Genomic DNA, 72089 nt, shown 5'->3' with positions numbered 1-72089 from the left:
GAGGTACAGGGAACACATCATCTACTGGCACAAGATCAGAAGCGCCACTACAAACACGCTGAACTATCTGCTGTGGCACGAAATCATCTTCGGCTAACCTTGGAAGTCACTAAACTCTCTGATCTTTGGGATGCACAATTTGGTCACTCCAACTTCAAAAAACTAGTTTGGAAAAATGTAAAATCACTCTCCCTACTGGAGGATAAGGCGATTGTCTCAAAAAGATCTCACGCATGGATGACTCTAAAGTCTTACAAACCACTAACTCCACAAACATATGTTAGTCAGGGCTATCCCAAAGCCATAAAATTGAATTTCTTAAAGCACAGACTAGGAATTCTTCCATGTACTGGGCACCTACCACCATGGCTGAGGAAAAATGGGAAAGATACTTGTAGGCTGTGTAACTTCAACAATGGTGACATCCTTCACGTAATCTGCCTATGTGAAGAGCTGTACCAAGCTCGGCAACAGTACCTTAAAGAACAATTCAAGCAAAAAGGTGTCCGCGCCAGAAGGCAAGCGGTGCTGGCTTGCTTAAACCCGTCAAACACCAAACTAAATTGTAGATTTGTAGAATTTCTGATGGTGCTTGAACGGAGAATGCCAAAAACAGTGAAAAACTCTCTACAAAATCCTCCAACCCAAGCCGACTAGTAGAGGGACAAAAGGACTTAGCGGAACCTTATCAAAAATGTCAATTTAGTACCAGGGGGACAAACTGTGCAATAAGCAGAGTCCATGTGGAAAACACGACAAATGGTCAAGCTGGGTGAGAGCAAGTGAAAACTGAGATGAGCACTTTCCAGCAGTCAGTGTATAAATGCATGTCTTTAATCAGATACACTGAACTATCATTTTAAGCTATAATGAATTTCTCACTCTTTGACTTTTTATTGGTTTTCAACGAGGATGTTTTACGAATTTTGAAATATTTTATTGCAATGGTTTTAATTAACTATGCAAAATAAAAATAAACTTGAAACTTGCATTGCAATGAAGAATGAGTGTGGAGTTCAACTGCAACTAGAGCAGGTTCCACAAGATCAGAAAGGTAATGAGCATGCACCATCTTGATGATCTACATCATTAAATCTGCTCATAAATTGGAGCCTGCGACAGACAGCACCATCCAGACATATGCAAAAGACTTTAACCTCAACAGTGATACAAATATCAGCATTTCAAAAAATCTACTGGATTTCAACAGAGGAGTCTCAGGAACAAAGAAGACTCTGAAGTTAGTGCAACCTCTTGCTATGTGGAAGTATCTTGGTGATTTGTACACCTTGCTCTAACCTCCTATTATTAGGATAGATGCTGTTAATTGGAAACTATACATCCTCTGGGATGGGTTGAAGTCACACTCACCCTTTTAATAATCTTTGGAAATTCTTCTTCGACCAATGCAACTAAAGAAGGTTGGATCTCTTTCTCTTTTTTTAAAAACTGAATTGTTTGTGATGGTCAATGGAAATCTTAGTCCTAATGATGACCGTGTAATTCTACAGTGGTGGAAACGCCGGTGATGCTTATGTGGCCAAAAATTAACGGAGTACACATAAATTTTGTACATGTTGTTCCTTTATTGTAACATGTATTTTTTCGTTTGCCACTTGTCTGGTTTATGATATGTACTGTTTGTATACCAGCATCTTTGTCTTGAGCGTTATTGTCTTAACCGTCTTATAATATGTAATTTGTGGTCCTTTTATCCCCCCTGGTTATTCTGATGTAGGGTCCCCTGGCCCTTCTAACTCTAATCATTCTGATCACATTGTTCACAATCCTAACCAATGCGCTTCTGCCTCCTTGATCTGTGGTCTTAGCCATCCTGTTTCTGATCCTTCTTTCCATTGGTCTCCTGGGACTGGTCTTCTTTGGTCTGTCTACCTGGGTCTGCTACTCCAGGCCCGGCCATCCGTGTCCCTCAGGTCCTAGTTAGTGCTCTCAGGCCCTCTTAGCCCACCTTGTTATTATGGTCTAGGCCCTTCTGTTGCTTTTACCCCCAGTCCTTTTGTTCCTTCAGGGCCTTATCCACTGGACCCAGGTGTCCATGTTCAACATCCTCCTGATCTTTTTCACCAAGTCCTGTTTTTCTTTGACCTGTTCCTCCTAATCTATTTGTTCCTGCTCCACTCTGGCATTGGTAACCCTGGTCCTCATTAATTAGGTCTTGCTGGGTCTTGTTCTTCTTGTCTTGGTCCTCGTGGCTTTATAACTCTGGTCATTCTAGGTTCTCTGACTTAGTACATTCTGGCCATTATTCTTCAACTGGCCATCATCCTCCTCCTTCTTTTTTCATTCTGAGCCCACTTCACAATGTCTTTAGTCAGGTGTAGTTTCCAAGCTTGTCACTCAGATTATTTAAAATAATTTTTTTAGCTGCCAGGTTTCTTTTTTTGAGACATCACTGTCAAGGACAGAAAGGGGGTGCAATTGAGACATAACCTTGCCCACTTAAAATACTGCTAGCATTTTAAAAGTCAAAACTACCATTCCCAAGATACATTGTGTGGGTGAGTAAAATGTCAGTGTGGTTGAGGGGGTCACTCATGACATTAGGACAATAACTATCTGTGCCTGAAACTTACTTTGCTGGGTGATTGATATAAAAAAGTGTGTTTATTCAGCAGACAGCTGAGTAAACTTCTCCTGCGAATTACCCAGATGTGTACATGGTAGCAGACCCTGTTCAAGCGGGAAATTTTTAAAGCCAAAATGTACTTTATTTTAGATGTCACCCATCAGCCTGCACCACATTTTAATATTTATTTCAGGAATCTTTAAAAAAACGGAATAATTTTAAAATTGAGTTAGAATTCTCCAATTGAACGCTCCTACCCTCGTTTGGGCTGAGAATTCATTTCTCTCGGTCCACGATCCCTGGGTGCTTGTTTAGACCAGGTCCCGGGCTCGATCCCGTTTTGGCGGCCATCTTAGGTGGGGTCACATTAGAAGAGCGGTCTAGTCGCCCTATAAAAGGAGGGCTTAGCTACCAGACCAGAGATAGAGCATTATTGAGAGGCTGCTAGTCGAGCGCTCAGCTCCTGTTTTATCTGCATTTGAATTTTCCCTTGTGTCCGATCCCCCCCTGCACCTGCACCACATTTTAATATTTATTTCAGGAATCTTTAAAAAAACGGAATAATTTTAAAATTGAGTTAGAATTCTCCAATTGAACGCTCCTACCCTCGTTTGGGCTGAGAATTCATTTCTCTCGGTCCACGATCCCTGGGTGCTTGTTTAGACCAGGTCCCGGGCTCGATCCCGTTTTGGCGGCCATCTTAGGTGGGGTCACATTAGAAGAGCGGTCTAGTCGCCCTATAAAAATAGTCCCTTATGGCTCCGCGCAGCGGACGCGTGCAGTGGACGCGCCGGACCTGCGCCGGAGTTTCGCCAGAGTCAAGCCCGTCCGGGCCCAGACGGGACCAGGGCCAGTGGTTATGCCCGACTCGAGCCCCCATCAAGCCACATCGGTCAGGTACACGATGGATGAGCTTTTTTCCTATAGAACACCGAAGTATGCTACATGTTGTTATATTGCTAAAGGTGGAAAACGTTTTAGGGGATGCAGAGTCTGCCAACTGCATCTTGGAGCAACTACCCCCACTACCCTGCGTCGTCTTGCCCTGCTGAATTGCAGATCCCTTCCCTGCCACGCTACGGAGATTAACTCCCTACTCCTGGACCACAAGGTTGATGCCTTGTTTCTCACTGAGACTTGGCTATCTGACGCCTCGGGTCCGGACGTGGTTACAGCGCTGGCGCCGGGATATCTGATCTACCATCTTGACAGAGGCGCAGGGAGGGGGGGGGGCTTGCCCATCATCTATAGGGAATCACTGGGCTGCAAAGCATGGGAGGCAGGGGTGAAAGATTGTGAGAGCTGCCAATTCTTCCTTAAATTCTCCCCTACCTGCACGCTGACAGGTCTCCTAGTTTATCGTCCACCTGGGAGTGTGGGGGAGTTTACATCTTCGCTTATGGAAACTACCACTCTCCTGGCCTCGGCTTCGGCCAACTTTATTCTGTTGGGAGATCTCAACTGCCATTTTGATGAGGTAACTGACCCTATGGCTACTAATTTGATGAGCGAGCTGACTGCCCTGGAGATGAATCTGATAAACACCGGGCCCACACATGTTAAAGGGCACCTTTTGGACCCCTTCTTTACGAACATGATGGGTTTATCAGCTATGCCCCCTCTTGTTCTTCCCTGGTCTGACCACTCACTGATCATGGCAAACTGGGAGATAAAGGAAGATGATACCCTCCCACCCAGGAAATTTAGAATAGACAGGGCATGGTCAAGGCTCCCGGTAGAGGCCTGGAAGGCCCGGTTGGAGGGCTCCCTGCCCGAGAAAGGTCAGGATCCAGTGACTGCAGACGCTATGATGAGGAAATGGCTGACCAACGCAGTGGACCATGTGCTTCCACTCAAGAAGATGCTTATTAGGGATAAGAGAGTGGGGTCCGCCCCATGGTATTCCCCAGAGCTTAGAACCCTGAGAAAGAACTGTAAACGGGCGGAAAGACTATGGAGGAAGAACCCGGAGATAGAGAGCAGGGAAAAATACCGTAGGGAATTAAGGACGTATAAACTTGCTATACGCGCTGCAAAGACCTCCTTTTTTAGGGAGAGAGTGAGCCATGCTGCGTCCTCATCCAGGGAAGCCTTTCTAGTGATGAAGGAGCTTCTTAAACCACCGGATCCCATTCTTGTTCACGACAGACCACAGGAAAAATGTCTGGAATTGGCCACTTACTTTAAAGATAAAATTGATACCATTATTAGTTCTCTCCCCCCGGTGATGGGAACCCCGACCCCATCTGAGGACCTAAGCTTGTCGGAAAATCTATTGACGTCTTTTGGCCCCGTAACCTCAGGCGAAGTACTGAAGGTCCTCGGGAACTTGAAGAGTGGCTCGCCTCGAAACCCAGTCCCAATGCGGTATTTAAAGCAGGCTGCCCCATCGATAGGAGAGCCTTTGACCGATTTGGTCAATCTCTCCTTCGCTCATGGCTCGGTACCGCCGGACTGGAAGAGCGCAGTCGTTAAAGCGCTTCTGAAGAAGCCTGGCTTAGATCCACAGAACCTAGCCAATTTCAGGCCCATCTCCTTGCTACCAGGGATTAGTAAGGTTGCAGAGAAACTTGTTAATCGCCAACTCTCCAGCTTTCTCGAGGAGAATGGCCGGTTGAGGGACTCCCAGACGGGATTCCGACCGGGTCATGGAACCGACACGGCTCTGCTAGCAGTTGTAGAGGAGGCCAGAAGCACTTTGGATACAGGGGGGTCAGTGGCAGTGATCCTCCTGGACCTAAGTGCGGCCTTCGATACTGTCAACCATGGAGTGTTGACACAACGCCTAGCAGAGTCAGGTGTCACAGGAGTGGCCCTGGAATGGCTGGCCTCTTTTTTGGAGGGGCGGACCTTCGAGGTTTGGGAAGGCAACGCGAAATCTCCTCCCCTTCCACTTCACTGTGGGGTGCCTCAGGGCTCATCTCTGAGCCCCACGTTATTTAACGTGTATATGGCACCCCTGGAGAGTGTGGTGTCTCCGTTTGGCTTTAAGACCATAAGCTATGCGGATGACACTCAGCTAGTGGTGGGTCTGACACAGCTGGAGAAACAGCCTGAAACGCTCCACTCATGCCTAAGAGAGGTGTTTGACTGGATGACCAGGTCATCGCTCAAATTGAACGGCTCAAAAACTGAGCTGATGATCTTGGGCCACTCAAGTTTTGCCCTCTCGCCGAGCAGCTGGCCCAACTGTATGGGCACTCCGCCTGACCCAAAGAAGGAGATTAAGAGCCTGGGGGTCTGGCTGGAGCCTGATCTGTTTTTTAGGACACACGCCAAGAAGATCGCTGGCGTGTGTTATGGACTGCTCCGATCGGCCCGTAAGGTCCTCCCCCGCTTACCTGAATTCTCCCGGAAGCTGTTAGTCCAAGGTCTGGTCATCTCACGCCTGGACTACAGTAATGCACTCTTTCTTGGAGCACCGGAAGCAACGTTCAAAATCCTGCAACAAGTGCAGAACGCGGCAGCCAGGCTGCTGTGGAACGTTCCGGCCAGGCAATCAGCCAGGCCCGCTCTAAAGGCACTCCATTGGCTCCCGGTCAAAGAGAGAGTGACCTTCAAGGCCCTCTGTATTGCTCACAAGAGCATTCAGGGGAAAGGACCTGCTATTCTGAAGGACATGATTTGGCCCTATAAGCCCACTAGAGCCTTACGCTCCGATAATAAACACCTCCTTCAGATAAAGAGAATTAGGAGAGCCCGTTCAGGTGGCAGGAGCTTTTCTGTTCATACGGCACACGCCTGGAACTCCCTCCCACTCTCACTACGCTCTGAACCAAACCTGCTCAGGTTTCGGAAACATCTTAAAACTTATCTATTTCCAGAATAATTCCAGATCTGTTCTGCTCCACACAGGTAGCTTCTTCTGATTCTCTATAAGCACTGGGATGCCTCTGGGTAACCGTGCGCGGTACAAAATTCGTTAATAATAATAATAATAATAATCTAGAATAGTCTCTGTTTCAATGTTAATGTATAGGCCAAATAAATATACCCTATATTTTTCACTAGCTAAATCTTTCCTGTTTTAAAATGTTGGCATGTATGGACATGCATTACTTACCTGTGTCCTCCGTTCACTTCCCCATTACCACAGAATTCCCATTATTGCATGTTACTCAATATACTTCCTCCAAATGTCCCAAAGCAGTGTGCCCTCAAGTACCAATTGTCTACTGTAGGTAGCCCTCCCTTGGTGACTGTGATACCACCCATTTATCTTCATTCTCTGTTTCCTTCTGCTTGTTGACTACTGCTGTGTTGCCATGTCTAAAATGGAAAGCGAACACAGTTCTCCTTAAATAGAAGAGTAAAGGTTGCACAACCTATGCCTTAAGAAGCCCAAAAACAGCCCAGCCCTCAAAATTCATCAAAAGGAAGATCATGAACATTGAAAGAAAACAATATATTTTCATGAGTAAATAAAATATTAATGTTAAATGCTTTAAAAGCATACTTATTATTCTTTGCAGACAGTCAAATGCTTGTAGACTCCAGCACAAAATATCAGTGTCATATCTTGAAGCTCCTAAAATAGAAGTTTGATTCCTATATTTCTTACTTGAATAAGAAAATAACAAGTGTTCTTATTCAAAATTGATATTGTTGTTTTTTTCACTGTAAACAGCTTAGCTTAATATTGCAATTACCTTTGTGCATACTATTGTACATTTGTATATGCACTTACTTTAAAATGATTTACACATTCTTCGTCCCCATTACACGATGGCCACCCCCTTTCTATTGTCTGGAGTCCTTCTTTTCTTCCTGGCCTGCTAAATAAAGACCACCTTTACACTATTGATTCAGCCTCTTTCAAATAGTACAGCATACCTAATATTTTTTGTGTGGCTGGATAAGCAGTATAGATGATGTATTATTTTTCCTGCCACTGGCTAAATATCAGAAATGATGTACTATTTGTCCTGCATTTACATAAATAGCTACTTCCCTCTGGGATACATTGGGTTAATAGAGTTCACTTTACGGCCTGCATGTACATGAAACAGGTGCCTGGCTCTGCGCTGCAGCAGGAATGCCCATCATGATACAGCCCCTGCACTATTTTCTTCATATTAGCATATTGTTAAACATGTACTGCCATTCTTCATTTACACCCCAGCCCCCTCATAAAACTGGTGCGAATAATTGTATTACTGGTTGAGAGAGGTGAAACCCTACTCAAGCATTAACCACAATGCTTGTGAGGGTGAAGTCATCTGGTCACACTAGACTGGGAAAAAGTCACAAGACCGACTACAGGGACCCATCTGGATCCACTGAATACAGTAGACCAATGCTGGTTGCAAAGAGATGTGGAGTCCCATGTTGATGATGCGTCATATAGCAGAGGAGATGCATTACACAGCAGCCGTTCCAGGGAACTGTGAAGTGCGATGCAATATCCTTGCTTATAGATGTGTCGCAATGGTTCCAATGGCTGTGTTGGTGAGGCAATGTCCTTGTGTGTAGATGCGGCATGCAGAGGTGGTTGCGATGGGCTGCTGGAGTCAAAGCAATATCCTTGTGTTGGGGGGTTGCACAGCATTAGCGATGTGTCAGTTCAGAGGGTGATGCATCAAGCAGCTGAAGTGATGCACCCGTTCTGAGGGAGATGAGCCATGCCACCAAGGAAATGTGTCTGTTCTACCTATTCCACAGGCCCATTTCCAAGGGTCCAGGGCTGGGATGACTCCACTTGGCAGGGAAGGATTCACAGTTGTCAGAGTCCAGGTGCAGGTTAGAAGAGTAGCTCTGGTATTTACTTTGGTAGTCCTGAATACAAGTTGCAAGTCCAGTCCATCTCACTCGGGCAGGAGGGTCGCAGGGCAGCAATCCAGCAGCGCAGCAGTCCAATAGGGTAGCATTCTAGCTGAATGGCTGTCCATCCAGCAGCACAGCAGTCTTTGTTCCTGACAGTCTTCCACAGGTCCAGATATGTATTGTAGAGCTGGGGTCTGAGGTCCAATATTTTAACCTAGTGCCCACAATGAAGTAGGAGAAGTTTCAGGAGGCTTTTACTCCCAAAGGTGCCTAGAATTTCCTGCCTCCTAGCCCTGGCCCCAATGTGTCCGGAGTCACATTAGACTAGTGTTAAACCTCTTTGTGAGAGTATTCATGCCTTTACAATGTGCAAGTGTGGTAGGTGACAGCTCCTACCCCTCGATAACTCAGAGTTACCCATCCTGCCAAGATCTAACTTACCTTAGTCTCACTGTCTAGGAGCAATACACAAAGACCAGTAGCCAACTTCCTCATGTGATAGGCTGCTGGCACCAAATGTTTACGACAAGAAAATGTCAACATTCTAAAAGTGCCATTTTCAGAATTGTGACTAAATATCTGACTTTACCATTAAGGAGGGCTTTTAATCACAATTCCATGGTCACTAAACTAGACCTGTCTACCTGTCCCCAATTGAAATTTCTTACTTTTTAAATGTAATAAGATAAGCCAATGGTATCTGATTGGAGAGGTACCTCACAGTAGTGAACATCAATGTAACAGTTTTTCACTGCCAGGACATGCACACCTTAAAAGTACATGTCCAATCTTTTAAAAACATTGCACCCTGCCCTCTACGCCAACCCTAGGGGTGACTTATATGCATTAAAAAGGAATGTTTTGGCCTGGAAAAATGTTTATTATGCCAGGTAGAAATGTCAGTTTAAAACTGTGGACACACGTGGCAGCAGCAGGGCTTACACATATTTAAAGGGCTACTTAAGTGGGTGACACAATCAGTGCTGCAGGCACACTGCTAGCATTTACTTTATCAGCCCTGGTTAAATGTAGTGCCACTTTATTAGGTGCTTACAAGTTAATTAAATGTGCCAATTGGGTGAAAGTCAATCTTACCATATTTTAAGGGGTGAGCACAAGCATTTTAGCAAAGGTTAGCAGTGGTAAAGTTCACAGAGTCTTAAAAGCCAACACAATCAGGTTCAGAAAATAGGAGAATAAAGGCAAAAAGATTGGGTATGACCCTCCAGAAAGGGCCAAGCCCAACATATGTTATCCAAGGTGTGTTTCTGGATATGTTACAATGGAGAGCGCTAGGCCAAAACTTGCGGAACAAAAGAATTTAGGGCCATATGTATGAAGCAAATTTTTACTCGCAAACGCTGCGAATCGCAAAAATTAGCGTTTGCGATGAAAAATTAGCAAATGTCAAAGTATGAAGCAAAAAATCGTCGCAAAATAAGGATTCGCAAAAATAGCGATTCCTTACATTGCGTGAGCCTGAATTCTACGATTACCATAGCGATTCCTTCATTTGCGACCATCCCAGTTAGCGATAATCGCAAATCTGGAAATCGCTAATAAGGAATCGCAATGGTATGTATCAAAAATTCGCAATTTGCGAATTCACGAAATTCGCAGTTTGGAAATCGCAATTACCACCAAGTGGGAGCAGGTGGTAACCAGGTGCAAAGTATATAAGGAAGCCCACAATGCAACAGACTTTTTTCCACAATGTCTGGGCTCTAAGTGATAGCGAGGAGGCGAAGACTGAGAGCTGCTGCGCAGTGGAGGAGACGCCAGGAGAGGATATTCCGTGCGCGCATTACCATCTACCAGCGCACTGAGGAGGACATCTACACCCACTGGAGACTGGCGGAGGACAGTATTACAGATTTAATTGAGGAACTCAGACCCTATCTTGAACACCCCACACGCAGGACACAAGCCATCCCCACTCACATCCAGGTCCTGTGTTCAATACACCTGCTTGCTTCAGGTAGTTTCCAGGGGGTGATAGCCACAGCAGGAGGGGTGTCACAAAGTGCAGTGTCGCGCTTTTTCCATGCATTCCTCGATGCCATGGCACAGAGGATGCAACACCACATTCACTTCCCCAACACCCCACAGGAGCTAGCCCAGACCAAGCAGGACTTTTACAATATTGCCTGATTCCCCATGTCATAGGATGCATAGATGGGACTCATATTGCAATATCCCCCCCCCCCTCAAACAATGAGTACATATTCAGGAACCGGAAATGCTACCATTTACTTAACATACAGGTGGTGTGTGATGCCAAAAACATCATCACTGACATAGTAGCAAAGTATCCAGGCAGCACACATGACGCTTTCATATTCCGTCACAGCGGGCTATACCGTAGACTCTCAAGAGGTGATTTTGGCGAGGGATACCTACTAGGTAAATGCATTGAAACATAGGGCACATTCCTACTGACTACCATGTGCATTACAGTGACTGACCATTCACATTTCAACCCACAGGTGACAGTGCCTATGCAGTCCGGGATTTCATCATGACACCCTACCTCAATCCTGCTAATGTTGGGGAGCGTCGATATAACCGAGCACACATTTCTACAAGAGGCACCATTGAACGAACCTTTGGCATACTGAAGAGCCGATTCCGCTGCATCCATAAAAGCGGAGGAGCACTCCAATACAGCCCTGAAACATGTTTCAAAATAGTGGTAGCATGTGCCATGCTGCACAACATCGCTACCAGGAAAGGCACACCAGTGGAGTTGAGCGAATCTGATTCCTCTGACGTGGAGGGACCGGGACCTGGACGCATGGCAGCTGGTGTAGCTAGTGCTGTAGCTGGCCGGCAGAGGCGTGATGAGATTACGCGCAACCACTTCTAGGTAAGAAATAATGACACAATGACAAATCTAATTTCGGTGACAGTGTTTTTATTCCTTAATTGCAGGAGAAACAATGCCACACATCCCTCCTGCCAACTAATCACACTCCTAATATCATGCACATGTTTAACTCACAGTGCTACAATTCAACCTGGAGTGAATGCAAAGTCAGGTCTTAAGTTGACCTCTCGCGAAGGAAACAAAATGCGGCCCCTGCTGGTTGTTAGTGTTGCACCGCTTAATTCTAATTGTGCGTAGCAGGGCTATTGTTCCTGCCACTACGGCGCCTCTCCATTATGGGTGGTGGGGTGTTTCTGCTCTGCACTGACTGTGCGTCCTCCTCACTGGGAGTCAGTACTCCAGGGCCTGTAGTGCGGAGGGCACGCAGCTCGTCAAGAGCAGATGTTGTCTGCACAACTGCTGTCGCAATGTCCTGTATGCCATGTGAAAACTCCCGCTGCATCACAATGCTGCGCCTAGTCTGGATATTAGTGGCAGAGGCCAAGCGGTTGATGGCCCGTGTATAACGGTCCATGCACTCCAGCTCTCTGCGCCTTGCAGCACGTTCTGCGCGCAGCTCTCCACAAAGTGCATGCATGGCACCCCTCAGTTCGCCTTGAATACCACTGAGCCCTGCCCTCACCTCTCGCTGTAACGCCTTTATGTTTTTGCTTGCAGGAGCTGCACCTGCATGTTCAATTCCAAGCAGGCAAACACAGATTCTTCAGCCTGATCTCGGAAGCTGCTGGCCCTGCGTTGTCTGAGCCTGGTTGTGCCTTGTGGACCTTGGCTGTCTTGTGGCCTGGACTCTTGCAGTGGCCGTGTGTCTTGGGACTGCAAATTACTATTGCTGTCCTCTGCCTTGTCCTTCATTGGTGGCAGTGGCCTCAGTCTGGAGGTTCCTGGAGGTTCCATCACTCTTCCATTGCCTGTAAGCTGTGTAGTTGCTGGTGCAGTGGACAGAACAGCACACATTAATTGACTGTACTCATTTGCAATGTGAAAATAAATTATTTCACAGTTTGGGGTTACATTACTTTTTCATTTCCCTTTCCTGACCTGCACATGCAAAATGTGCCTAGCGTGGTTGGTTAACACAACTTTTATTTTCATGTGACTACATCTCACAAGATGCATTGCTGTGTCTGCCTGTGTACCTGCTCTAGCATGAAATGTGGTTCCCAGGCCACTAGGCCGCTGCAGGGGGGTGTGGGAGGGGTGGGGTTTGGGGTGTGATGGCATGCTTCTTAGCTGGCCTGGATGCTTGTTGATCTGAGCTGTCTAGGTCAGCCACGCCTGTCACGCTCTCTGGTAGCAGGGTACCCTCCACAAGTTCCTCCAGAGGTGTGGAGTCCGGCACAGTTGAGGTCCTTCCGCTGGTGTGCTGTGACTGCTCCAGCCTGGCAGCTAACTTCTCTTTTGAGCGCTGGCGCAGGTCGTACCAGCGCTTGCGTAGTACGTCCATACTCCGGTGTGTCACTCCCAGGGCATTCACTTTTGCCTGTATGGCTTCCCAAATGCGTCTTTTCCGGGTCTCTGGCACCTTCAGGGAACTCTTCCCAAACAGCAAATTGTGATTTGGCACCATCTCCTGTATCAGTGTCTCCAGTTCTGCTTCAGAAAATTTCTGTTTTCTTTTTCTGGAACATTCCCCTTCCTGCTACTGCTGCTGCTGTGTTTCAGGCATTTCCATGTTGCCACTTTCAGCCATAACTGTAGCAATGTTCAATCTCCCACTCTCCCTCACTGTGACTCTCACTCAGCAATACTGTTGCAGCATGGGTAGTGAGTCACTTCCTGGTAGTGATGTCATCAAACTGCACCAGGTTTCCGATTGGCTGATTTGCGAAATTCGCTAAATTGCGATTTTTTCTGTTAAGGAATCGCAATTTAGCGAATTTTCGGATTTAAGGAATCGCTTTTTGGATTCTCGCAGAATCGCTATTTATTTGCGATTTCTTTCATACATATCGAGTGGCGATTCGGTAAAAATCGCTAATTCCGAATCGCATACGTGAGCTTCATACATATGGCCCCATGTGATCTTTTACTATAATTAGGTGAGTGGGATGTGTATAAAGTGTAGTTCATCTAACACTATTGAATCCTAGGAACCTCACACATTTTTTAATGTTAGAGGCCTTAGAGAAACAAAATAGGTGTTACGTATGGGGCACACACGACTCTCCTATGCATAATAACATGCAAACATAAAATATTGAAAAAATACCTGTTTACTAATATTTATATATTTTTAAAAAACGGAGTTCAGCAGCAAGTATCCTAACATCCTGTATTCCACCACTGCCTTCTGTAAAAACGATACCCTACTTATGTTTGTGTGGTGGGGTCATACTTCATGACGTAATGGTAGAATAGCTCTGATTGGAAGTTTTTTTAATGTGTGATTCGGTGTCATTCTGTGTCAGAGCTTCAGATCTAGTTCCACCTCCTAGAGTATGATTTGACGATTTTTGATTGGGTTGAAGACCTCCCAACTTCCAGAAAAAACTCACCATGTGAGATGAGGTACCAAGGACAGGTGTGGGGATTTGAGAGGGTTCAGGACCTAGAGATCATTGCCTCCCCAGCCATTAAAGTGTTTCTGATGGGGCATGGCAATTGAGATTGGGCAAGGCTTTGTGCAGATGACAGCCCATGAGCAAGTCTAAACCCCCTTAAAAGAAAAAAATGGGGTTTCAAAGGGTGATGCTGAAGTACTGGGGTGGTCGTAAAACACTTATGCTCATAAGCTGTGGGCAGCTTCTTCACAATGTGGGTTGGAAACGGTCTCTGCATGGGCTTTCAATGTACACTGTATTCCACTTTGTGATAATGGCACCTCACTGTGTAGCCGTGTGAAAGGAGCTAAGATTGTGTAACACACAGTGGTGCCATTTGAGTTGGCAGGTCTGAGGTTCAATGCTGAAAACTGAATATGGAAGAGGGAAGCTGCACCAAAATCCGTTATTCTATTATGGGTAGTCTTGGTGGCCTGATTGACCCTTCTAGGCAATTCCTCTTTTGGAAATTCTACTATCTGGGTTGCACTGACACAGGCATACTAATGTCATGATACAGGACTAACATTAACAATTTACAAGGACCTGCAGCAAACGGTTCCAATTTGCGATGACCAGTTGGCATGGTGGTAGCCACTTGTGTTATGTTATGTTGTGTTGTGTTAATAGTATTTATAAAGTGTGAAAAGACAACTGTTCTCATGGTGCTTATCTAAAGGTTGCAAACCAAGGGGCATATTATCAAGGGGGTTTATCTCTGCTTTTTTGGCTTTAAAAGCCAAGAAAGCGGAGATAAAATTATCTCCCTATTACCTAGCTGTCGCTAACACCAGTTAGCGACAGCTAGTAGGAGATAGCGACCATCTTGGGCCCCACTTTGCATGTCAGTGATATTTATCACTAATGACATGCAAAGTGGGCGTGCCAAGATGTTAGCGACTGGAAACAGTCGCTAACATCGCTATCTCCTATTACCAACTTATGGAGATATTCGCGCTAAGCGCGAATATCTCCAAAAGCTAACACCTGCCCTGAGCAGTTCTTAGCCATGTTATCCAATGGGAGGTGGATAACATGGCTAAGAGCATTTGCTCGATAATGCATGAATATCGCTGACTTTTCAGCGATATTCATGCATTGCGGCCGATTTTTATAGCATTTGCGATAAACCTTGGTAATACCAAGGTTTATTTGCGATAAAAATCGCCGCAGCTCAGCGGTAATTTTTGTCTCTAACCAAGCAATAGCGATAATTATCGCTATTGCTTGGTAATATGCCCCCAAGTTACTGCCATACTTGTTTACATAAGTGAGTTCTCAGTTTACCCCAAAGGGAGAAGCTCCTTTTCTTTCCTCGGGCTGTCCAGCAGCCTATTCTTGATCTGAGGTATCTGAACTGAAAATGCCTAGCTGCTTAAGTTTGCTTTATAAAAGCGTGAATAGGTCAGTAAGATCACCTTGGAGGAACGTAGGCATTGCCTGGGCACACAGTACCCCAGGCGTTTCTTAATGCAAACTGGCACAGTACCATACAGTGTCTTGTGCACAGTGCACAAACCCTTAAGCATGCCCCATGGATGGCACCTAATCAAATCCCTGCCTTCTCTGTGGCTTTTCTGATGGCGGTCCTCCCCCATTCCTACCTCTACTCAAATGGTAGAGCCCATTGAGCAGAAAGTTTTATTTTTGATGAATTCGACACTACATCCCGATCTCCATTCTTGACTATGATTATTTGTCAGGAGGGTAGACTATGGTGACAAGGGTGATTGGAAAGTGATACAACAGGGTGAAAGGGTGTCTTGAAACAGGATTTGAGGGCCAGGATTGAGAATTTAGGATGAACCCTTGGAATTCTGAGTGAGGTCTAGGACAAATGCTCCAAAGGTTAACTTTCTGTGTGCAAGTTTTCATAGCCTGTATCTACGCCATCCAATTTTATTATGCAGATCTCACATCTGATGGTGGAGCAATCTGATGAGCTCTGGGTTGTGATGTGGCCTTCCTGACTCACAGTACATTTGACCCTTTGACATCTGTGCTGAGAGATATGGATGACACAGACAAGTTAGTCTAGTTCTTCTTTTATTTGCATACTCTCATTTTCTGTGTGATCAGCAAGTCCATGCACAGGATTTGTGAGTAATTTCAAGAAGCTGGTGAAATCTGTATCCTTATTTTACTTTCAGCCCCCAAAAAAGTTCAGCTGAAGACTTCCTGGTGGAGTTTGTGGATGCAGCATATAGCTTTCTTTGTGAGCGTAGCCATTGCATGATGTCCTTTGCAGTTGACAGGAAGCACTCTACCATGCCATTCTCCAGGGTTCATAGTGGTGTGATTTTCCAGTGATTGGAACTCATGTATATGGCGAAGTCATGGAAGTTCTTCCCAAAGATTGGAAGACTATTAGCCAATTTCACAATAAAGGGAGTGCATATGCTGAGAATATTCAATTTAGAACAGATACTGGGTAACAACACAAATTCGTAGAATCTTGAATAGTCATCTATATCTCAGTGGCGGCTACCACTTAGAATATATGGTGGGGTGCAATGGCACCAAACTCACCATAATGCTGCACTTCATCTTCTCCCCGTGTTGTAAACGTATCTAGGACCCTATTTAAATATTCCCGATTTATGCCCTTATGTGGTTATATCAAATCATATCCTTATAAAGGCATAAGAATCATACCCATATTAAGTCATAGCCAATGCAGTCCAAATATGGCAAGGCTACTCCCATAGACTCCTAGAAAGCACAACGCGTTCTTAAACAAACCAAGCCTCCAGCAGCCCGGGAATTCCCCCTGCTTCTATATTGATTTGTCCTAGAACTCCTGGAGTCCTGAAAGAACTGCGAGTTCTTAGTGACGTCTTATGTCCAACCTTACGTTAAACTCGGCACCTTCCAGGTATAAATATACCAGCATCTGCCCTAGCAAAACACACGGTGGTTTGGAGCAGATGGGCTATCTACTTGCCCGACGCCCTGCTGTAGCGAGTGCCGAAGGAAGCAGACCCTCCCATTGACGCACTGAGAGAGACGCTGCCTTTTCTCCAGCCGAGAAATCCAGCTCCAGTGTTTCCCTGTCACCCCTGCCGGTTGCTGGGAGATCGAGTCCTGAGAGAGAGATACAAGACCTCCTTCATTCTATGAACAAGGTAGGCGTATCTTAGAAGCACCAGTTGAATACATTAAGTCATGATTTTATCTATGTATATATTTTATCTATTTTAAACACCGTATGGCTTAGAAACCATACCATGCTTTTACAGTATTATTTCATAATACTCCTTTTACTGTACGCACTTTACTTTATAACAAGTATTGCAATTGTGGCAACTCACTTCTCTTGGCTGAGAAAGAAGACTGTTCAATGAATAACCTATTTTATTGAAAACGCCCGTCTCTCTATTTCTCTGCGCTTCTGGTGAAACTAAGCATGCACGATTGACTGAGTAAAATAGTTATCTATTGTTTCCGCGACTCTGGAGGTATACTCCTTATTCTGGAGGGAGCAAAGTTGTCATGTTTATGCGGTTGTCAGAAACTAATCCCTTCTTGTGTATTCGAGAAAGTTTCTAGTGACCTCTGAGCTAGCTGGCATTTCATAATTAAGTCTAACATATACAATAGAGACCTAGTCGACCTAAGTCCTACGTGTAAACTATTGTTTACATTATTCCAATGCGCAGAGCCTATTGGGAATATAGGAACTACACTACACCCGGTATGGCACTTCTCTGCCCAGTGTCCACGAGCAGGAATGGAGGGCAGGTATGCTCAGTGGAATGCAAATCCAACCAATCCTGGAGCTGTTATCATCAGCGTGAGAGCAGCTCCAGGATTGGTGAAAGCAGGCTAACACAGTTCTCATTTTGAGACTGGGGCCTATGCCAGCAATCCCCAGGCTGTTTCACAGCTGGGTATTGCTGGGTCTACAGTGTGCATGTTGGAATGGCTGTTGTAGCCAACCAGCCAACTCGACATGCAAACTGAAAGGAGCAGCAGTAATCCTGCAATAGCAGGATTCAGCCCCGCCCCCTGCCTCACGCTCGCGCTGTACACACCGCGAGCTGTGGTGGCAAAATAAACTGGCATTATTAGGCCTTTTATTTATGTTTTTTTGCCTGCTGCACTTGCAGCAGGAGGGGCGACGCTCCTCAGCTCTTGTAGAGGAGCCGCTGCTGCTAAAACTGCTGGACAGATAATAGACAGTAGGAATAGAGCAAAAAATATAACTGTTACATCTGAACAGATTCCAGCTAAAACCAGAGAATTCCACCAGCTGGTCAAAAAAGGAACAATAGTTCCTGATGACTATTATGGCCCGATTCTGATGCGGGTTGGAAAGCATTCCCACCAAGGGCCTGATTCTGATGCGGTAAAGAAGGCCTCCTAATGGCATTTGCTCCTTCCAAACAGGATCGGGAGCGATCCAGTGCCCAATTATGATGCGGTTAGGAACATGTGCTCCCATTGAAGTCAATGGGAGTCCAACCAAATCGTATCTGGAAGCATCCAGATGCATTGTACTTGTTCGGTCGGACTCTCCCGATCCGAGTGGGTCGGAAACCATTTCCAACCCGATTCGGTCGGGAAGCATTTCCAACCCGCATCAGAACCAGCCCCTTAGTAGCCAAAATACCTCTGTGGCCCACATGTGTAAATTAGGAATTGTCAAATAGGTACAATAGAAGAAGACTGAGCAGTTGTTGAGTCAAATCACCATGTTTGGAAAAATTATATCAGTTCTTGAAGGTCACATAGTTCATCTTTTTGACTTTTGTGACGTCCCCCAATTGTTGCCAAATCAGGTGCTCTTCCAGAACAGTAAATCTTGGGTCATCAACATTGACACCCTCATCCAATGCTACTGTGAGCGCCTAATGAGCAGCATAGCACAGATACGTTTCTGCAATGAACAGTTTAAAAAAAGAGACAGATAATGGACACGTGGAGAAAAGGTCAGTGGGTTGTGCTCTTTGACGGTCTGGGGCACAAAACAGAAACAGTAGTTTTGAGGGTGACTGTCCGCTTGGATTCTTAAAGGACTGTGAAAAACTTCAGATACAAGAATAACTAAAAATGCTGACCCACACAACCAGAGATGACTTCTCTGCATCAGAAGAAGCCATTTAAATTAGTTAAGGTCATGACTGACATATGCAATGACCTTCATGGCTCCATCTGGACCTCAGTGTACCAAGGCAAATCAAAGCAGGCCATGGCACTGTCTTCATAAATTAGTAGTCTAACTGAGCTGAAACTTGCTTGGATGGTGTAAAAGGGATGTTTCACTTAGAACATACACCAATGCACTGTAGGTGTGGGTGTTTGACCTGCAATGATATATCTGTTTATTGTTTGCCCTTTCGCAGCATATCAGTTTATTTAACGCTCCTTTCATTCTGCTGTGGAAGAAATGCTTGTTTTCTTTTGTTTGTTTTTGGGCAGACCATGACCTTAATGTGGATGTGTGCCATGGACTTCATTTAGGGGTCACTAGGGGTCGCAGTTGTGACTCCAATCTAGCCCCTTCCGCCCCCCGGGCTTCAGAGGTTGCTAAGGAAAAAACAGAGGAACTGTACATTTTTTATCTTTCTTTCTTTTTAGATCAAGCTAGACAGCACAGCTGTCTCCTCGAGGCCTGCTGTAATCAGTATGTGTGAATCAAGTCCACCCCTTTCTTGCCTTTGCTTTTCATTTGTTTATGTCAGTGTCCTTTACAAATCCTTGCTTGCTAGTGGTCAGTCCTACCCATTTGTCCCTCCTTTCTTTCTTCTGTTCCTCCCACAGAGCAGGGCCTCAGTACTGTCTCATCCTGCTCTGGTTCTTTATCTGTTTTCAGGGGATTTATTTTTTCTTGGTTTCCTGTTCTGTTGCTGTTTGCCTGTGTTTAGCTTAGGCGCCCTTGCTGCTTACTTTTAAATATACCATTCTTCCTCCCAGCTCCCCCTAATGTCGGTGCACAGACAGAATATCGAGTTTTAAATATCGACATACACAAATATCGAGTAGGAAACATCGTGATACAGGAATAAAAACAGCAAGAATATTGTGGTCAGGAATATCGACTTTAAGGTAAGAAATATCGTTTTTGAAAATATCGGTTAGTAATATCATTTGCCAAAATATTGTTGTTTTAAATATCGATGCTTAAATTAGTGATATGCATTTTAGTATGCATTTTTAAAGTATGTGATCTATTTTTTTGCATAAGTATTGCTTTATATATATATATTACATTCATAGTAGTGATTAATTTTATGTTAATTACATTTTGCGTTTAGTTTTGTAGCGGGTTGTGGGTTTATAGGGGAATAGGGTGGGAAGTAATTTATTTATAATACATTTATTCGATAATTATTAGTATTTTTTATGTAGATTTTATAGTGTCAATTGCGGAAATTAATTTATTATTAATTAATTATTAATTGGTTGCTCATTTTAATTAATTAATCAATTGGTAATTTTGTTAATTGTGGCATTTTTTTAGGAGCGAATTGTGGGTTTACAGGGGGATAGGGTGGGAAGAAATGTAATTATAATACATTAGTTACATTTTATTACTTATTAGTATTTATTTCATTTCGATTTATAGTGTCAAGTGTGGGAATTAATTTATTATGAATTAATTATAAATTAGTTGTTAATTTTTAATAATTACATAATTGGTAATTATGTTCATTGTATTTGTTTTTTTAGGAGTGGTTTGTGGGTTTATAGGGTAATAGGGTGGGAAGTAATTTAATTATAATAATTTATTTTATTTTTATTTATTAGTATTTATTTAATATAGATTTTATAGTAATTATTATGGGAATTATTAATTATTTATTAATTTTGGATTGGTTGTTACCTACAATTATGTTAATTGTATCATTTTTGCAGGAGCGGGTTGTGGGGTTGTAGGGGACTAGGGTGGACAGCAATTTAATTTGAATACATTTAATAATAATTGTATTATATTAATATCTATTTAATTTATAGTTTTAATTGTGGGAATTAATTCATGAATATTTATGTATCAATTGTTTGTTAATTAATATTTATTATTAATTAATTGTTAAGTAATTATGCTCATTGTGTCATTTATTTAGGAATGGGTGGTGGGGTTTATAGGGGAATAGGGTGGTAAGTAATTTATTTAAAATTAATTAATAATTAGTTCTTAAATAATGGTAATTAAATAATTAAGAATTCAATATGGCAATTGGGTAATGAAGTTTAGATGTGAGCTGTGGGGTTTATAGTGGTAAAGGGTGGGATGTTAATTATTTTCAAATAAGTAATAAGTTGTTGTTAATTGATAATAATGTATTAATGTAAAATTAGCTATGGTAATTGTGTAATGATTTTTAGGTGTGTGTTGTGGTATTTATTGGGGTAGAGGGTGGAAAGTATTTTAGGTTTTATAATTAGTTGCTCATTATTGTTCATTCATTAATTGATAAATATTTATGGCAAATGTTTACTTTTATTTTGTGTGTGGACTTTGTTTTTACAGGGTTAATGTTTGTTAAGTAAATTAATGTTTTTTTTTTTTTGTTTTTTTTTGTAAACCTTTATTGGCATAGACAGGATATACAAATCTGGGCCTACAACCAAACTGGCCGGCCATAATACATGAAAGCAGTCAAGAAGTCCAGAATGGAGTTACAGAATCAATCATAGAGGAACGTAAGCAATACAATCTTAAAAAAGGGGGGGGAAGGAGAGAGGATCCAAACGGCCAGCAAACAGAAGCAAAGAAGGTTATTTTTTATAATAGGGCGATAAGGAGTATGACAGGCTCGGCGACAATATAGAAGAATCCGGATCCCCAAATCAAACCATCGGTAACAGAACGGCTAAAGGGCAGCCATGCAGGAATGTCAGCACTGTATATATCAGTATAAAAACAGGGCCGTGAACACAAGTCAGTATATAATTAAGAACAACTTTGCATCCCCACCACCCAGTAGCACATCGGAAACAGAACAAAGGGGCCGGGATAGCGACAACACCAAGACTAACCCGTCATACTAACCTTGGGAGAGAAGGAAAACGGGGGGGGGGGAAGAGGAAAGAAGAGAGGGAAAGGAAAACACAAACTGAAAGAGAAGACTGCCGCGCCTAAACAAGCGCCCCGTAACAAGGAACACATAAAAGAGCAATAATATCAACAACGAGAAGGGCATAGGAGTCTCAATGGAAAGCAGCAGAAATACAAAAAGAACAGCGACATTACAGACCCCACCCCAATCATACCACGGAAGGCAAGGACAGACGCGGCACTCCAATAAAGAGATACAAAAGGGCCATAGAACTGAGGAAAATAAAACATCAAATAAGACCCAACCCACCCATCCCACCCAGCACCCCAGCAGAAGGCTATGGCCTACCCTCCTAACAGCGCGCCTGTCGCCCTAAACCAGAACCCGAAATGTAGTAGAGACAAGAGAAAGGAAGAATATAGAGACAAAAAAGGACATCAAAACAAAGGAAATAAATGGGAGGGAGGAGCAAAAGGGCAGAGACAAATACGGTCGGCTACAGCCCTCCACCCAACCATACGATCATATTACATGTGAACCAGAACGACACAATCTCGAGCACCAAAAAAAAACGTACGGGGGGGGTCTCCCACAGCACAAGAATTATGAGCAACGTCGCCACAGATCCGTGCATCAATAAACCACCGGGAGCCGTGCATCTCACCCCAGTCCCCTCCTAACCACAGTTACCACCCACCACAGGACAGTGTGAGGTAAACAACACGATGCGAGCAAGCACACAATTGAAAGAGAGTACGAGCAAAACGTAGGCCAGGGAGGGCAATCAATAAGCAAGCGGGCAAAAGTTCAAATAGGCAGTTCAAATGTCTCAGCAATAGCAACAAGGGCAATAATAGACAGGAGTTCAGTCTCGCCATTAGGAAAAGCGGGGATTTCCCTGCAAAATAGAAACACAACCTCATCAAGGCAACAACAGGCAGCGGTCCACCATTGGTCTCAGGCACCCGGGGAGGATCGGATCCCCGCACGACATCCAAGTCCCCAAACTCCAAACATCGAAGAGCAGGAGGTTCCAAATCCACCGGCCAGCAGACCCGTCGATGGATAGTGACAATATCCCTCGTAGCAACCTGGGGAGGCGAGGCGGTGGCATCACTGAGGCAAGAGGGGACCATGAAGGAGCGTTCACCCAAGATGGCGGTGGAACGAATCGAGTCTTCCGGAGCACCGGGGGCCAGGGCCGCGCGTAAGGATCGTAAGGCATCAAGAACGTCTCCAATCGTAGGCTCACGCACACACGTCCAGGCCCCCGTGCAGTCCAGCAACCCAAGGTCGTCATCACGAGGAGACCCACAGCACAGGTCGTCGGTAGCCATTTTGTGAATTCAGCCTCCTCACCACCCTCCGCGATTCTCGGAACAGTTCACAAATGCGGGCCTTTACAGATTTCCGGGGGGACCCAGAAATGGCAGCCTCGGTGAAAAAAGGAGATTCGCCCAAGGCGGGGGGCCGTCTGCAATATCGCTGGCGCTCCTCTCAAACAGAGTCCGAAGACGAGGGTCCAGGGTCGATGGATGGAGCAGCGGTGGGGGGACCCCTTCCCACGATCAGTCCACGGAGCACCGCGCCCCGCACCAGCCTCACGGCCGTCAAGGCGGGCCCGGATCAGGGTCACCGGGATGTTCTCACAACGGCTCTCACCAGTGGCGCAGTCTCTCGGCCGGGGCCGACGGTCACCACAATGCCAGGCCGGATCCGATAGGCGAGGCCCCGGTCTCAACACCACGAGGGCCCAGGTCCCTTCGGGGGGCACAACTTCGGAACCGCAGCACGCTGGAGTCTCCAGGCCAAACGGTGAGTAAGAGCAAAACGTTGCGTTGCTATTTCTTCGGAATTGTGTCGTCTCTGGGCAGGATATACAACAGGATAGGCGAGTCAGGCCAGAGGGCTGACGGAGCCGAGCTACAAGGCGACCATTACGCTCGCGAGCTTGGCTCCTCCCTCAAGTAAATTAATTTTTAACTGTTTTAATTTGTTTTTAAATTAATAATACTTGTTAATTTGATAATTAATTATGTTAATTACGAAGGGAGACTTTTTTTTAGAAATGTAGATGTGTGTTGTGAATTTTGTGGTGTTATAGTGTAGGAAATAAAAAAATATTAATTTTATGTAACAATTATTTTTTTTATTATAATTAATTTCTATTAAATATATTTATTTGTCTGAGAATATTTTTTTATTTTTTATAAAATAATGTTTGTAGGTAATTTTGTTGATTTTTTAACATTATATTATGCTTCTATCTTTTGTAATTTTTATTATTTTTATATATGTTTTCTTATTTTGTTTTTGACATTTGTTGTATTGTAGTTGATATTTTGTTTGTTTTTAATTTTATATTGACTTCAGACTGAATATTAATTTTGACTCCTCTGCTATCCAACACTTTCCCTAGTGTTGCACTCACTGGAGTGGGAATAGTAATTTGGACGCCTCCGCTATCCAACACTTTCCCTACTGTTGTACTCACTGGAGTGGGAATAGTAATTTTTACATCTTCGCTATCCAACACTTTCCCTTCTGTTGCACTCACTGGAGTGGGAATTGTAATTTTTACCTCTCTGCAATTGAACACTTTCCCTATTGTTGCACTCACTGGAGTTGGAAGAGTAAATCTTTTCCCTCCGCTAACCAACACTTTCCCTACTGTTACACTCACTGGAGTGGGAATTGTAAATTTTTCCCCTCTGCTATCCTACACTTTCCCTACTGTTGCATTCACTGGAGTGGGAATAGTAATCTTTCCCTTCCACTATCCAACACTTTTCCTATTGTTGAACTCACTGGAGTGGGAATAGTCATTTTTACCTCTCCGCTATCCAACACTTTCCCTACTGTTGCACTCATTGGAGTGGGAACAGTAATTTTTACATCTTTTCTATCCCACACTTTCCCCACTGTTGCACTCTCTGGTGTGGGAATAGTAATTTTTACCCATACGTTATCCAATACTTTCCCTACTGTTGCACTCACTGGAGTGGGAATAGTAATTTTTACCCCTCCGCTATCCAACATTTTCCCTACTGTTGCACTTACTGGAGTGGGAATAATAAATGTTTCCTCTCCGCTATCCAACAATTTCCCTACTGTTGCATTTACTGGAGTGGGAATAGTAATGTTTACCCTTCCCCTATTCAACACATTTCCTACTGTTGAACTCACTGGAGTGGGAATAGTAATTTTTACCACTCCGCTGTCCAACACTTTCCCTACTGTTGCACTCACTGGAGTGGGAATAGTATTTTGTACCCCTCCGCTATCCAACACTTTCCCTAATGTTGTAGTAATTGGAATAGGAATAGTGATTTTTACTCCTATGCTATCCAACACTTTCCCTACTGTTGCACTCACTGATGTGAGAATAGTATTATTTTACCCTCCGCTATCCAACACTTTCCCTGCTGTTGCACTCACTGGAATGGGAATAGTATTTTTTTAAACCTCCACTATCCAACACTTTCCCTATTGTTGCACTCACTGGAGTGGGAATTGTTAATTTTTACCCCAACGCTATCCAACACTTTACCTACTGTTGCACTCAATGGAGTGTAACATGTAATTTTAAAAATTATTAAATATTGTAATGTTTTAATTTATAATATAATGTTTTTGTATTAGAATTTATGTAATAGGTGTATGTGTATATTCAACAGGCTCCACACCTTCACACGGCGAGAGTTCCACAGCACCAAGGAGCAGATATCCACAGGTAATTTACCCAAAAAAGTGCTTTATTAGTACACCATTGTGCAAAGCATGGGCGGTCTACATGTTTAAGTTCTCCGCCTTCAAGTGGAGCATAGAGTGCTGCTGTTTAGATAGTCTATTTAAAGTGAAAATGTGCAATTAGATCCCTTTGTATGTGTCAACTGTTTACAACATACTAGACTGCTCACCCAGATCTTATACATAGATATGGCGACAAACTGCTGCCATTTTTTACTCATGTTTGTATCGCTAAAGTACATTTCACTATTCATTGCATGCCAGTCAGAGGCAAAATACAATAATTCATATTTGCTCTAGGAGGAGATGTAAACAATTGAATTATATTGTGCAAAGTGCGCAATCTTTCTCTCTCAAAGGAATAGAGGAAGTTGTTTTTAAAAAGACAGATTTTAAGAATATATGATGACCTTTTTGGATGTAAAGGGCGTTTTGTACTAAAAACATTTAAAACGAGCATCCATATTATGCAAACTCAATAACTGAAATATCTGTAAAGTACTAGATGGTCAATCAAGTTTATGTTCATAATAGCTTCATTTTCTAAAGTGTAATATTCAATCATTTCTAAAAGAATAAAATGGGAACCATATGCTAATCAAAGAGTTCATAGCAATTAGTCCGTGCCATTGTGTGTTGTTCTCCATTGCTCATTTTGTTACAAGTGTCAATATCTAAGAAGAGTAATATAGTATATACATTACAATAGAAAGTGATTGGTGCTTCATGCAATCTTTTCTCACTTTTTTGGTGTATACTCTTCCATTAGTTCTAAATATACGTTTCTATGAAGATCTATCTCTGAATTAGCTTTGACACATATAATGGAGAAGTTCATCAGACAAGTTCCCATTACACTTTACATGTTATTGCACAGCGATTCTTTTTCTTCCAGTTTGTCTTCTTTTTCGTCTTTGCCTTTAAGTATTTGTAAATTTTTATATATTTAGAACATTTTAAAATAAATTACAATTATTAGTTTATTAATTGTTTTGAAGTAAATATACATATATATATTACTTTTTATATACATGTTTACTTTTTTTAATTAAATGTATTTAATATATTTGTTAAAATTATTATTATTATTATTATTATGATTAGGAAGCTTATAAAGTGCAATGGTTACTCCACCCGGAGTGTCCCCGCACTAGGACATAGCTGAACCCCAAACCCTCCCAAGCTGGCCACCAGGAAAACGCGGGCTTCCATACAAGATGATACCTTACCACTTTAGCCCACCCCAGTGGAGACGGGAGAGCCATGCTTTCAATTTCTTGCGAAGCAAAGACTCCGACTCAGTTGTCCTAAGAGCCACTGGGAACTCATTCCAGGCCTTAGCTGCCAAGAAACCAAAGGATCTTCCACAAATCCGTGCCTTCCGCACCTGGGGCACAGTCAATCTTGCACTGCCCAATGATCTCAGATTTCGAGCAGGCTGGTGGACTGTCAGGAGAGGCCGTAAGAAATGCGGCCCCCTTTCCCCAATGATCCTGTGACTAAGGCATATAGCCTTAAAAGTAACTCTGGCCCAAATAGGGGGCCAATGCAGTTCCTTCAAAGCTTTTCCGACCGATGCCCTCCTAGGTATGTTCAACATAAGCCGGGCTGCGGCATTTTCGACCTTTTGCAAGATGGTAAGATTTTTGGCAGTCGCCCTTAGATACAAGACATTACAGTAATCCAGGCGAGACGTGACCAACGCCTGTACAGTAGTCCTTTTAGCATTCAGGGGGAGGAGGTCCAAGATCTTATGTATCAACTTCAAGATGCCAAAACACGTCCCAGCCACAGCAGATATTTGTGAGGAGAAGGAGAGATTATCATCGAACCAGATTCCCAGATTTTTCACCTTGGCTTTGGGCACTGGACTGGTTCCCAGTGCTTCTGGCCATCAATGCTGTGACCAGAGGAAGAGCTGTTTCCCAACCACCTTCACCTCAGTCTTCCCTGCATTTAACTGGAGACAGCTTAGTCTCATCCAGTCCACAAGTTCCCCCAAGCAGATCCTAAAATCGGCCGCACTTTCAGGTCCCTTCTGTTCCAAGGTCACAACTAGCTGAGTGTCATCAGCATACGACACCAGCTGAAAACCATGTTTCAGAACAATATCTGCAAGTGGGTGCATATATATGTTAAAGAGGGTTGGGCTAAGAGCCGAACCCTGCAACACTCCCTGGTTTAAAGGACAAGTTCTGGAGCTGAAAGGATGTTGCAAAACCTGGAAATTCTTCAGCCAAGTCCACATGACACCTTCAACCCCAACTTTCCCTAGCCTCTCAAGTAGAAGGCCATGGGAAACTGTGTCGAACGCGGCACTTAGGTTCAGCAGGATCAAGTCTGAAGTTCTACCTTCATCAGTGGCAGCCCTCAACACTTCGGCCACCAGCAAGAGAGTGGACTCTGTACCATGCATAGGCCTAAAGCCAGACTGGGTATCATGAAGAGCCCGCCTCTCTTCCAGAAACATAGAGAGGTGGCCATTCAGATGTTTCTCAGCAATTTTAGCTACATAGGGAAGTAGGGATATAGGTCTTACATTTTCAGGAAGAGCCGGATCCAATGAGGTTTTCTTCAACAAAGGGACCACCATTGCATGTTTCCAGTTGCTAGGGACCTGCCCAGTTCTAAATGACAGGTTCAATAGTGAAGTGAAAACAGGAGCAATCATTTTCCTTCCCGGTTCAAAAATTTCGGGGGGACTGGATCCAAAGGTGACCCAGATTTCACCACCTCCATCAGCCTGAGAACCTAATTTTCCACCAAAGGACGGAGGACAAACTCATTTTCAGACCCCGGGGTATCCAAGCCAGGCGTGAGAGCATATCTCCTACTACTTTCTGGAACAGTGGCGTAGATCTTAACAATCTTATTGACAAAAAAGTCAGAGACCCTATTGCAATAATCCGTAGAGGCAGGGATCGCAGCGGTCACTCGTTCCAGAGAAGACAGTTGTTTCACTACCTGAAAGATGGCCTTCCATGAATTTTTTGCTGGGTCAATTTGCCCAGTGTAGTATTCCCTCCGCACTCTCCTGATCTGGCGATGGCACAACTTCAAAGCCTCTAAATACTTCTGTCTATTCTCATTCCTGTAGCCCTTCCTCCATTGGCGCTCAAGCTGCTTACACCTAGATTTCATTTGCGCCAACTCTGCCGAAAACCACTTTGCAGAGGCAGAAGTACGTCCACTTTTACATTGTTTTAGCGCTATCAGTGAGTCAACCGCCTTCAACAACCAACTCGATAATAAATTATCAGCACTCAGGATGTTGTCCCCACCTCAGGGGGGCTGGCCGCCAATACTTAAAATGTACATTACATCTAAATCATTATTTTAAAGTTCATTTTATTATTTCATTTATTTCACATTATTTTCTATATATATAAAAACCTATATTTTGTACATAAATATTTTTAACATTTTTTCTATATTCTAGTTGTTTACAATATAAAGATAGGATGTCGTTATTTTGGCTATAGATAGTTTTGTGTCGATATTTTTGTATGGGGATATTTTGGCAATCAATATTATGTCAGTGATACGCTCTGTGCGAGGTTAAATGTTGGAGGAAGTTTTCCTTCCTACTGTTGCTGGCTCTATAAGGCGCACTGCCGTCAGAGTAAACCTTCGGCAGGCATGAACACTGCCTTGGCTGTGGGAGTACATTCACTTCAATGCTCACTTATTATTTACATGGAACACTTCTTAGAAGTGCCTGCACTGTAAAATCCTGTCTGGAAGCGTTGGTTGTGTGCATGCACACATCTGATAGAGGTTCGCCATGGTATGGGCAATGTATACGATTGCATTTACCCAGTTCGTCCGATCGAACACCACCTACCTCTTCGCTGCTTGTTATTTGCAGTGTTTTAGCAAAGGAGAACAGAAGATTGATATGCAGTGCAGACTTTGGCTGCAAGTAAAAGAATTTCTTTTAAGGTTGCCTGGTCAAATGCGGCTCATTTACATAAATAAGTACCCACGTTAGTGCCTCCGCCCCATTCTTCCGTTATTCCCGCTGATGTCTCCATTTCGGGAGAAAGGGGCGACCTCTTCTGTGATACGAATGTGTGTGTGCAAGGTGTAGCGATTTGAAGTTCAGACTGTCACACTGTCAGCACTTTCATCAGTGCCTCATGACACATACTTTCTTATTTGAAAGGATGGCCGCTGGTATGTGCTCGGAAACAGAAAGGTGTTTTTGTGCTACAGATCCACTGCCCCTTCCCCCCTCCAAAACAAATGCATGCCGGTAAAGCTTCGATGTAAGGCAGTAAGGAAATCAAGGCACGTTTACCAAGTATACAACTATACATCCACAGTGTGTTACATCCTCCATAGAAGTTAGGGGAAACTGAAAAGGGGGGGCCCTTGGCCCCCCCGCACGCATGGCGGTGCCCCCCCCCGCCTGGCCCCTTGGAGAATAAAGAGGTGGGGAGCGCCCAGGAGACCCCCTTGTCCCTGGACGCTCCCTCACTGCACGGTGTGCCCCGCGCTCGGGGCTTTTTTTTTTTTTTCTGCTTTCTTTTTTGCAGGCATTTCCGGAGCCGCCGCGTAGGGCCAGCCGCGTCGAGAGGGCAGAGAGCGTCTTTGTTCTTTTTGGATAAATTTTGGATTTCTTTTAGGGCCGCGGAGAGAGACACGGAGCGTCGCCTCGCCGGTTGCGGTCAGCGAAGACCTGTCGAGGAGGTCAAGCCGCAGGTGCCGGTAGCGGCGGAGGAAGCGTGGTGCGGTCAGGCCCCGTAAGGTATCGTGTGGGGGCGGCGGTATCTCGCTAGCGAGTACGAAAAGGACAGGGTGAGTCCGTGCAGGAGGGCGGCATTTAAAGACTGTGGCCCCAAAAACAATAACAAAGCACCGGTAATTGAATTTTAAGCGGGCAATTTTTGGCGCGCACTTGGAGGAACGGCAAAATAGGCCGGGGTGGGCAATTTGAAATAAAGCTAGAGCGCGTGCCATTAAAGGAAGTGAAGCAGGGTCGACCAGGGCAGCACCTGGATGGGAGACCCCTTGGAAAAGTGTACAAAACGAGGTAGCATTTTTGAAACTGTTTTTCACGGCTACATTGCATTGATTATTTGTAATTCATTGTTCTGGACGTGACACAAAGTGTACAATTTTCTGAAAACGAGGTGACATTTCTTAAAGGTTTTCACTACTGTATTGCTTTAATTATTAAGTGATTTGTTGTGCATATCCTTACACAAAGTGTACAGTTCAGGGGAATAAGTGCAGTTACTGGTTCAGAGTTGTCCTGGCCTTCGAAGGAGTGTTATTTTGAATGTGGCTTATACAATGCGTTTTTTTAGTGGCGCACAGCAGCAGTGAGGTTGACAGGGGGGTTTCAATTGTCCTCTGTAGTCAGACGGGGTGTCCCTAAATCTGCTCCTTCTTTTATTACACGGTGATAATACATTTCTCAATTCCAGGCAATTTAACGACATTATTGGGGCAATTCACTAGCGGACAGGACGTAAGAGCATCCAGCACGCAACGTGGTGTGGACCGGGACTGCAGACCATTATCGCAGGCGAGGACGCGGGACTGGTCAGTAAGAGGGGTACGGGGGCTAGCATTCATCGCTCCTGGTGGCCGCCGGGTGGGTCTACATTAGGTTTACTCATCCCTTACATAAGCGGACAAGCCGCTAGTGTTGCGGTCGCCGTTGCATGGTGCTGAAAGCCCCCTGGTGACCCTCCATCTGAAAGGTACACAAGGTTGGCCTGTCGTGATATTAGGAGAGTAGGCAGCTGGTTGTTGGGGTTTATCATGCCAGGTCCGCGGGGTGGTAAAGGTGGGTCCAACATGGAGGCTATGATGCGGGCCATGATGCGTGAGATGGGTGAAATTAAACAGCGGCTAGGGAAAGTAGATGAGCTGGAAGCACGGTTGAATGAGAGGCATGGTGATGCCCCTGGCCCATCGGGTAGGCCTGTCCGCCAGAGGGCGGCGCCATTGCCAAGGGGGGATTTTGTTACCCCACCTAGGAAGTCTAAGCCCAAGAGACCCAGGTATGCTGCACCCGCCCCAGGGCCAGTAGAGCCGGTACCTGCCGTGCCGCTGGCGGTGATCCCACCACCGCTTATACCTATGCCTATACCCCCAGCCCCTGTGATGCCGGTGCCTGTCGTACCGCCAGGGGACGCAGGGTCTGCACCCCCACCGGTGGCCGCAATCCCGGCTACGGGCTTGCCACAACCGGCACCCACCTTGCCTGCTGCGCCAGTACCATTGGGCATAACCCCAGTGGTACCTGTTGTCCCAGGCGGGAATTTAGATTCAATGCCCCCTGAATTGTTGTCCCAGATAACGGCCTTGATGCCCTGGCTCCAAAAAGGGGGAGCTTTCCCAAATTCTGCAGATCATGCAGCAGAGGCAGCGAGGTTTGTAGAAAAGATCAAATCGGCAGCGGTCGCCGACAGTGTTGCATTGCCAGTATCTTCTCCCCTTACAGGTCCAGGTCTTCCCCAGCCGGATGGAGCTAATGGGCAGCCTGCCCTGGTGCCCGCACTTGGTAAGGAAGTGGCATTGCCGCTCTTGGGGGACGGTGTTCTACCTTCCAGGAGTGAGAATTTGGCTCAACATGTGTCGTTAGCTGTGAAGGAGATGGTTTGGGCAGATAAATATGTATATATTTATTCTTTGTTATTAGATAATAGGGAAATGGAGCATGCAAAAACACTGAAGGAGTGGATGCACCCAAGTGAATGGAGGGTGCAGTGTGCTAGATTTAGGGTTGAGGAAACACTGATCAACTGGATTAAGGCTTGGGCTGTATTCACTGCTATTAAGGCTGAACGACCTCCAGATTTACAGGCGCCACTGGCATGCTACTCGAGCAGGATTGTGGGGTGGAGGGAACAATATTCTGGGGATGCATGGAAAGGGTATGATTTGAATTTCAGGAAGGCATTGGAATTTAATAGATCATTGGCATGGGACACGGTGGATTCCATGTCATGGCATAAACAGTTCTCGGATAACGCACCCCCCCCTCAGTTCTTCGGTTCGGTCAAGGTGTTCTCCGCTAGACCCCAACAGCCCTTTCGGCCCCCCCAAACGAGTGAGGTGCCTGGGAAGTTTAGGGCCAGTGGGGCAGAGAAAAAAGGGGTGTGCTGGGATTTTAATAGGCGCACCTGCACGAGGGGCGCGTGTAAGTTTAGACATGCATGTTCCTCCTGTGGTCACCCCTCACATCCAGAAACTGCCTGTAGGTCCAAGCATGGGAACACGGGACAGAGGGGTAGGGGAAAGCCACTGTAGGACGAACCGGTTAGGCCCCCCCACGCCAGTGGATGTGGTGGCAATGATTCCATGGTTGAACAGATACCCGGACCACACATCGGCCACCCTACTTCAAGAAGGTTTTTCTAAAGGCTTTAGGATCCCTGCAGCAGGATACACAGGCAGCGCGCACTGTAGAAACCAATTATCAGTAAAGCACAATCCGGCTGTGGTGGCCGCCAAGATTGACAAGGAGCTATCTTTAGGCAGGATAGCTGGCCCGTTCACTGAGGTGCCGGTACCCAATTTTGTGTGTTCCCCATTAGGAGTTGTCCCCAAAAAAGAGAAAGGGCAATTCAGATTGATCCACAACCTGTCAGCACCTAGGGGGACGTCACTGAATGATGCCATTGACGAGGGTATCTGTAGTGTTAAGTACGCCTCTTTTGATCAGGCTGTTAACTTATTACAGGCCACGGGACCCGGGGCGCTGATGGCGAAATCAGACATAGAATCAGCCTTTCGCCTCCTCCCGGTACACCCAGCGGATCAACATCTCTTAGGCTTCACCTTTGGGGATATGTTCTACATGGATAAATGCATGCCCATGGGTTGTTCTATATCTTGTGCTTACTTTGAGATGTTTAGCTCTTTTCTTGAATGGGCCATGAGACAAGCGACGGGCCACCAGCAGGTCATGCATTATTTGGATGATTTCCTCTTCCTGGGTACGGCGGGATCTCAGGAGTGTGCACTAGCATTGCAGGAATTTTGCGTGCTCATGCGGGCTTTCGGTGTCCCGCTTGCGCCCGGGAAGACTGTTGGCCCGACCACCTGCTTAGAATTCCTCGGCATTGAGATTGATTCAGTGGAGGGATGTTTTAGATTGCCTAGGGACAAGGTGGACAAATTCAAAACAGCGCTACGTTTATGCCTACGGAAAGATAAGGTCACCCTGCAGCAATTACAGGAGGTGGTAGGGCAGTTGAACTTCGCACTGAGGATCATCCCCATGGCTCGCCCTTTCTCTCGCTCCATTGCTCAAGCAATGAAGGGGCTGAGGGAGAAACACCACCGCACTCGGCTAGCGTCTGAAATTCGCCAGGATATGCTTATATGGATGGCATTCCTGGAGGATTTTAATGGCAGGGTGGTCTGGCCCGGCCCGCTCACAACATCAGCAGATTTGGGCCTGTGGACCGATGCCGCCGGTAGTGTGGGCTTTGGCGCCATCCTAGGGAACAGGTGGGTCGCTCAACAGTGGCCGGAGGTATGGAGAACATGGGGTCTGACCACCAATATTGGCTTCCTGGAACTCTTCCCAATATGGGTGGCATTGATGGTCTGGCCCGAACACCTATGTAATCAATCAGTGATGTTTTGGTCAGACAACATGACAGTAGTGGAATGTATAAACCAGCAGGGAGCACGATGTCCTTTCATACTTCGTCTGATCAAAGAAATTGTTTTGCAATGCCTTAAATGGAATGTCGTTTTTAAGGCCAAACATGTTCCTGGCGTTCTGAACAATGCAGCTGACTCCCTCTCTCGCTTCAAAATGCAGGTTTTCAGGGAGCATCTTCCTACAGCAGACCCCTCGCCAGCGCACTTCCCAGCAGTACTTTGGCAGATTGGTGCCCCAGATTACAGGACCTCGTGGTCGCTAGCCTAGCCCCCAGGACCAAGACGGCTTACGAAGGGGCGTTTTTGTCTTACTGTTCTTTTTTGGGGCAACAATGGGAGGTGCTATGGGCGCAGGAGGATGGCTTTGCGGCCTATTTAGAATGGATGCATAGGGAGGGGCGCTCGGTGGCAGCTGCAAACAGGCATAGGGCAGCGGTATCATTCTACGCTCAAGCTAGGGGCTTGCGTGATCCCACTAATACCTTTATGGTGCGTAAGGCTTTGAGGGGTTGGCGCCGTATTCAGGGCCATCATAAAGATAAGAGAAAGCCCATAGGATTAGCGCGGCTGACAGCTTTACCTGGCGCGCTGGACACGGTTTGTAGCTCGGAGTGGGAGGTGCTTCTTTTTAAGGCAGCATTCTCCTTGGCATTCTATGGGGCACTGAGAATTAGCGAACTTGTGGCAGGTTCCAAGTCAGACCTACTGGGCGGCTTGCAAAGGGCTAGTGTGAGGATAAGGGACGACACCATGTGGGTGACTATTCAGAAGTCAAAGACCGACCAGGAGTCAAGGGGCCACACCATAGTCCTCCAACGGGCCCCCGCCAACCCTTGCTGCCCAGTGAGGCACGTGGAATTATTGCACGGGCTGCTGGTGGGCACAGCTGGCAGGGCACTGCTCTGTCATGCCGACGGTAACCCCTTGACCAGGTATCAATTCAGGAGGGTATTGGAGATGGTGGTCAGAAAAGCAGGTCTTGACCCTAAAGAGTTTGGCTCTCATTCCTTTAGGATTGGGGCAGCAACTGAGGCGGTGGCGGGGGGCCTCCCAGTGGAGAGAGTGAAGACAATTGGGAGATGGTCCTCAGAATGCTACAAACGTTATGTACGAATTGACATGTTGTGATTACATGGCGCTCACGCTTGGTTTGTTTCCGCTCTCTTACAGTTTCTCAGACCTGTTACGCAGGGGAGGAATTTGTCGTCGGGCACCAACAACATACATCAGCACGGAGCTGCAGCCAGGAAACAATGAAGAAAAGTGTTTGGATTGTGGGTCACTCCTATGTAAGACGAGCAGAATGTGTCTTTATGTCAGGTGACAGGGGGAAAAGGGCTGCACAACTGGGGTTGGACATCACGTTCTTCGGGAGAGGGGGGTTGTGTCTCAACCAGTTTAGGGGCTTCTTCCAGGGGCTTTTAGCGCGCCGGCAATCTCCCCCGTCAGTGGTGATACTTCACCTGGGGGAGAATGATTTGGCCACACTGGGGAGGCGCATTCTGATCGAGGAGATTATCTCTACAGCGGGGTGGATGGCCAGGACCTGCCCGGGTTGCACGCTAGTATGGTCACAACTCATACCCCGATTACAGTGGCGGGGGGGGGAATCGGTCAGGGCGTTGAATCACTCGGTAAAGAGGATCAACACACGGTTGGATAAGTTGTTTCGAGCCCCCCTGTTACAGTCAATACCTCATGGGTGTATCTGGGGCGACAGGTATTACTTGAGGGATGGGGTTCACTTAAATGAAGAGGGGAATGTCTTGTGGTCTGACAATATCTGGGCTTGGTTAGAGGGTTTTGCAAGTAGGGGCATTCCTTAGGTAGGGGCTAGAGGGGGGAGGCCAGATCGTCGGTTAACAATGCTGGCCTGTGGCGGTAAGGTCATTATCGGTGAGCACATATTTGAGGTCTGAGGGGGCGGGCATCATCCTATGGAGGTTCCCGCCCAGGGGGAGGGGCCTGCGGGCCACTCCTAGAACTCCAGGGGCAAGGTAATTGATGCTGCAAAGGAGCGCGGGTAGGAGTAGTTCACGCTTTCCTTAGGCTGGTAGCCACCCCGCGCGCGTGGACTCATGACGTCACCGGATGGCGCAGAGTAAGGGCCCTCCTTTAGTGGGTAAATGGAGTTCAGGGCGTAGACCGGGCAATTCCCGGGGTAACACTGCGCATGCGCACGTCTCTAGGGGAGGCGCAGCTTGTAGGACCTGACACCGGTAGTGACCTTGCCATATGGCCAGAAATGTACAAAAATCAAGATGAGGATGTTAGACTCGGTTAGGAAACAACATGTATTAGAGTTTTTGTTAAGGTCAGGCTCTCAAACTTGTTGCAAAAAATTTGTATCTAATGTCCTGCTGATTTTTGTATAAATCGTTGATCATGCAATTAAACCTTTTTTAATTTCATATCTTAATAAATACGGCCGGGCGACTAGCGCCCGCCTTCCAAAAAGTAAAGAAGTCTCGTGTCCACGTTTCTGGGTGTTGGGTGCCGGTTTGGGGGGGAGGCGGCAGCTAGTCGCTGACCATGTGAAAAGGGGGGCCCTCGGCCCCCCCGCACGCATGGTGGCGCGGCGACCGTCTCCCCCTCTTTCCCCATTGTTGTCGCTCGGTGGTGGGGGCGGGCCCTGGGGGGCGCGACCCACCACCGATTGGCCGGCGGCCTCCCTGACCCGGATACCAGGTAGAAGGTCCGGGTCAGGGGGGGCGGGCTACAGGAGGGGCGGGCCGGGGGGGGGCGTGCCCCCCCCCACCTGGCCCCTTGGAGAATAAAGAGGTGGGGAGCGCCCAGGAGACCCCCTTGTCCCTGGACGCTCCCTCACTGCACGGTGTGCCCCGCGCTCGGGGCTTCTTTGTTTTCCCACCCACCATCCCTTGGAACAAAAGTCTTGTGGCATTCATTATGTCTGGTTTAATGGTAAGTTTGCGAAGGTACTGTCCACATGTCTTACATGGTAGTAGAAATGGATCTGTCGGTATATTTTGATGATGCTTTTGTTTAGGAATTTTTCCCCTTTTTTAGCAAACTGTGTGTGAAGTACTTTTTCTGTGATGCCAAGTGTCTCTTTAGGCCTTTTTTCCCTTTGTAGCTGTACGGTGTTGCTGTTATTTATTAGCCAGTGTAGCTGTCCTTTAGAATTTTTTCCCATAGGTCGTCGTATTTATTAGGTATGGGGCATGCGGTAAGGTCATTATCGGTGAGCACATATTTGAGGTCTGAGGGGGCGGGCATCATCCTATGGAGGTTCCCGCCCAGGGGGAGGGGCCTGCGGGCCACTCCTAGAACTCCAGGGGCAAGGTAATTGATGCTGCAAAGGAGCGCGGGTAGGAGTAGTTCACGCTTTCCTTAGGCTGGTAGCCACCCCGCGCGCGTGGACTCATGACGTCACCGGATGGCGCAGAGTAAGGGCCCTCCTTTAGTGGGTAAATGGAGTTCAGGGCGTAGACCGGGCAATTCCCGGGGTAACACTGCGCATGCGCACGTCTCTAGGGGAGGCGCAGCTTGTAGGACCTGACACCGGTAGTGACCTTGCCATATGGCCAGAAATGTACAAAAATCAAGATGAGGATGTTAGACTCGGTTAGGAAACAACATGTATTAGAGTTTTTGTTAAGGTCAGGCTCTCAAACTTGTTGCAAAAAATTTGTATCTAATGTCCTGCTGATTTTTGTATAAATCGTTGATCATGCAATTAAACCTTTTTTAATTTCATATCTTAATAAATACGGCCGGGCGACTAGCGCCCGCCTTCCAAAAAGTAAAGAAGTCTCGTGTCCACGTTTCTGGGTGTTGGGTGCCGGTTTGGGGGGGAGGCGGCAGCTAGTCGCTGACCATGTGACATATTTTCATAGCTTGGCATACAAACAAAGCCCTGTACTGGATTGACCGTACCTCGGCGCTGACCTGCATGCCCATAATAGTTGTACGTCTGCATCCCAAGCTGTGCTAAGAGCTGCAAAATACAACACCTGCATGTTTAAGGCTCTGGTCATATTTTACAGACATACATGACACCTCTAGCTGTGGCATATCATTTCATTAGGCAGCAGTTATGTTGTATTCCTGAGAAGCTCTCTACTAAGGTAAGAATATCAGCACACGGTGCTTGCAGGCTCGTTTATCATCCCAAGCCCGTCAACATATGCTCTCACATTTCTATCATGGGTACTCGCTAAACCCCTAATGTGGTCATGTTTTCTCTTCCATGTCTACTGTTGGCACCCTTAATTCTTTGTATACAGTCTTAAACAATTATACATGCTCTGGATTTAGCCTCCAACATATTTCTGCCAAATAAGGAAACGTCATGACCCCCCTCCTATAAAAAAAGGGATACTTCCACAGTCATTTCCGCACATCAAATGTTACTGTTGTGACCGTTTTGGAAGGGTATTTCATTGCTGGCAGCAGGAATAACATACTTTTTAAACAAACAACAATTCCAAGTTTGCGGAGAACATTACAATAGCACAGCTTTTTTTTTGGGGGGGGGGGGGGATTTGTGTAACTATTTACTCTATAAAATGGAAGTTAAAGTGAGAGAGCGTGTTGGAAGGTTGCCTTTGTCATTTTTTATGACAATTAAATATTTCATCTGGCCTCAACCTTTTTTCAGTGTTTCAAATATGCCATTTCAAACTACCATGAGACGATCACTAAAGGACCAAAAACGCGAGTGCGACTGAATACTACTCGGACTCCAAAGTTAAGGTACACTAGTATTGAGTGAACCGCCTCCCCCCAGAAGTAAAGAGGCTTCAGTGGGCCAACTCATTGTCATGTTTAATCAGTACTGTGTTTCTTGCTCAGCCACTATCATCAGTTTGAATATTAAGGCACAGAACGTGCTACCGAAGTGCGTTTTAAGGCCGGTATGAGCCCAGGAAGAACGTGCAATGCCAATGTTCACACTCTCACTTAAAAACTCTTGTCTAGACTGTTGGCATGCAGTATACAGCGTACGAGGCAAACTGTAATACTAGCTATGGATGTTCATGTCCAACAATACAGAGACTTCGTATACACTGCAATTGTAATATCATTACTGGCACGTTATTGCATTGCTTTAGTACTTATTATTAATAACTTAATCGGAACCTAATGCATCTGCCAATGCTTATGTTACTAACAGTTGATTATGCAGCAGATGATGAATTACATGGAAAATTTGAATATTCTATAATTATGTGAAAAAAACGTTTGCCGCACAATCACATAATTCCAGTGCCACTGACTATAATGTTGCTTTCTGTGACAATCTGGTCCACATAACGGTGTTCACATGACAACTGTCTTGAGTCTTGGTTCACTAATAGCACTGTCAACAGAGAGGGGGTGGGTAGTTGTTCTAAGTTCAAGTTTAAAAACTCTCACTTTTAATAAGTACTTCTCAGTGAACAACATTGACATTCTTCTGAAAGCTTCCACCTGTTAAAGAATTATGAAGAGACTTTATCATATTTTATGTGATGTTTGTTGTATGTTTTACTTGGCATACAATTCAAGGGCTCTGCTCACGAACAGCCTCTAACAGCCAGGCTAGGCCCTTGACTTAGCTCTGGTTCAGTTTGTCCTGTTAATTTGTTGGCTCATCCAACCTCTAGGCATAGCTATTATTCATGCAGCCTGTTCAGTGTGCCAGCCTGAGGCCAAAGCACTTCAACAGCTAATTGAGGGACAGACTGGTAGGAAGGCATAGCCTATGAACTGAGGGATTTCATTTTACTGTAACTTGTTTCTGTAAAGATCTAATTATTTAATCTATTTCAGTTAATGGAGAAAGAAATACATACAATGACATTACATGGGCACTAATCCCAATCTCTTCTAGTGACACACTGTAACCTGCCAAACAAATGCTCCATGCTGGATCCTTGGGTGGATTTCTCTCTCATTGTTTGAAAAAATAGCCATTTCTTAACAAACAGTGATTTTCCAGTCTGCATGTATATGGTATTTCAGTAGTGCAACCGTAGGCGAAATGCAGCAGATCAATGTAAAAGGTCCAAGATGAAATTTAGGTCTGGAAACCGATGCTAAATCTTTGAGGTGCTTATTTAGTAATTGTGGAAAGGCCATGATACCGCCTTAACAGAGAGACATCCTCGCGCGGGGATGAGTCCGTATAACCCAGAAGACAACTTGTTCCCTCTCCATAGGACTTCTTCTCTCTCTCTCCCTCTGCAGGTACGCCGAGGTCGGAACCCGGAAGACGGACAACCGGAAGCAATCCTGTCTGAACCCGGAAGTCCCGCCCCCGACTACCTCCCGGAAGATAGAAAAACCGGCGAACCACAACGAAGGGCGTTCCAACCCGCGGACTTGTGGCAGGAGGCAGCAAGGAAGGAACCAGAGCTGAGAGAGAGAGACGGGGAGTCGGAGAACCAAGCGGAAGAAGTGGAGGAGGACGCCGACGGCGACGTGTGGTCTGAGGACTGGTGGAGTCCTCAGGAGGTGGCTGGAGAGCGGCCGCAACTCACCAGGGAGTTGCGGCGGGCCACGTGAGTACCCGTCATCCGTCTCCGTGTGCCGTTTTGTAGATAGTTGTAATTAGTGTAAATAGTAGAGCGCTGCACCTAGCTGAGCACGAGAGCACTGTATATATATATAGACAGAACCCCCCCCCCTCACCACGAGCACCCTGTCGACCCCTTGCCTTCCCGCCTGTTTGCCGGCCTCTTCCACCTCCCCGTTTACCCCGCCCCTCACTATCCCTTTTCCGTATCCTCACTTCCCGGTGGCGGTGGTTGTTACCAATCTTGAGAGGAGCAAAAGACTAACGGCCCTCTATTTCTTTTCTCGCCCCAACCTTCCGAGGCCCACCGACGGAAGTCAAGGACCCTACGGCACTGCAGAGAAGGAAGACGTACCCCTTCCTGACGACAGCAGCCCAGCGGCCGGACGTCTTCCACTTCCCTCCCGGACCGGACGTCTTCTCTTCCTCGGTCTTGACCAAAGGACTCCATCCGCCCCCCTTTGTTCAGAGACATTTTTATCACCACCTACCTGTGTCCACAATAAATCTCGCTAAACATAGCGCACTACATCTGGCCTTCCCGCCTGTTATTCCGGCCCGCTGAAACCCACACCCCACAGTAATGTTTCACGCAACACAGAGCAGTGAAGTAGCTGCGCTTTTTTGAATGAAAGAGCAGAACAGGGGCAGATTTTCAAAGATATTGTGCTTTGGAAATTGGATTGAAAGCTCTGACATACAAGTTACAATGTGAACCCTCACATCATCTCCCCGTTCACTCCCTATTCAACCTATTCCTCTCTCAGTTGCCTTTACTCTATCTCTTACCGCCTCTCACCTACCTTCCTGGTGAGATCTGGGAGATTTCACAGTGTTTTATATATTTCATCGAAAAAGTCAATGAAAACAAGCATTTGTAATGCAATAGATCTTGCATTACTGAAGGTTTGAGTTATTTGCATTGAAAATGATAATGTTTGTTAGATTTGATTTTATTTAAAAAAAATTGCAGCTGTAGCATAAGTAATAAAAGAAAATCCACGAAGGGTACAGTAACACAGTTGGAGTTGTAAAGGTACCTCTATCATCCATATAATTTACTGCACCATTAATGTAATTATAAAAGAAAGATTGCAGCTAAGCATCCATTTCATTCATTTTTATTGGAAGTGAGATTTTTGTTAGTTTGCGTTCGCTAGCAAAAATCTCACTTCAAATCAAAACAAATGGGAACGGATGCACAATTCCAATCTTACTTTTTATAATATAAGGGAGCCCTACCTCATGTGGCTAATAGAGGTCCCTTTACAACTCAACAGGGACACCTACTAACAGCCTATGGTACTGTGTCCTTTCCTTGCTTTGTGGAGTTTCTTTTATTACTTATACTACTGCTGGGATTTTTATGACAAAAAATAAAGTCTAACAAACATTATCATTTGCAACGCCAATAGGTCAAACTTTCACTAAAGCGAGACCTACTGCATTGCAAATGCTTGTTTAAAAAAGCAGCGCCTGTCTGCTGCTAGGCACAGAGCACAGATGAAACTTTTAACTGTTACAACTTTTGTTATCAACTCACTTGTTGCCCAGCAACTTCCGTCAATGCTTTCAGTCTTCAGTCTCAAAAAGCACAAGTTTACTTGCTCTGCAGACTCCGGGCCTTATTTATGAGGCCCTGAGATACTTCTGCGTTGCGGTAGCATCACTTTTTGTGATGCACCAGCAGCGTAAAAAATGTGCCACATTGTGCCCTATTTACAATGTGACACATCTAGGCAGATGCTGCACTTTGTAAACCCCTGCGCCACATTATACTTGTACTAGGTATAATGTATGCAGGGTGGGCGTTACCCTACAAAAATCCTCATAGAAGTGGAGTATTGAAATCTATACGATTTCAGTGCGCCACTTTTAGGGCTCTACTGCGACAATATCTTATGCCCGCCTCACAGCAGGCTTAAGAATGACACAAGCCCTTTGACATGGGGCTTGCCCCATGTGAAAGGACACATTGCTGGAGTTGCTTCTGTTTTCAGACACACTCCATTAATGTGCCACTTTTGTGCTTACTGATAAGTCAGAAATATTGACGTATCTGTAACTCCTCGTGACATGGAGTGCCGAACATTAAATATGGCACAACCATTCTGTCGCAAGGAGGGCGCAGTGAAAACTGTTACGTCGCTGTTTTCACGCAACGATGCAACAGTTTTCATAAATGAGCCCCTCCAGATTTTTGGAAGTATTTGTAGAATGACCAGCCTGCTTGCTAGTGTTGCTAGACCCCAGGTTTCTATTGGTATGTGACCTGCACTGTTCCAGAATTAAGGATTTTTGAAACCTGCAACCCATCATAGCATTGCAGTCCCAATAAGTGGTTTCATGTTACTTTTTACATTTGAACTAATATGTGTTTATGTTGCTCCTGTGGCATTACATAAATTCCAAGTGATCTGGTTGCTTAATTGTGTATATGAGTGACTTGCCAATGCTTCATTTATGACACTTTAGCCCCACTTCTGAGTTGAACGATACTGGCAGACTGCAAACTCCGCACTCTTAAATTCCAGTACCCTGAGGTAACACCTCACCAGTACTAAACTTGTGGCAAACCTTTGATAGGGAATACGTCTACAGATCCCAAATTACCGGGCAGAATTCCACACAGTATTTCTTATTCAGAGGGATCTAACATACAGCTTTTACACCTGCCCTGAGCAGCTGGTAAATCTGAGAATGACCTCCTGCATTGGATGGTGAGGTAGGAGGTGGTGGGAAGGATAGCAATAGACTTTACTTGCCCCCCTTATTCCTTGCTTGAGGATCAGGAGGGGCAGGAAATAGGCATTGTCTACATTGCAGCCCTATCCTAATGCATTGTTACTGGACTTAATTTCCAGCTGGTAAACTATGGTCTGTTGTTTCAGCAAATGGTGACTCCAGGTGTGAGAACAACAGCCTACTCATGATTGAGTGGAGTAAATCCCACATTTGATTTCCATTTCACTCAATTCATGATCAGGTCCTTTGAGAGACAGTTTATCTCTCGGGGTGTAAGAAGGTGTGAAGATGAGGATCTAACAACGTCATGGAATTGTTTTCAATACTATGGCAGCTTCATGACTGGAAAATCTGGTAAGGTTTTTTTAGAAAATAAAAGGGAAAGGCAAAAACCAACCTCTAGCACTGCTGGAGACATTCTGAGGCAGCCACCGTTCTCCAACTGCCACACACACCGCATGAGTGCGTCAAATATTTATAGCTCAAAACGTATCCCTTAAGACATCACAATGATTACAAAAACGCTCCTGTTTCCCTGCAGCCTGAAATCCCACCCTAAGAGGCAGGAAGTCTGCTGACAGGGAATGTCCAATGAGCTGCTTCTGGGAAGGGATTTCATTTACCTACTTAAGATTTGATTTCATTTTTACCACCCAATTGAAAGTTTTTGCTGCAGTTCCACCCAATCTGGTACATTTTAATTTATAGGACCATTCAACACATTTCTCGCCTTATTTATTTAGCAAAATAAGCATTTGAAGCACAACGTACAAATGAAAAGGGGGGGCCCTCGGCCCCCCCGCACGCATGGCGGCGCGGCGACCGTCTCCCCCCCTTTCCCCTTTGTTGTCTCTCGGTGGTGGGGGCGGGCCCTGGTGGGCGCGACCCACCACCGATTGGCCGGCGGCCTCCCTGACCCGGATACCAGGAAGAAGGTCCGGGTCAGGGAGGACGGGTACAGGAGGGGCGGGCCGGGGGGGGCGTGCCCCCCCCGCCTGGCCCCTTGAGAATAAAGAGGTGGGGAGCGCCCAGGAGACCCCCTTGTCCCTGGACGCTCCCTCACAGCACCGTGTGCCCCGCGCTCGGGGCTTCTTTGTTTTTCCTTGTCTCCTGGACGCTCCCCACACCGGCCGTGCCCCGCGCTCGGGGCCAACTTAATTTTCTCGTTTTTATACTCCCATGCAGGTCTTCGTAGCTGGCGACGCAGGCTCAGGGGGGCATGAGGAACATCGCAATGTCTAGGGGGTTGCCTGCAGCAGGACGCACAGCGCGGGAAGAGCCAGGCAGCAGAGGAGAAGCAGGGACGTGTGGTGCTCGGCAGCGAAGGCCATAGAGGCGGCATCCAGTGGCGTTTAGGCGCTATGAGACCAGCGGTGAAAGTAGGCACATGGGAGCTGATCACCCGCGGGATGTGGTTGGATGCAAATGAAATGGTGAATAAAAAATGCGGAGCATGGTGTGTTGAGAGGCCCGACACCTTCGCCCGGACAGCCTAGGGTCGGAATGGTTAGAATCGTAATGCATGTACACCGGGTGATGACTGAAGGTTATGCCATCCTGGGGGCACATAGGGCATGCATGGTTTTCCGTGAATAGTTCACAGCCCACGCTTGCTTGCAAATCAGCTGTTCCTCCAACTTTGTGTGCAGTTTGGGGGGCGTTCGACACTCGGCTGAGTGTTCCCAGTGTTATGGCGACTACGATTTCCGGATAGCTTTGCGCCGTGTGTTCAAGGATACTTTTAAAAAAAAAAGAAGGGGGTGGGGCGTCCTTGTAGTCATCAGGAAACACGCAATTTTATGGGGATAATGTTACGCAGGTGAAGCCGTTACTGCAGACCTTGAGAGAAGGCTACAATTCCTCTCTCCTTTCCCAATGCGGACATCCCAGTTACTCCCTATAAATTTGGCCTAACATTTGTGACAAATCTGCAGTTTTTGACGCCCGGCTTCGCTCCCTTGTAGGAGGGTAATAAAGTGGTGTTCGGTACTTTCCTCAAAGTACATTGAATACATTTAAGGGTAACTGCACTCTAAATGGATAACGAGACCGCAGTTTTAAGCGTTCCCATGAGGCAAAACTCGAGAACTTTTTCGCATGTATTGCTTATAGATGCTCTTTGTATTCCTTCTGAGTGATACATATGGGAGCCTGTGAAGGAACATCTAATTTGTAATATTTCCTTAAATAAGTGATGGTCAGTACAAGTTAATGTTGTGTTTATCAAGTTTCGTGTAGTCTGAATGATATGATCTGTTCTTTTGGATGACTTCCAGATTCGTTTTTTTTCTTGCTCACAGTCCTGATTTCTGGCTCACAGGGAAAGCCTTAATTTATTTGTTGACTTTTCTAGAAGGGAACTGTCCTAGCTCGTTATATATAATTGCGCGCGAGTCTAATTTTAAAGAGCAACCTTTTGCAGCATGTGGTATCAGGAAGTATTACTTTTCGGTTTACTTGGCAGTAGAGTAATCGAATGAAATCTGGTGTGGTGTTAAAAATATCACTTCATAGACAATTTCTCGTGGCATCTTCCTTACAAGGCAACACGTAAAATGGAAGTTGAGAGCAGTGCACAGTTGGATGGTTTAGACGGCATTTTCTCTCCGAAGTTGTAGTTATATTCGAGACATACTCATGTTGTAATACCAAGCGTAACAGGCTAGAGAGGTGACTGTCTCCATTTGCGCGGCAGGATCGTAATAGACTGTTGCTTGGCAGCATGCGGCGTCAGGATCAAAACCATTTCTAAACAACTAAACTAATCACTGCTAGGTTTGCAGACACTTATGATTAAGTTTGCGAAGGTGTCTTAGTAGGAGAATGAAAGTGACTTTAGCTGCAATTTTGTTTTCTAGTAAAAGGAGAGGAGCTGGCCTAATGGCTAGGGCGCTCGATCTCGGACAGGGGGGAAAGCGGTTCGAGTCCCGGCAAGGCTGCTAAGCCTCCTGTGATGCTGGGCAAATCACTTAATCACCCCGTGCCGAAGTCGGGGATATTAATGAGTACAGGAGGCTTCTGTTTACATCCAATTTAGATGTGTAGTATTTCGAACAAAACTGGCCGTTAGTTAAAACTCGTACTTTGCTAGGATGCTACGCGCCAAAACATTTCTGACAATATTTTGTGATTGCCTTGGGTCGGGGTCGGCTGAGAGTTTCTAGGGGGGCCAAGCCTCGCCCAGGTGAGGGGACAAGAAGTGATGCTTAACATGCACTTCGATTTTTAAGCTGTGATTCGAGAAGGAATAGGACAGGGTTCCATGGGGGGGTTCACACTGCCTGGTGTAATTCGTGGGATGCTGGGCAAATCACTTATTTTCCCCGTCCCTGAAGGGATACTGTAAATAAGGTCCACACTTGGTGCTGGGTTGCAACAATTTTGTGATGCCGGCTCTGGGCACGCCTGTGTAAATGTAGCCGTTGTATTTTCTGAGAATTTACGTTCTTGTACAGTCACAGAGCACATTGTGTTTTCCTGCCAGGCAGCAGATCTGAACAGTCTGTCTTCGTATTAAGTGTTTGAATGTGGGCTTCGAGCAAGTTATTCAAGAATGCAGGCTATTTGGTTTATAACAGTGTCACACTACATATATGCTATAGTATGACCACCCATATCACATTTTTGCCACAATACTGGGAAGTCGTAGGGGAGAAAGTGATGAGTTCATAGCCTACGGAATTGTAATATTTAACCAGGGACTGCATACGATGGTGAAATGAAGTGCACAGGGATAGAAGCGTGCGATTGGCTTATATCTGAGCCCGACACATGCGGGTGCAACTGGGTACACGGGCGTCATGTAGGAGACACATGTTTGCAGGCTGTAGTCACAGTGCACATAGCAATGTGCGTGAGGTGACCAAATGCAGGATTACATGATACAAACATGCATACAAATTGCTCCTGGGGTACCAACCAGATGCTGAGCTGCAATTCACACCGAGGATTTAGTTAATTTTGTTATTTACGTGTTTTATATAGCGGCGCCAACTTTGCCCGCAGGCATCAGAGCACAGCACAATAGGAACAGATCAGTTATACGAGGAGATCATTACACGTGAACTGAGTACAAGAAGCAGATCTTATGTTACAATGAGGTAAAAGGGACGATGGCGGGCAAACAAAACTCGTAGGGTAGCATAAGTGCGCAGGGGTAAATCGTAACAGGTTTACAGGTTACAAGAGAGAACACGGGACAATTAGAGGTATAATACTGCAATATAGGCTAGTCACAGACGCAGGAACAAAAGTCAGGTAGGCAATGATTACATTTGCATTGATATTTTCAGCAAAATGAAAACAATGTTGGGCTAGATGAAATGGGACAGTCTTTTCACCTGTAACAGTAAGAATAGGTCAGCGTTGTCCTTATCCTGGATATACTGGTGGCATCAACTATTGATGCTCCCAGAAGCCTGACTGCGCAATCATTGCAGGGAATTACGAGCAGCACTGATTTGGTAAAACTGAATGTTCAATGATGCTGCTTCCAAAAACTACAGTGAAGGGTTTCCTTTAGTGGGCTTGTGAGTTACCGCATTTTATGTTTCCACTGTGTGGTATTAGTGGAATAACAGACGTAGCTAACTACCTCTTTATTGTATAGACTATTCAATGAGTGGGTCTGTTCAGAGGGTGGCGGGCCCACGTAAGTTCTCCATGCTGATGCCCTCTTCCTTGGGTTCCTCCTTGCGAGTATCGTGTGTTTAAGTGTAGGGCTTGACAATAGTGTGAAAGCCAGTTTCCTAGGTTGCGCGGCACACCAATAGTGTGAAAGCCAGTTTCCTAGGTTGCGCGGCACACAGTGCTCTATACGGGAGCTGTTTGTTACCTAAATTTGAGAACTACCCAGGGTTCCCTGCTTCTTTATTGAGTAATTCATGCACTTGCTGTCTGAAGGGGTTTAGATTAGGGTTGAACTGGGTGCTCCCTTGGGTAACGGAGAGCTATACTTCTCTGAGGGCTTTAATAAGAGGGGAACACATGTCAGGGGTTGTTTTTCCTCATGCCATCTTGGTTTGGATAGTGGTTTACCAAAAGCCAAAGCTATAACTGGACTGGTAAGGGGCTTAGGGCCAATTTTACAGCTCAGCACGGATAGCAAGGTGCTAATCCTATGCTTTATGACTTTGCTGTGGAACTGGTAAAGACGGTGCCCCCCCCCCCTCCTCTCGATCTGAATAATAGGCTTAAAGGCTTTGATAGTGAAAACAGAAATGGTAAATAAGGTTAGGGGTGGGCAAGTGTGAATAGGCCTCTGAGGAATGCTTATATGTATCCCATCCAATTACAGGGCAGAACTGATGGTACCCATGGGGGGGGGGGCTATGGCATTCACTGGAGCCTACAGGCTTATTCTTAGCCAGGGTTATATTAATAGGCACCACACGGTAGCATGGAGTTAAATGCGCTACGGGTGTCACAAGCTGATGCTGCGGACCACTCGCAACGGCGAGTAAGGTGGTGAGTGCACCCGGTGTTCATCTCAGCTAAAGCCTAGCATCGGAGGACATTGAATGCAGATGGGTGGGGCAGCTTTCGTTAAGAAGCCAGAAACATTACCTGAATATACAATATTATTGCACGGCATTTCACAAGGGGTATTGTTCTGAAGTAACAATGGAGGGGATATTGCATTCAGGGTGGACTACAGGTCTAAGCTGTCATGAAGGTCATACTACCAGGCACCCTTAGGTAGCCCTAATGTAAATGTCAGCAAGTGGCATAAAGCCTAGCATCTGAGTACGTGGAATGCAGGCATGTGTGGATCGACTTGGGGTATGAAGTCAGGAACATTACCTAAATATACAGTACGATTCCACGGCATTTCACACTGTATGGTCCTGGAGTAACAATGGATGGGCTATTGCATTCACTATGGACCACAGGTCTAAGCTTTCATGAAGGGCTTACTACCGGGCACCCTTAGGTAGCCCTAACGTGATTGTCCGCAAGTTGCTGTACTGCACACGAATGAGTAGTCATCTGGCGCTAATGTTATCTAAAACTTAGCAAGTGATGGTAATGTAAGACTGGCACGTGTACAGCAGTTATCGCCCGAAACACTAACGCTTTGTGTTTATCTTTTCCATTTATGTATGACCGGGTCCATGGTGGATGCCTGAGTGCTCCAGTGCTTCACATCACAACAGCTGCAACAGGTGGGCGGCCCACGGGATGCTTACGTCAGTCACGGCTGGGTCCATGGCGGATATCTGAGGGGTGCTCCACACCGCAACATCAGCAGCGGGTGGACGTCAAAAAGGAAGCATACGTCGAGAAAGAGGACACCCAAGGGCCCAAGTAGTGCTGGCAGGTGTAAGTGCTACCCATTCCCTAAGGTGGAAGTGGGATTGTCACCCAGGTTTTCTTGGTCTTTTCCTGGTTCTTGGAGTTTCTCAGACCTGTGACGCAGGGGAGGAACTCACCACTAGAAGTGGAGGAGCTACAATGTCCCAGCACAAGCAACGGGCTGGATGCGGGACAGGGAAGATTTCGTTTGGGGGTCTGTGCCTTGGTCAGTTCAGGAACTTCTTTCAGGGACTCTTAGCTCAGCAGCCCGACCCCCCGTCAGTGGTGATACTTCACCTAGGGGGGAATAACTGGGCCAAAACTTGGGAGGCGAATACTCATTGATGAGTTCATCTCCGCTGCGGGTGGGTCGCTAGGACTTGCCCGGGTGGCACAGTAGTAGGGTCTCAACTTATCCCGCGGTGGCAGGGGCGAGGGGCGGACTCGGGCAGGGCGTTGAATCACTCGGTAAAGAGGATCAACACACAGTGGGACAAATTATTTCAAGCCCCACCGGTTGCAGACGATCCAACATGGGTGTATTTGGGGTGCATAATTCTACCTGGTGAGGGGAGTCCATTAGACGGAGGAAGGGAAGGTCCTGGGTGTCTGATAATGTCAGGGCCTGGTTGGAGGGTTTTTGCTATAGTGAGAACTTTCTAGGGTAGGTCAAGGCAGGGGGAGGCCAGATCGTCGGTTAACAATGCTGGCCTGTGGCGGTAAGGTCATTATCGGTGAGCACATATTTGAGGTCTGAGGGGGCGGGCATCATCCTATGGAGGTTCCCGCCCAGGGGGAGGGGCCTGCGGGCCACTCCTAGAACTCCAGGGGCAAGGTAATTGATGCTGCAAAGGAGCGCGGGTAGGAGTAGTTCACGCTTTCCTTAGGCTGGTAGCCACCCCGCGCGCGTGGACTCATGACGTCACCGGATGGCGCAGAGTAAGGGCCCTCCTTTAGTGGGTAAATGGAGTTCAGGGCGTAGACCGGGCAATTCCCGGGGTAACACTGCGCATGCGCACGTCTCTAGGGGAGGCGCAGCTTGTAGGACCTGACACCGGTAGTGACCTTGCCATATGGCCAGAAATGTACAAAAATCAAGATGAGGATGTTAGACTCGGTTAGGAAACAACATGTATTAGAGTTTTTGTTAAGGTCAGGCTCTCAAACTTGTTGCAAAAAATTTGTATCTAATGTCCTGCTGATTTTTGTATAAACTGTTGATCATGCAATTAAAACCTTTTTTAATTTCATATCTTAATAAATACGGCCGGGCGACTAGCGCCCGCCTTCCAAAAAGTAAAGAAGTCTCGTGTCCACGTTTCTGGGTGTTGGGTGACGGTTAGGGGGGGGCGGCAGCTAGTCGCTGACCATGTGAAAAGGGGGGGCCCTCGGCCCCCCCGCACGCATGGCGGCACGGCGACCGTCTCCCCCCCTTTCCCCTTTGTTGTCTCTCGGTGGTGGGGGCGGGCCCTGGTGGGCGCGACCCACCACCGATTGGCCGGCGGCCTCCCTGACCCGGATACCAGGAAGAAGGTCCGGGTCAGGGAGGACGGGTACAGGAGGGGCGGGCCGGGGGGGGCGTGCCCCCCCCGCCTGGCCCCTTGAGAATAAAGAGGTGGGGAGCGCCCAGGAGACCCCCTTGTCCCTGGATGCTCCCTCACAGCACCGTGTGCCCCGCGCTCGGGGCTTCTTTGTTTTCCCACCCACCATCCCTTGGAACAAAGTCTTGTGGCATTCATTATGTCTGGTTTAATGGTAAGTTTGCGAAGGTACTGTCCACATGTATTTCATGGTAGTAGAGAAGGATCTGTCGGTATATTTTGATGATGCTTTGGTTTAGGAAATGTTTTCCCTTTTTTGCAAAACTGTATGTGAAGTACTTTTCTTTGATGCCAAGTGTCTTTAGGCCCTTTTTCCCTTTGTAGTTGTACGGTGATGCTGTTATTTGTTAGCCAGTGTAGCTGTCCTTTAGAATTTTTTCCCATAGGTCGTCGTATTTATTAGGTATGGGGCATGCGGTAAGGTCATTATCGGTGAGCACATATTTGAGGTCTGAGGGGGCGGGCATCATCCTATGGAGGTTCCCGCCCAGGGGGAGGGGCCTGCGGGCCACTCCTAGAACACCAGGGGCAAGGTAATTGATGCTGCAAAGGAGCGCGGGTAGGAGTAGTTCACGCTTTCCTTAGGCTGGTAGCCACCCCGCGCGCGTGGACTCATGACGTCACCGGATGGCGCAGAGTAAGGGCCCTCCTTTAGTGGGTAAATGGAGTTCAGGGCGTAGACCGGGCAATTCCCGGGGTAACACTGCGCATGCGCACGTCTCTAGGGGAGGCGCAGCTTGTAGGACCTGACACCGGTAGTGACCTTGCCATATGGCCAGAAATGTACAAAAATCAAGATGAGGATGTTAGACTCGGTTAGGAAACAACATGTATTAGAGTTTTTGTTAAGGTCAGGCTCTCAAACTTGTTGCAAAAAATTTGTATCTAATGTCCTGCTGATTTTTGTATAAATTGTTGATCATGCAATTAAAACCTTTTTTAATTTCATATCTTAATAAATACGGCCGGGCGACTAGCGCCCGCCTTCCAAAAAGTAAAGAAGTCTCGTGTCCACGTTTCTGGGTGTTGGGTGATGGTTAGGGGGGGGCGGCAGCTAGTCGCTGACCATGTGAAAAGGGGGGGCCCTCGGCCCCCCCGCACGCATGGCGGCGCGGCGACCGTCTCCCCCCCTTTCCCCTTTGTTGTCTCTCGGTGGTGGGGGCGGGCCCTGGTGGGCGCGACCCACCACCGATTGGCCGGCGGCCTCCCTGACCCGGATACCAGGAAGAAGGTCCGGGTCAGGGAGGACGGGTACAGGAGGGGCGGGCCGGGGGGGGCGTGCCCCCCCGCCTGGCCCCTTGAGAATAAAGAGGTGGGGAGCGCCCAGGAGACCCCCTTGTCCCTGGACGCTCCCTCACAGCACCGTGTGCCCCGCGCTCGGGGCTTCTTTGTTTTCCCACCCACCATCCCTTGGAACAAAGTCTTGTGGCATTCATTATGTCTGGTTTAATGGTAAGTTTGCGAAGGTACTGTCCACATGTATTTCATGGTAGTAGAGAAGGATCTGTCGGTAAATTTTGATGATGCTTTGGTTTAGGAAATGTTTTCCCTTTTTTGCAAAACTGTATGTGAAGTACTTTTCTTTGATGCCAAGTGTCTTTAGGCCCTTTTTCCCTTTGTAGTTGTACGGTGATGCTGTTATTTGTTAGCCAGTGTAGCTGTCCTTTAGAATTTTTTCCCATAGGTCGTCGTATTTATTAGGTATGGGGCATGCGGTAAGGTCATTATCGGTGAGCACATATTTGAGGTCTGAGGGGGCGGGCATCATCCTATGGAGGTTCCCGCCCAGGGGGAGGGGCCTGCGGGCCACTCCTAGAACTCCAGGGGCAAGGTAATTGATGCTGCAAAGGAGCGCGGGTAGGAGTAGTTCACGCTTTCCTTAGGCTGGTAGCCACCCCGCGCGCGTGGACTCATGACGTCACCGGATGGCGCAGAGTAAGGGCCCTCCTTTAGTGGGTAAATGGAGTTCAGGGCGTAGACCGGGCAATTCCCGGGGTAACACTGCGCATGCGCACGTCTCTAGGGGAGGCGCAGCTTGTAGGACCTGACACCGGTAGTGACCTTGCCATATGGCCAGAAATGTACAAAAATCAAGATGAGGATGTTAGACTCGGTTAGGAAACAACATGTATTAGAGTTTTTGTTAAGGTCAGGCTCTCAAACTTGTTGCAAAAAATTTGTATCTAATGTCCTGCTGATTTTTGTATAAATTGTTGATCATGCAATTAAAACCTTTTTTAATTTCATATCTTAATAAATACGGCCGGGCGACTAGCGCCCGCCTTCCAAAAAGTAAAGAAGTCTCGTGTCGACGTTTCTGGGTGTTGGGTGCCGGTTAGGGGGGGGCGGCAGCTAGTCGCTGACCATGTGTATAAGCTAAAATGTTGCTATTATGCACAGATGTAACAAACATCTCCATAGCTGACCCCAACCAATGTGTCTGGATCTACTGTTCATTGATGTCCTTATTGGAGCAAAAGTAAAGGAGCCTTTCAAAAGAAGCAGGGGTATGTTACTTTTTCCTAGCCTACTGCTGTGTCTGGTCTTAATATGAAAGGTATAAAGCCATTCAGAGGTAGGGACAATAACCCACTTGGATGGACAGTGCATTTAAGGGCTTAACGCCAGAAGCAGAGTAGGTTTATATTTCTTACCTGCCTTGAGAACAAAAAACTCATATTCCAGCAAGACCAGTCTTTGAGGAGTTCATTACAAGTCCCATTCTAAACCTGATGAGGCCATTAACAGCAGACGCCAGCGTATTTAGAGATGCAAGACTTGTGGTAAGTCCATTTTCCTGTACACTTCACCCAGAAACTACAGCCACTGATAATAGCTGAAATGAGTGGGTGGCATATTGGGTTCAATTGGGGCATTACTAGGGGAATTGGGTGATATACTCCTGATTTCTGAGTAATTACTCATTTCTGAGGGTATCCTCAGTCTACACCTTGTAATGCCCTGTAATTACTACACCCATACCACAGGTATAGGAAAATCCGTGGTGGGGGAGCCATTGTCATAATGCTCTGAGCCTTGCCTCTGAAGTGTGTGGAAGTGCAAAAAACCTAAATCCTGCAGCAGGGTGTCCCTGAGATGATGAGGCATCCTGGCTGACCTTTTTCCCCAGACCACAGTGCCCGCTGCACATGTCAAGGTTTTCACTTCTTAGAGTTCATTAATCTAACTGAACAGGAGCCAATGGAAAGAGTATGAAACAGGGAGCAGAAATAATACACTGAGTAAGAGCCCGGTTGAAACACATGAGAAACAGAAGGAGACCATGAGGATGAGTGTAAGAAAGAATTTAGAACAGAAAAGGATGCAGGAGGGAGCACTATTGAGCTGTGCAGTGCAAGACATATGAGGTAGTAAGTAGGTAAACTAAGATGTAGCAGGCTGAGTGGTGAGATAAAGGGAGAGACAGAATCGTGTAGGGACAGGTGTGAATCATCTAAATAAAAAGAATAGTAAGGAAAGCAACAGAACATGAGTTAGCTGGGATGAAAGCTGGGAAAGATGATATTAAAAGGGAGTTATTAAAGTAGCAGTCAGACAGAGTAAGATGGAATCTGGAAAACGGATGTCACAGATTGTTCAAGATAGATTTAAGATAGGAATGATTGTGGTGAAGATGTAGCTGTGAGGAGATTAGGGACTTGGGGGTAACTAAAGAGCCTGTGATATTTACTTGTCAAAGGTAGACATGGAGTTTGTATGGGATTCAGCTGAGAGCACTCTAGATCAGCTGGTTTTACAGAAAATTGATAGAGAAGATAATGAGAGAGGTAGACTTGGGATGGAAACTGGAAAAGATGTAGGTGAAGGTGAGACAGGGAGAGACAACTGTAATGATGGGGTTAAATGTAAAAGGAAAATTCTGGACTCAAATAAGAGTGAAGGTTGTGCAGAGAAACCCATGAGAAAGAAAATAGAAAACTCATCAGATACAGTGGTGAGAGAATGAGAGGTAGATGTAATGGGAAACATGTGAGCATTGGTAACGAGAGGTGGCAGTGGGAGGGAACAGGTGATTGAGCTGTGAGAATAAGAGAGAGCACGAGAAAGTTAGATATAACAGAATTACAGAAGTATGATTAAGAGGGAAAGTGGAGAAAGCATCACAGGGCGTAGTGGAAAATTATTAATGTGCTTAGTATTTCATGAAAAAGTGTAAGTTGTAGGAAAATGAGATGAAAGGGAATAAGAAGATAGCCACTACTGAGGTGAAAGTGATCCTGAGGCAGAGCTGTTAGAGATAGAGATGGTGAATTAAAGAGACGTGATTATCTGATAAAGATATGCATGGCATATCTTTTTATAACTTTTTTACTAATTGTAGGGTTAATTCCTTTTGTGATGTACTTCCTGTGACATCACAAGTGTCAAGGGTCATGTGGCAACTCTTCTAGGACGACATCAAAGATCATATCATGTCACTTCTTGTGATGTTATTGTGTCAAAGGGAGTGTGATGTCACTTCTGCTACATGCATCATTTAGGTGAATCGACGTCCTTGATCTGGGGTTCCGCAGTCTGACTTTTTATTCTTTTCTGTTACTGGAGCGTTCCTAATTCTTTATTTCTTAATGGTAGATTCTCCACCTTGCCCCACATTTAGGGGCATATTAGCAAGAACCTTGTTAAAATTATCACAGTTATAGCGGCAGGGAACTGCAGCTAAATCGGCGATAATGGGCTTGATAAAATGCGCTCTAGAAGCCCAGGTTAGATGTGCAGGACATCTAACCTGGGCTTCTATTGGAATTCTATAACGCATATTATCAAGCCCATTATCGCCGTTTTAGCGGCAGTTTCATGCCGCTAAAACAGTGATTATTTTAACGAGGTTCTTGCTAATATGCCCCTTTGAGTTTTATATGAGAATGTGACAGCCCTGTATCCCTACAATTCCTAACATCTTGTCATGGTATTGCCTGCATCTGCCACGTTGTTATCTCTCAAAATGTACTTTGGCAGAAAGAATGTGACATAAAAGCCACATACTTTGCGTGCCATTCCTTCAAAGAAATAGAGTTCTTGTTGCTTTTGATCAAGTTGCCTAATTCTGCATTGATTGTGCCACAGTGCCAGATGTATCTAGAATGATAACTAACATAACTAACCCTGCCCAGATAACGCAAGAGATGATGCAAAGTTTAAGGGTTTCAACACTGTCCGGAAAAGGCGACATTCCATCATGAGAAAACTGACAGTAAGTGCATTTTTTTTGTTTGATCATGAGGTTAGCAGTAGTTAGTGCCTTGCTAAGTTCATGAGGGCTTCGGAATATTCTTTTTGTGATTTCCCAGATATTAAAATTGCATTGGTGTAGTTCACACATTTGGAACTGCTCAGACTCATATGTGTTTTCTATCGTAAAAACCTGTTCAACAGATAACATGATGAGGCTTTGCCACTTTTATCTAAATAGGCTCACGTAAGTGGAAACAGTAGTTATGTATCTTAACAATTCTTCCAGGTCTAGCTGATGATATCCTTTGAGGAAATGAACCACGTCTTAGATTCTAGCAGCTAACGTTGTCTCTTTCTCTGAATTACTAGATTTGGCTGGTGTATGTCAACACAGATTGCCTTTTTTGGAACCAGAACAATCAGAAACACACTAGGTGTTGGCTACATTACATGTCTTATTATGTCTTGTTGGAGGAGGTTGTCCTCAGTCTCACCTTGTTTCTGAATGTTGAGAGTATACCTCTAAAGCATTGAACTATTGGCATGATACTTTCATGTATGTGTAAATGCTTCTCCTTATCTTTTAGCTTGTCCAACCAATGGAAGACTTCTAGAAAGAGCCTGGAGACAGCAGTATTCTCTAACATGTCATTCTCTGCAGTAGGTCAAGGCTAAGTAGGCTAAGTTTGACTGCTGTGTGAAAACACAAAATACACCCATTTATAGGATCAGTCACACCAGTAAATAATTTGACTCCACATTTCTATCCTTCTTAAGACAATAAGATGCAAACAACTCTTGCAGGGCAGTGGTTTGCATGAGCTGTATGCGAACATCTGGACAATATTGGGCTGTGGAGAAATGTGGGTACCAATTTTTTAAGATCACTGTCTATAAAACAATAACGGTGATTTCTGTATCAACTAAGAAAACATATTTTTTGACATAAATGTCAATGTTCTACAATGTTGTCAGCTTTAGTGAAAAGGTTGTTTCAAACAGAAACTGTCTTAGCACTTCAAGGTGCAATTCATTTGGAGGTCTCATGAGAGTTACTGAATGATCTCTTTTCTGTCAATATTTCCCTCAAACACATCTGTGACTTGCATGCTGTGCCATTATGTTCCAACATATTCCATACAGTAGTTTTGAATATTCTTCAAAGTTCAGAGGCCTCGTCTCAGCCCATCCAGGTCAGCCTATTATTTGCTCCTGGAAGGCATTTCACACCTCACGTACACCTAATTCATGTCTAGTAAAGGTTGGGAGAAGCTGGACAGAAAATCCAAATACCCTTCAGGAACTTCAGGCAGGAATAGGATGGCTTTTAAATGCTACTTTTCCTTAATATTTATAAAACATCAAACGTAAGCATTGAATTGATTTTTTTAACTATTAAAAATAGCTGTTTAAATATTTTGCTAGCTGGTCCTATTCCTGAAATCCAGTATTAGTATTTTAATCTGTACTCTAGTTTTGTAAATAGAACAGATAAGCCTGCCACAGTGAAACTAGTTGTTTTGGGGGCCTTATCACTGTAGGGGATTGGTAACATTAATGTTCTATTTGTCCCACTTTTAAACACCATGCACCCTACAAAACCTACATGTGACCTACTTACTGATATTTAAAAGAGAGATTTCTATCCATCAAAAAGGATTATTTAAACAGGTTGCACTGCAGGTTTTGTACTAAGGCAGTTAAGCTACAGTGGTACGCCTGAAGTGATGTTTTCTTTTATCACACTAGTTATTGGCACAATAAGTGTTGCAGTCCATAGGTGACATGCCCTGGGTGTATTTATGTCACCATACACTAAAGTCTTATAGAAAACTTCCATGCTCCATTCAGAAATGAGCTAATTTCTCCATATTTCCGGGGTCACAGCACATGCACTGGTTACTGGTTAGCAGTGCCGCAGTGTGCAGAGTTCAAACACCAGCAATAAAGTAGGGTCCAGCAAAAAGCAAAAAATCAGGGGTGACCATGCCGAAAAGTTAGAGAAGTTCCACTTTAAAACTGTGCTTGTGTTACCTGTAGAAACTTGAAATATATTGGAGTTCTGAACCAGCATAATGAATCTGCAGCTCCTTCTGCATACTTGATTCGTGTTTAGATTACATAAAATTTGATCTTAAAATGATTGCTACAGCGCACCCATTTTGGGTCAAGACTCCATGATCTACTAATGTTGAATGGAGAAGGCACCCCAGCCATTTGGCATCTGTAGCTGCATGAGGAGTAGAATTAAGACTAACTGTGAAAATAATTATGTGATATTCACAGGAAGACAACTGCAAGAGGAATGGTAGGCAGAGCATACTTCGACACCGACTGAAGTGGTAGAACTCACAGTGGCACATGTTTCTGGAAGACTACCTTGCTGATTGAAAAGGAAGGGATACATTCCTAAACTGTTTTGATTATACTGAAACGTACACTGATGAGGTATAACAGGAACTGTCTAAAGTAATTACAGGGATCTGCAACATGCAGATCTGTTTTCAGATGGCTGACTGACATAGAATAAGATGGATGGTGTTAGCATGCCCCCTGCTTTCTTGGTGTCTGTTCTACCAGGGAGGACCCGCCCAGCTCCTTGCACTCCACATTTTATTGAGTGTGAACATCAGATATGTCATTGTTAATGTGTTAGGAGCACATGGTGTGCCAAAACTGTACACTTTTTCTACCCAAAGGGGGGAAGCAACACCTAGCAACAGCCCAGGTGAAAGAGGCTACCCTGGCCCGTCTATCGGGCTAACATGGTATTGTGCATAATGAACTGATGAAAAACCTTGTTGAAAAGAGCTGTTGGAAAATGTGCCTGACCCCTGCCCTCAATGGATGAGCTGATTATGGGGTGCTAAAAATTAAGGAAGTCACATAATAAAAATGTTGACTGATGCGATGGAGGGTTCGCTTCCTCTGCTGGACTTTTACAACTCTGAAACGTAGATGTCTGAAGGGAGACCTGCGCACACCAGTGCTTTTAATTTTACAATTTCTTCTTACCCTCCTGCTGGACATCACATCTTTTGGCGTGTTTCCCCTGGCTTTTTGCATTCTGACCTCCCAGTTTGTGCTCTGTTTTTGCTGGTTTTATGTCTTTGCGCACTTTCTCACTGCTGTTCAGTGCTAAAGTGCAAGTTCTCCTGTTGTAAATTGTGTTATGGAATGGTGTTTTCATGATTCGCATATTTGGTTTACTAGTAAGTCCCTAGTAAAGTGCACTTAGAGTGACAGGGCCTGTAAATCAAATGCTACTAGTGGGCCTGCAGCACCTACGGTGCCACCTACCCAAGCAGCCCCGAAAAGGGGTCTCAGATCTGCCACCACAGTGTCTGCGCGCAGTTCGTAACTGCCATGTTGACCTGGCAAGTGCACTCACATACCAGGGCCTAATCTTCCCTTTTCTTACATGTAAGTCACCCTTAAGGTAGGCCCAAAGTACCGCTGTGGGAAGGGTGCTGTGTATGTTCAAGGTAGGACATGTACTGGTGTGTGTGACATGTCCTGGTGGTGAATTACAGTGTATTTCATTGTTTCACCACAGCAAGGCTATCTGTCCCATTACAAAGAATGGGAGTTTTACTTTTAACATCTTATAAACATAACGTCCCATTGGGACAAGATAGGGAAATGGCTTTTAGTATGCTTGGACCCAGAATGTAAATTGCATCTTTTGGTAAAGATGATTTTTATATGTTTGAAAATATCACTTTTAGAAAGTAGGTATTTTCTTGCATAAGCCATCCTGTGTGCCTCTGCATGGTTTTTGTATTGACTGTCTGGCTTTGGAGTGGCAGGGGCTGGAGATGCGCATTCACTTCAGACAGACACTGGGTGGGTTGAGGTGTGTCTTGCCTTTCCTGGATGAGTAAGGACTGGGCTGAATGGACCTGGTCTGCATTTAGAGTAGTAGGAGGAGATTCCCTCTCACCTGAATTGGGCTGGTCTGCTGTAGACAATGCTGTCTCCACCTCCTACTGAGAAGCTGGGCAAGATAGGACCAAACTGGTTTGGACTAAGCACAGACACTCTCTGCCCGAGGGAACAAAGGAATTTTGAGCATAAATATTGGGTTCTAGACCCAGGACTTTACATCTCGCTGGAATCAAGGGCCCGGCCAAGAAGAAGAGCTGGAAAAGATGCCAGGAGGAGTACTGCCTCCTTTGCTGGGTTGTTGCTTTGTTGGGTTGGCCTGCAGTTGCTGCTTCTGCCTTGGTAAGTGAAAGGACTGGACTGAACTAATTTTACTTGTACTGAGTATCTCCAACGGCTTGAAGTAGAGCTTGCCTCGTGTTCTGAAGACTCAGGGGTGCAAAGACTGTACCAATCTCTGGGTACTGCTTCTTGAACTATTGTACCAGTTGCCACAGAGAAGGGAAAAGCAACCAACTCCGTCACCGACTCTGTTGGCGACTCCTTGTCCTGAAGGCACTGCAGAAGCGACCACAGCATCTCGCACCGCAACCCGTTGTCTCACCGATGACGATGACCAACGAGGCCGCCACTGAGCTGCTGCTTGCACCGTGATTGTGATTGATAAACAATGTTTATTTAGACAATAGTCTATAAACCATACATAGAACAATGGATCTTGCACCATGACCTGTGGGCACCGCATTCCACACCACCTCGCTTCACTTCGCCTCCCTGGTCTCACCGACGCCTTTGCTGCCTGCTGACTTTGACAACTGTGACCGCATGGTGGCTGGGGGCACCGCTCGTAAGTTTCACGATGCACCACCTCATCCCACAGCAGTTTGGGCCAACCTATGCCAGCTCCCACTAGCTGGGTCTGTTGTTTCACCATGACCTACCAGCACCACAACAAGCATCGCCTCAGTCCTGATTGTAGCCCTGGTCGTACGATGCCACTGGACGACTGCCTGCATCGAGCTGCTGACTGCACCGCACGCTGCACCTCTTCACTTCACATCGCAACCATGACGGTTGCCACAACCGGCCACACCAACGTGTAGGCTGCAACACAAAAGGTACTGTTGATGAGTCTGTCGATGCACCGGTCAGACAGAACTATTGGATTCTGTTGGTTTCAGCATTACTGCAGCACCGGACAGAGCAACCGACTCAGAAGAACTGTGTTTTCAGGTTATTTTTGCAATTTGAAGTATTCTTGCAAAATGCATATTTTGAAAATACTGTATGTTGGATTTTTGTTGTTTTGGTCTTGTTTTGGATATAAAATGATATTGGATATTTTTCTAAACTGATGTGGTGTGCTTTTCACTGTATTACTGTTGGTTATGTACAATTGCTTTACACACTTCCTCTGAGATAAGCCTGACTGCTCATTCCAAGCTACCATGGAATGAAGCAAGGGTCATTTTATGAATGTAACTCCCTTATTATAACTAGGAAGAAGAGTCCCTACTTGGACAAAGGTGTAAACCATTGCCATCTAGAGTCCTTCATTTCTAAGACCTCCTAATAAAGTTCACTAGCTATTTTTTTCTACTGCTTGGATGTTTCCTTTTAAATGCTTGCAAGATGGAAGGTTGATGAAAGGTCTGAATGATAAAGATTTTGAATCTCTCTAATATTCTTACTAGCTCAGGATAACTGTCACAGACTAGTCAGAGAAAGAGTATCTAGACAACGAAGAGGCTAATAACGGGAGATGAGGAGGGTAATTTATTGAGCCACAACTGTGGTTAGATGCAAAGACTTGCTCTTGAGAAGAATGGAGAATAAGCAGATAGTCAAGATTCTGTTTTTTATTATCTTTGAGAGCCTCTGGGCATGGTGAAAAGTTTGCTGTTTAGTGGAGCAGGTGTAATTAGGAAGCACATATGATGGTGCACTCACAATGAGGAGGCTTGAAAGAACCATCAGAAAAGTTGAATCGGTGGCATAGCTTAGCTTGACACAGCTCCCCATGACACAGCAGTTGGAAAGGGCAAACAGGATTAGTTATGAGTACTACAGCTCAAGGTAATCTACAGGGGATAAGGGTGATCTGGGAATAAGCTGGGAAAGAAGAACATTTAAGATGGTACGGGAAATGTGTTACTATTTATTTTAGATCATACTACATATGCCACAGGAACACTCTTGAATTTCAGCCACTTTATTATTCTTCCTCCAAATCTCTTAGTATAAGCCAGTCATTGCAGCTGATTGATGATCATGATATACTCAGATATTCCCCAAAAGGCTCAAGTAAGAGAAGGTTTACCATCTCCAAAATGTAATTACCATACGAAGGGATTTCTACAGGCTATACATACGAAAGTGAGAAAATGAAATCCTCACAATTGGAAGAGGATTCAGGTAAAGAGTTTTTAATTGACAAAGTTGATAAACAGGATGACAAAGTGAAACCTTTTGTGTTCTTGGAGTGTCTACTTGGGGGAGGTATTTGAAACGTATGGAGCTAAATCAACTAGCAGTGTAAGCCGCTAGAGCACAAATTCAAGAACTGTGAGAATAGGTACTGCAGAACTAACATGTATATTCTAGCTGTTAAAGATGGGAAGGAAGCTTTATCAAATCTCAATTGACACTATAATTAAGTGGGCTATGGAGTGGTTAGCTCAGTGCACCTCTTTAGCACACCATATTCTACCTATCAGTATGAAGAATGTAATCCTAGTTACCCCATGATAATGGAAACAATTATTTGATGGCTAGAAAGAATTTACAAATACCTGCATCTCTGTTTGGTATTTTTCCTGGTTTCTAATAAGATGCGTCTATGTGTAGAAAGGTACAAGGTTCAAGGAGGTGCCTTTTTATCTGATGTAGACTCCTACACTCAAAGGGGTAGGAGATGTTGCGTAGAAGTGGGATAATAGAGAATAAAGAACCACATGCCAGGAAATGTTTAAGAGGTGTCTCAGTGCATTTCCAAAAGGTAATTTCAGCAGTTATTTTAGGGTATTTCTTATTTTCCAAATATGATTTAATAAAAAAAATGCTGCAATGATGGCCGATGTGTCAACTGCTCCCCAACAAGAGAGGACAGTCTCAAAAACTTCCATCTAATCAATGCCACTCTATATCACCTTTGGTCTTCAAGCCTTTATAACATCCTTTGCACCTCCTTCTGAATCCTGCTGTCTGGATTAGTTTGTTAATGACTGTTGCCTCTACAACACCAAATTCTTACAAACCTTCCTCACAGTACTCTGTTCTAAAAAAAACTGCTAACATGTATTCTACCATCAGTTCTACAGAACTATCCTGACTCTGAGTCTGGAGGGACTTAACAGCAGAACTACCACTTCATCTCCAGATTTCTGACTTTTCAAAGTGGCAGGTCTATGCTCTGCCTTCTGAGAACTGGAGAAGCCATAGCATACCATTGCTTGTAAAGCGTGAGGATGGTTCATCCAGAGACCAGCATTCTCAACTCCTTCAGGCCCCTCCAATACTAGGTAATGTTGTTCATATTGAAGAATGCCCCAACCACCTTTCAGAGTCTGGTTAACAGTATACATACAGACACTTACATATCCACTCATACACCTATCCAGTCACTCACGCATCAAATCAGTCATCCATACATCTACTCACACATCCACTCACTCACTCACCCATTCAGTCACTCACACAGCTGCTCACTTACTCATACAGTTACACACACACACGCACACACTCACTTACTCATAGATATACTAACACATGTACTCACTTACCTATGCAGTCACTGTCACTAGCAAATACTGTCCCATATAATCTTTCTCACTCTCACTTACTTTATCACACTCACATAGCCATTTACTCACCATACAGCCACTCATACACCCACTCAGTCACCCACATATTCACTTACATACCTATTTATGTAAACATACAGCTTCTCATGTTACCTCTCACCCACCCATACAGACACTTATGTATCTGTTCATTCACACATACAGTGACACATCCACCCTCTCATTCACCATTTCCAGCCACTGACACACTTGCACAATCACACATACAGCCACTCATTTACCATTGCAGCCACTTACACACCCACTCACTCAGCTGTGCACAAACACATACAACTAGTCACTTAGTCATACACCGACTGACACACAAAAACTCCCACACCCACTCAGTCATGTATACAGTCTCACATACCCACCCACTCTTCTATACACCATGTACACACCCACTGACTCACCCATAAAGGCACTCCCACAGCCAACTACCTTAGTATTTATGTTTAACACTCAGTAACGTTTAGCAAACACATACAATTACTGGATGATGTAATCAGTGATGTCCTAAGTGATGGAATTCGAGATATCATCAGTGATGTCATGAGTAATGTCATTTGAGATGTCATGAGTGATGTATTATGTGAGGTCATAAGCGGTGCATATTGGGGGTGAGAGTCATAGTTAGTTAATTAACTATAACAGCTGAATTTCTTTGCTATTGTATGAGTGACACCTGAGCATAACTATAACTAGGTCTCCCGGTTTTATGGTATTTATTTTTGGGTATTTCTATCTGTATTAATCCATATTTAATTTTTGCTAATTTTATCTGTATTTATCCTTTGTTTACTTTGGGTTTTGTGGAAAAATGAAGCTGAAATTAGTAGATTTCAACATGTATTTAACCTATAAATATGCACTCATGCGTGAATGCCAAATAGGTTTCAATGCTGTAAACAACCGCAGAGGATAAATCAATGTACTTATAAGAACATATGCAAATTTCAGTAGCAACCATGTGCATATCTACTGCTGTTGAAGCCTCTTTACTAAAAGTCATTTCTTGTTAAGCACCCTTACCTATCAATCCACACAGCTATTGGCCTGGCAGTCATGGCAGAAAGTATTTCGAATTACTCAAAAAGCAACCCAATTTCTGTTTTTACATTTAAAAATAAATACAGGCAAGAAAATAACTGTTTTCTCTCTGTATTTATCTGTAAATATGGTAGACAGGGGGCCTTAAGTATAATGTTTCTGTAACATTTGTTTTGTTCAGTGAACTTAATTGTGGAACAGCAGAGAAACGTAATTACTGATTTTTACTAGTTGGAGGCCCACTAAGGTTAATGTACTATTGCTTATTGCACAATGTTGCACAGACTCTACTATAGAACTACTTACTGAAATGCACTATTTTTCCCAGCAGGCAACACAAGTTTATTCACCTTGAACTTACTGAAGGAGAACCTTATGCAGGGAAATATGCCTTTCAGCACACTGCAGATATCGTGGCAGCCTGTGAACAAGGAGCCATGCTTCGGAAACACATCAGGCCAGATGAAACATCCACAAATAAAAAGCTGACTGATCTTAACTAATCTGGTGTGGAGTGTGTTTTCAAAATGAGTGTGTTTTTGTTGAACATAAAATTAGCGGCAGCACAGCTGCAAGAACTGCACCCCCGAGATAATGACAATCCGGAACTTAATTGTGGAACAGCAGAGTAGCGTAATTACTGATTTTTACTAGTTGGAGGCCCACTAAGGTTAATGTATTATTGCTTATTGCACAATGTTGCGCAGACTCTATTATAGAACTACTTACTGAAATGCACTATTTTTCCCAGCAGGCAACACAAGTGTACTCACCTGGGACCTACTTAAGGAGAACAATATGCCACTCAGGCAGTGCGAACACCGTGGCTGCCTGTGAACAAGGAGCCATGCTCCGAAATGCGTCAGTCCAGATTAAATATCCACGAATAAAAAGCTGGCTGATTTTAACTAATCTGCTGTGGAGTGCGTTTTCAAAATGAGGGCGTTTTGGTTGAACATAAAATTAGCAGCAGCACAGCCAAGAGAACTGCACCACCCCGAGATGCTGAATGGGGGCCACAAGATCCTGACAATCTGGAACCTAATTGTGGAACAGCAGAGTAGTACTTTTTTTTACTAGTTGGCGGCCCACTAAGGGTAATGTACTATTGCTTATTGCACGATGTTGCGCAGATCCTACTATAGAACCATACACAGAAATGCACTATTTTTCCCACAAGTTTACTCACCTGGAACCTACTTATGGAGAACTTTATGCAGGGAAATATGCCTTTCAGGAGATTGAGAACATTGTGGCAGCCTGTGAACAAGGAGCCATGCCCCAAAACTCATCAGGCCAGATGAAACATCCACAAATAAAAAGCTAGCTGATCTTAACTAATCTGCTGTGGAGTGCGTGACAAGACATCAGAATAGGGGCACTTGCCTTTCATTACATGTGATTGGCACACATTTAGTCACAATGGTTTCTACATTCACTTGATGCTTCTGCCATTGGAAATCAAGATTATTTTGATGGATTACACTACAACAGAGAGCCATTGACAGAATTTGTAATGCCATTTATTGACAGTCCGGGCAGGGCTCTGATTCGTTAGGGACTAAACAGAAGTCAGTACGGCAGTATGCCAGCATTTGTCCTCGACTGTAACAGGTCGAGAGCATTCTGGATGCTGTTACTCGGTGTACCACAGTGGTACTTAAATGCATTGTTTATTTATATTCAACATAGTGAAGTCCAACACAATTGTTTACCAACAATTGGATCTGCGTATTTTACATACTTTGCTGCCTGAACAAGTGCTCTTTGCGAGTTGGCAGTTGCCTCAGCCATAATACTGAGTAAGTTGCTTTGAGTTTGATTTTGAATGCCGTCAACTGTGCACTGGCATGGGCAACTCCAATCTGAACGCGCTAGAATGTCTGCATTTCATTATCTGCAACACTGACTAGATAGCTTATTTATTTATATGGTGACTAAATGCTTGAAATTGTCATGTTAGTGCAGTGTGCTCATTTATCACAGCAAGGTGCTTAAAATATTTTTCATGTATTGATATTTGTGCCCCAAGTACATGGCTGCCAGATACAACATGCTGGCTATGACTGTCCTACTGTCACACTGCATGAGTGTTCTGAATGCTATTATTCTGTGTACTACATAGTTACATGAATGCACAGTATATTTATATACAATATTGTGAACTTCAACATGATTTCTATACTAACACTCTCTCCTACTGGACCAGGCTAGTCAATCTCTTCCTCAGTCAAGGATCCCTCCCAAGTGTCCTCAAAACAGGACAGGTTACCCCCTTCTAAAAAAAACCCTAGGCAGATGCAAATGACCTCAATAACTTCTGCCCCATCACCAATCTCCCTTTTCTTTCAAAGATCACAGAAAAATGTGTTGCAAAACAACTGTCCCAACACATTATGGACAATAATCTCCTCGACATGTTCCAGTCGGGCTTTATTCAAAACTGCAGCACTGAAACAACCCTGCTGCAAGTGATCGATGATGCGTTGCATATTCTCCATTCAGGGGAATCGTCCCTTCTGATTCTTCTTGACCTCTCTGCAGCTTTTGACACTGTTAATCACAACACCCTCCTTAAGATTCTTCAACAGAGAATGGGCATGGAAGGCACTGTACTCAAATGGTTTGCCTCTTTCCTCACAGACAGATCCCAAATGATCAAGATTGCAAATAGTCTTTCGTCTCCACTGGTGGTTGGTCAAGGCGTCCCTCAAGGTTCTATCCTTGCTCCCACTCTGTTCAATCTCTATTTGGAACCATTAGGGAACCTGGTAAGCAAATCTGAAATCCTCTACCATCTCTATGCGGATGACACCCAAACCTACCTCAAGGTGTCTTCCCTTCATGATCTCTCACTACTCAGCTCTACTCTCAACACTGTTCACAACTGGAGGCTAGTTCACCAACTCATTCTCAATCCCTCCAAAATGGAATTCCTCCTCATATCTAGCTCTCTCTCTCCACCTCCTGTTCAAGCCTGGATGGATCAATCAAATCTACTCAACAGTAAACCCATCATTGTGGATTGCGCTAAATCCTTAGGTGTCATACTTGACAAAAGACTCAACCTAATCTCACACATCAACTCCATGGCCAAGAGCGCACGTTATCAACTGCGACTTTTATGGGGGATTCATCGGTTCTTCCCGGAGAATGACCTAAAAACCTTGGTCCAATCGCCAGTTCTCTCTAAACTTGACTATTGTAATTCTCTTCTGACTGGCCTTCCCAAATCTCAGCTCTCCCCCCTCAAATCCGTTCTCCATTCAGCAGCTCGTTTCATTTCAGGGTCCAAACGAAGTGACCACATCACTCCTATCCTGTCTTCTCTCGGTTGGCTTCTCATCGAGGCTAGAGCTATCTACAAAACAGCGTGCATCACCCACAAAGCTTTGCACTCCCCTCGCTATCTGGCGAATAAACTCAAACTGTCTGGAGGCTCAAGACCTTCTCGGAATGCGGAAAAGTTCCTTCTTGAACCCCCCCCCCCTTCAAAAGAGAAAAACTGTTGGCACAATCATTCTCAGGTAATGCGGTGAGAACCTGGAACTCGCTTTCTCCTTCGCTCCGTGCCATCACCTCCATCCAGATCTTCAAAGTGGACCTCAAATCTTTTTTATTCCAAAGACACTTTCAGAACTAATTCCCTCCTTCTCAGACCCTGCCAGGAAGTTCTGTAGTCATTGTAAATTTGTCACATATGTTTATATCTTTGCTTATACATCCTGTGCTTGCTGTGTTTGAAATTGTGTTCCTTTTGCCTGCGTTGTTTTTATTCTATGGCCTGCTATTGTTCGCCAGGAAGTTCTATAGTCATTGTCATATTTATTCTTACTTTTGCTTATACAGTCTGTTCATGCTATTTTTGTTTGCTCTATTCCTGCAACAGTTCTCTCATGTAACGTAACTGGTTCTATTGTACAGTGCTCTGACACCTTCGGGTAAAGTCCGCGCTTTATAAAAATGCATTAACTAAAATAAATAAAATAAAATAAAATAAAAAACACTGATAACATTGCTTTGATTTTGAATACCGCTGACAGTGCACTTGCACGGGCAACTCCAATCTGAACGTGCTAGAATGTCTGCATTCTATTATCTGCAACACTAACTAGACAGCTTATTCATTCATAGTTTGTTGAATTGCTTGAGACTGTGATGTTAGTGCAGTGTGAGCATACATTACAGCAAGACATCTGCAATGTTTTAAATGTATTTATAACATTGACATTTTGCCACGCCAACATGGCCACCAGAAACAACATACTTGTTGAAGTTGTCCCTCTTTTATGTTTGTACTACTCACCATGTTTTAAAAGTTACCATTTCTTTTGTGCACTTTACACGTGAGCAAGGCTGCATATGCAGCCGAAACGTGTAATGGAATAAACATCCTTGCAGAACATCATATGTACTGAGTTTCATTGTCCTTAGTGCGCACAATATGCAAATGTATTGATACATATATATATATATATATATATATATATATATATATATATATATATATATATATATATACTACAGAGCAGAACGGCGTTCCAACGAGCACTCAGCAAACAACACAGGAGTCAGGGGAAGTGCACCAGGAAAAGGGTTTATTCAGTCATAAACCTTTGTTGAATTTGTATACCTTTAGTAGCCTTTTGGAGTTGTAGCGCACTAAATAGCGCATTATCAACACTTTGCACTATGAATTCCGATAACCTAAGAAATAATGGCACACCTATGTATGCTATATTTATTCATTTTTAATGCAGTACACTTCATTGTTTTAATTGCATTACACTTTATTAGCGTGGGCGCAGTAACTAGCGCTTTATCTACGATCCATAGAATCAGTTGACTACAACCTTTTACCATGAGTACCAGCATACATTTTGTCGAGTCTGCATAGCACGTGACTCGAACATTTCCAGTGTGGTGGTTCTAAACGTATACTTATTGTTCTGCTGTAGATGATATCACAGTTGTGCATTAACACGAAACGCATCAAAAGTACTTACACTTAGTGTACTGTATTAGCCAAACATGTTTTGTGTAATTTTTGAATGATTGCCTACGACCATTTCAAGATGGCGGATACTGTCAGTCCTCTTTTGATTTAGAGGGAAAGTACTGAACAAGGATGATTTTGAGAAGATAGTATTGCAGTTTGTGTAAAATAACATTTAATGTCTAATATAGCGGTTTGAGGCCACTTTTTAATGGCGATGTTTTTTTCATTTGTAGTGAACCCCTGAGGAAGGGCTAATGATTATAGCCCGAAATGCATTGGGTAACAACAATTTCGCAACTGAGGATGTTTTATGTATTATGGCGTGTCCAGACAAAGGCTCAGATGGGCATATCTGGGCATGAGAAACTGTTGAAATATATAAGTCGCACGAGTGATTTGAACAACAAAAATAAATAAGATGACAATAAATCTCTTGATTATAAGGAACAATCAATATTGAAACTCGACAACTGTTGATAACATTTGATGATGATCGCAAATAATGCTGTGCACCTGGATATGGAGGGAAACACCCCTCCATCCCCATAGAAACTATGTTTCCTGTTGGCATATGATATCCTGAGTTTGCCATTGTTTTTTCCAGGGCACACTGCCTAACTTTTGGCTAGTACCTGCCACATTCCATAATGCTAATCTGATAGGTAAGTTATTTGTCATGTTCTGCGTGTCAGTAGTTTTAACACACCCCTGAATATCAACTTCTCGGCTTTCCAATCCCTCTGCAACTTCATTACCACGAAAGGGTAGTCAATCGCATGCTTCTCGGTCTGTCAAGGGGGCAAATCTGTTTTTCAATCTCAACCCCAATGCACCCATAGTTCTAGCTCAATGGCCTCCTATTGGACCATCCAGCAGAGGTCTTCTATGTTCATTTCCCTGGGATGAGATGTGGCTATAGAAATATTCCAGAGGTGGGACAGAAATCTGTGTACTCTGGAGGGGTACTTTGTGTAACTGATATAGGATGGATCTAACTACAGATTTATTATTGACATTTATTACTATGCAGTCACCCATTATAGATTTTCTAGAAGTGCCCACCCACCCTACTCTCCTGGCCATGATAATCTGATTTGACAGATTGATTCCCCCCTCCAAAGTGGTTCAAATGTCCCGACAGCCAGTATAAACTTTTGTCCATTAGTTGGGTTGTTGATTCTCGCTGGCCCTTCCGCAGGGTCGGTACGTTTGCCAAGACCATTGCAAGTGGGGAAGTCGCTGGTGGGAGATCCAGTTTCTGGGAAGAGTAAGAGACCTTCCCCGCCTTGTTTCCCTCTGGCCTCTGGAGCTCATTTGGCTGGTGAGGGGTGATACCCCCAAACTGGTCCCAGGATGCTTGCTCTAGTCCAGGGAGGACCTGGCCTGGCAGTTTGGGCTGGACTGTTCCCATTGGGGGCAGGGTCAAGACTGATTTGCATTTGGCGGGGTTCAAACTGGAATGGTATGGGAAGCAAAAAAACAATGGATTTAGGCCCGGATCTCTGAACTGCGGAGAATGTATGACATTTCTCTGCTTTCTGTCCATCAATTGTTCCCGTGCTCTCCATGCCAATGGAGCCAAGCTATCCTGGCTGATGAGGGGTGAAACCCCGAAACTGGTCCTAGGATGCTTATTTCCAGTTCAGGGAGGATCTTTCCTGTATGTTCAGGCTGGACTGTTCCCATTAGACGCAAGGTTAAGACTGATTTGTATATGGCTGGGTTAAAACTAGAATGGCCTGGGGAGCAAAAAAACGATGGATTTAGGCCCTGATCTCTTTACTGAGGTTAAATGT

Source organism: Lissotriton helveticus, chromosome 5_1, assembly GCF_964261635.1.
Source record: "Lissotriton helveticus chromosome 5_1, aLisHel1.1, whole genome shotgun sequence".
In the NCBI taxonomy this organism is placed as follows: domain Eukaryota; kingdom Metazoa; phylum Chordata; class Amphibia; order Caudata; family Salamandridae; genus Lissotriton; species Lissotriton helveticus.
This window is presented reverse-complemented; position numbering follows the sequence as displayed.